This window comes from Ursus arctos, unplaced genomic scaffold, assembly GCF_023065955.2.
Source record: "Ursus arctos isolate Adak ecotype North America unplaced genomic scaffold, UrsArc2.0 scaffold_14, whole genome shotgun sequence".
Classification (NCBI taxonomy): domain Eukaryota; kingdom Metazoa; phylum Chordata; class Mammalia; order Carnivora; family Ursidae; genus Ursus; species Ursus arctos.
This window is the reverse complement of record NW_026622808.1, coordinates 26,545,569-26,617,657: the sequence shown is the minus strand read 5'-3', so window position 1 is coordinate 26,617,657 and position 72,089 is coordinate 26,545,569. Positions and strand designations below refer to the sequence as shown.

The 72,089-nt window shown below is 44.8% G+C and overlaps 3 protein-coding genes and 1 non-coding gene across 4 annotated transcripts in view; 3 read left to right on the top strand and 1 right to left on the bottom strand.

The window, feature by feature from the left end:
• Positions 1-1,781: 1,781 nt before the first annotated feature.
• On the top strand, positions 1,782-2,729 carry LOC113256520 (olfactory receptor 1361-like). Its single transcript, XM_026500350.2, has one exon. The coding sequence runs from the start codon at positions 1,782-1,784 to the stop codon at positions 2,727-2,729; it is 948 nt and encodes a 315-aa protein (XP_026356135.1).
• A 25,520-nt stretch (positions 2,730-28,249) lies between these two features.
• Positions 28,250-29,284, bottom strand: LOC113250074 (olfactory receptor 2Z1-like). Its single transcript, XM_026491468.2, has one exon. It carries the CDS (start codon positions 29,282-29,284, stop codon positions 28,250-28,252), a length of 1,035 nt encoding a protein of 344 aa, XP_026347253.2.
• Positions 29,285-48,824: 19,540 nt separating this feature from the next.
• Positions 48,825-51,110, top strand: CLEC4O (C-type lectin domain family 4 member O). Its single transcript, XR_008959040.1, has 3 exons — positions 48,825-48,880; positions 48,977-49,066; positions 50,980-51,110. It is a non-coding gene; the product is annotated as a C-type lectin domain family 4 member O (transcript).
• Positions 51,111-71,838: 20,728 nt separating this feature from the next.
• The window catches only part of LOC113256518 (olfactory receptor 10H2-like), a 960-nt gene continuing 709 nt past the window's right edge, over positions 71,839-72,089 (top strand). Inside the window, exon 1 of the mRNA XM_026500346.2 lies at positions 71,839-72,089. This exon is cut by the window's right edge and continues 709 nt beyond it. Within this exon, the coding sequence (XP_026356131.1) occupies positions 71,839-72,089 (251 nt within the window).

Sequence of the window (72,089 nt, the reverse complement as noted above, 5' to 3'; positions counted from 1 at the left end):
ATCAGCATTTCCAACCTCAGTGAACAGCTTGTAAGCAGTATTTGGATCCAATATTTCCTTCACCTGATACCAGAAACTACCCATGCTTTTAGTGTTAAGTAATTGTTTGCCAAATTATAAATGACTTGTCATATTTTACAGTGAGTCTTACCCAGAAGCACAACTGTTTCAGGTTGCCCTGACTTTGCTAGCATCGATGTGGCTGGAATACAGATCGCAGTGAATAGCATTCCTCCTCTGTTCTCCCCCAAATCCAGCAGAGCACTGTCCATGATATTTAATCGGAGCCTTAAAAAGCCTTTGCAAGCTTTGTTGCCTTTTCATTCTGGATCCTTTCTTTCTTTTTTTTTTTTTTTTAAGATTTTATTTTTTATTTATTTGAAGAGACAGAGACAGCCAGCGAGAGAGGGAACAGAAGCAGGGGAAGTGGGAGAAGAGGAAGCAGGCTCATAGCGGAGGAGCCTGATGTGGGGCTCGATCCCATAACGCCAGGATCACACCTTGAGCCGAAGGCAGACGCTTAACGACTGCGCCACCCAGGCGCCCCTAGATCCTTTCTTTTAATGTATTATTATAAACGTGATTTGATCATTCTCCAAACACTGCACACTTCCATGCAAAAATGAGAATGCACAAACGGTGAACACCGAAGTAAATCTTAACTATCTAAAACCAGAGCCAACCTCAGATTCGAGGATGCTGACAGACTGGTACCTCTCCTAGAGAGCAGAGCATTTCTAAGCACACGACCATGCCGCTCACAGTGACAATAGCCAAACTGGCAAAAAGTTTTGCAAATACATCTCAGATGTTGCTGGTGTACTGAAGCTCATTGCAACCTTCAATGACAGTGAACTAGATATACTGAGTTTACCTTATAATTTGTGTTGTTAATTAATTTTACTCTTCTTTGGAAGTACCGTGAGGGTATGTCCTAGCGTGTGCCAATTATTTCCAGATTTTAGCAATGGACAACTGTCCTGGCTCATACTGGCTGCATACTAGCCTTGGAGGGGCAATAGGAGGTCACAGCTGCTCCTGACATGCAAGGACAGGCAATATTTGTGAGGAGTGTTGAGGTCCAGGGAGACAGAGAAAGGGAGCTGAAGCTGGAGGCCTATTGGGCACAAAGAAGGGACTCTCTCAAGGATGGAAGAAGTTCTGGAATCCTGAGTCTAACTTTGGATTCTCCCCAAAGCAGGTTCTGAGTCAAGGGCTTGAGTGCAAATCGTATATTTAAGAGGTAATCCCAGGAGATCCAATGAGCATTTGGGGAAGGGAGGCATGGATGAGCAGATTCCCACTCAGGACAGCTGAGCGGTGATCTTTCTAGGGATCCCCAAGAGAACACACCTCAGAGCTGCCTCACTCAGGAGTGATGAAGCCAGGGAGCCACCCAGCAAGGACAGGTCCTTTGCCGGGTGAAAGTCACTCCTGGGGGTGTTAATGTCCACATTTCCATGTTACCCAGTGTGCCGGCTGAGCTCCCTGCTGTACCCAGGTGATGTCCTGGGTCATAGAGGTGTAGGGGGTGAGGGTGAGAAACAGTCCGCGTGCTTGGCAGCGGTCCATCCATCCTGCAGGTGGGTTGTGGGGAATGAATGGTGTGTCACGGATGGAACAGCAAACAGGTGAGTGGGTGGGGTCCTGTTGCAGGAGAGAGTGGGAAGAATTGAGGAATGTCTGGTCTAATGAGAGGGGATGAGATCAGGGTGCAGGGGAAGGGCTGGCCGTGTCAGGACCCTGGACAACTCTTGGGTGTCCTTTCTGATTGATGCAGGATGGCCACGGAAGGGGCAAATCTCACCTCCGTCTCTGAGTTCCTGCTCCTGGGCCTCTCAGAGAGCCCCAAGCAACAGCAGCTGCTCTTCATACTCTTCCTGACTATGTACCTGGTCACGGGACTGGGGAACCTGCTCATCATCCTGGCTATCGCCACTGACCCCCGACTGCACACCCCCATGTACTTCTTCCTGGCTAACTTGGCCTTTGTGGACATGTGCTTCACCTCCACCACCGTCCCCAAGATGCTGGCCAACCACGTGTCAGGGCACAGAGGGATCCCTTACGCAGGCTGCCTGACCCAGATGTTCTTCTTCATCTGGTTTGCTGGCATCGATAGCTTCCTGCTGACTGCCATGGCCTATGACCGCTATGTGGCCATCTGTCGCCCTCTGCACTATGCCAGGTCTGTGATACCGCAGCTCTGTGGCCTCCTGGTGGCTGCATCCTGGACTGCAGCCTTCGGGAATGCCCTGACCCACACAGTATTACTGACTCGCCTCTCATTCTGCACCCACAACCGGGTGCCCCATTTCTTTTGTGACCTCAGCCCTCTGCTGAAGCTGGCCTGCTCCGACACCTTTCTCAATAATGCAGTGGTGTATACCGTGGGTGCCCTACCCACTGTCACTCCCTTTGTGGGCATCTTGGTCTCCTACACACGCATCTTTGCCACAGTGCTGAGGATCCCTTCCACGAGAGGCAAGCAGAAGGCTTTCTCCACCTGTGGCTCTCATCTGTCTGTGGTGTCCCTGTTCTACGGGACACTCATTGGGGTTTATTTCAGCCCCGCGTCCTCGCACACGGCCCAGAAGGACACAGCCGCTGCCGTGATGTACACCGTGGTCACTCCCATGCTGAACCCCTTCATCTACAGTCTACGCAACAGAGACATGAAGGGGGCCTTGGGGGCCCTCATCAATAGGAAGCCAGTTTTTATTCGGTGACCATAGCACTGGGATGTTGGAGTGACAAATCCAGTGCCCATCTGAAGAGATTTCCCAGCACAGTCCCAAGTTTAGATGTTTCCTTTGTGTCGCTCTTGGTTCTCTATGTATTACTTCCTTCCTCTAACAACTACTTCTTGAACATCTGTGACACCATAAACACACTTTTAAGGGTTGAAGGTCCGGCAGGGAACAAACAAAATCTCTGCCCTGTGGCGCTCACACTGCAGCCTGAGGAACACATCACGGTTGAAAGGAAGTGCTCAGCAAACTAGAGGCACTGGGATACAAGCCCCACTTTGGTTCAGGTTCAGGTTAATCTGCTCTAATAAAAAGACACAAATGCAGAGGTTCAAAAGTCATAAGATTTTGCAGACTGAACTCTTTGTTTTCGGAACTACATGGTTCCATCAAAAACCTTACAGTAGACACCTGGTCTAGTTGTTTCTGGTCAGTTCCATTGCGAGGCCCCAGAGCCAATGTGCTTTTCTAGCCAGAGCTCTTGTGTTTATTGATTTTGCAATATTTGCTTCCTTGAACCACCTAGGTTTTGGTCCCTCTCAGTTAATGGTCATCTGAAACAATAGCCTTGGGTAGGAGGCAAGATCCTTATTGTTATTGCTTTTGAAGGACAGGAAGCTGTTGGCTCTTCTAAGCGTGTGATGTTTCTGGCTCTGAAAAGTGGCCAGATCTTGTCGAGGATCATCTCTTTCTTGTGAATCCTTGCAAAGCAGCAAGAAACAGCCAACTCACAGTGATGTCATAGCTCTTTGCAATGACTTCCAGAAACACAGGCTCAGTGGACATACGATCTACCTTCCAGGTTACCGCCAGGGACGGTATTACCCAATGATGGTTTTTGGCGTAACAAGGGTCTCTAGCTTTCCAGCCTGAGTTTTTTTGTGTCTTTACCAGAAGACCACTCATTTTTCATTGTTGTGATGTCAGCATCTCATTGCTGGTACCAGTCACTGTATTCCTTCCCTGGGGATTCTGAAAAAGCAAAAACAAAAGGAAACACAAACTAACCAACCACAAACGAAGTGACATAGACGGAAATTTGTTATCTCCTGATTCTGGACACCAGAAGTAGAAAATCAAGGTGTTGGCAGGTTGCTTCCATCTGAGGCTGTGAGGGCGAATGTGTCCCGAGCCTCTCTCCTAGCTGGAGGGCACTGGTGCTCCTCTGACCATCCTTTAACTTGCAGATCACCCACCGTCTCTACGTGGCATCCACCTTGTGTGCTTGTCTCTTCCAAACGTCCCCTTTTTAAAAAGAAGGACACAAGTTCTCCTGGATTAGGAGCCCACCCAACGCCAGTATGACATCATCGTAACTGTTACATCTGCAATAGTCCTATTTCCAAATCAGCTCAAATTCGGAAGTACGGGGGATTAGGACTTAAGGTAGGAGTTTGGGGAGAGGATGTAATTCAACGCATTACATTTGCTTAAAAAAAAGGAAAAGAGCTCGAAAGGAATATGGCTTGAGTAAGGTAAGAGTTCATTTTTGTCTCATGTGACAGTGGGTGTTCTAGGTCAGTGGGTGACTCTGCTTTAGACCATTCACAGACCCAAGTTCCCCATGTCTTATTTCTGGCCCATTTCCCGGAAACTCTTATTACAATATTATTACAAAAAAACCTAATCAGAGATTGCAGGGCAGGCAAGCACCGTCCCTCCAAGCACCACACACTTCTCCCATCCCACACTCGACCCCACCTAGCTGCAGGCGAGGCCAGGAAACGTGGTGTAGCTGGCCAGCCCTGTGGCCAGGCTCTGATCTGTTATATAGAAGAGGGGGAGGGTAGATTTTTGTGGAGAGCTAGCAGTCCCCCTCCTGTCCCTCTAGCCACCAATGACATGAAAGCAGGCTTCTGCCCCGCCCAGAGGAACCACCTAAGACCCCTCTCTGAAGGCAGCCTGACGTCCCAGGTCGTGGATGCCTTCAACTCAGTTCAAAATCTCTGGCTGATACAGAGCCTTCTTCAACACGGTGGAATGTTCCCCCGATCCAATAATTTGTCAACTAAACGTCCATGTACCTGGTCCTCCCCTCACCCAATGTACAATGTTAAGACCAGCTGCTCCTCCATAAGAATGATCAGATCTCGTGGGGGCAGGGTTTATTTAGGAAGGCCCTGCTTGTGACGTGGAATGCATTCCTGGGCGAGCTGGGGGAGGCTCCATTGTCTGTAGTTCACTGTGGTGTCTGTTCTACCACCGGCCACCCTGCCCGTTCACCCTCCGTGGCCACAGGCAAAGTGAACACAGAAGGACGTGCCCTTCGCAGGCCCTCTGCCACTGTCATGGATTGATTCCTCAGGAGCAGATTAGTGCAAATCGGTATTGTTTTAAGGCTCAAGCAAGCACAGGCTGGGCTCTTGATTTCCAAGGAATTCTCTAGAACAGTGAGGAGGCTTTTTGCTTTGTCAGTAACCACACCCAAAGCTCTTTCCCAGAGAGAGTTTTTGCATTCCTTGATTTACTCAGGTCTCCCTATCATGTTAATGGCCCCTACTTGAGGTCATTTGAAACAAAGGTCTTGGGTGGGATGGTGTGCTGGTCTCAGCCCACTGATAGTGCTGCCCTGCTAGGAAGGCCTGAGGTCCCCACCCAGCATGTGCTGCTTGTGGGAGTCCCCACACACATTTCCCCACCAAGTCAGTAGTGGGGTGGGACCAGCCCTCCTGGTGCTTATCCTGGGGGCTGTGCAGCAAGGCTGTGGGGAGACAGAGAGAGCACAGGCCTCAGGCTCTGCAGTTACTAGGGTCCATGGATGAGGTGTCTAGGGTTTCAGGGTCCACTCTGTATTGGCTAATTTGAAGCATAAGAGCAGGGCTGCCTGGCTGGCTCAGTCCGTGGAGCATGCAAGTCTTGATCTTGGGGTTGTGAGTTCAAGCCCCATCTTAGGTGTAGAGATTACTAAAACATAAACTTAAATTTTTTTTAAAAATGAAGCATAAGAGCAGGAATTCGGGAGTGGGAAGGGACAGGCGGGGTCACTCAAGAGGTCAGTTACCTAGAATCTCCAGAGCTTTCTAAAAGGGGAACTTGGTGGTGAGGGTGGCCTAATTCCTTATCTGGTTGTCCTGCTAGTAGACCGGTCATACAGATGGCAACACGTTTCTTCAAGATGGATGAATTATTTGGCCGTGAAAAAGCAGGAAACCCTGCCATTTGGGACAACACGGATGGCCAGTGCTAAGTGAAATAAGTCAGGCAGAGAAAGACAAATACTGCTTGATCTCACTTATAAGGGGAATCTAAAACGAAACAAAACAAACAAACAAAAAAAGAAAAAACTCCCAGATTCAGAGGACTGATGGATGGTTGCCAGAGGCTGAGGTGAGTGATAAGGAAAGTGGGTGAAAGGGGTCAGAAGCTACAAACTTCCAGCCATAAAATAAATAAATCATCGGGTGTAGTGTTCAGTGCGGTGACTCTAGTCAACTGTATTATATATTTGAAAGTCGCTGAGAGACTAGATCTTGAAAATTCTCTTCCCAAGAAAAAGGAGAGTGTGTGGTGATAGATCTTCGCTAGACCCACTGTGGTCTCTTGCAACAGATACAGATATTGAATCATTATATTGTACACCTGAAACTAAAAACAAACACCCAAGCAAGCAAACACTACAATCTGAGTTAGGACAAGGGTCAGGAAGCTTCAGTCTATGGGCCAAATGGGGCCCACCACTGTTTGGTAAATAAAGTTGGATTGAAACAGATTTCTTTAAAAAATGGATGTCTTTTGAAAATGGATGCCTCAGTGCTTAAAAGCTTAGGGTCAGCCACTTACCATTCAGAAGGCTATGTCCTCTCACCCCTGTTTCAGAAATCAGGATCATGGGGCTTCTCTAAATCTTCAAGGACTCTCAGCTCTGGAGTTTTCTATCTCTGTGGGCCGACTCTTGTCCCCCCTCCCCCGCATCCCCTCCCCGGGAATCCACACCTTTCTTGTAATACTTTGCACAAATTGGCAAAGAGCCACCAACTCACAATGATTTCTTGCTCCTTCTCATCACTTCCTCTAGAGATGCGGGCTTCACAACCACTTGAACCATCTCCCAAGTTCTCAGGGATTATAGTTTTACCTTGGCTTGGACCTAAAGAGGACACCCGGCTTTCTCGCCCGAAACACTGTGTCCTCACAACCCAGCCGCTAAGATAATGCCATCTACGGTCATGGCAGCACCCCACTTCTAAAACAAATTTGTACCTCAAGTTTGCACTAGATGAGGCAAAGGAGTCTTTGATTATTTTAAAAAATAAAAACAATCCCACAGTGTTTATTGTCATCTGGTAATAACATAATGGTAACCAAAACAATATGAAGAAATGTCTTGGAACTATACTCCCAACAAAGGACACCTACAAAAACAAACTGTTGTCTTCTCAACAATTTCTCACTTCACTGATCATTTCTTTTTTAAGTTTTATTTATGTAAGTCAACTCTACACCCAATGTGGGGCTTGAACTCATGACCCCGAGATCAAGAGTCACATGCTTCACCAACCAAGCCAGCCAGTTGTCCCTGATCATTTCATTTGGAGCAAAGTAATATCATCTCCTTTTAGCATGATCCGACCCAGTTGTTCTCTTGACTGCTTTATAGTGAATCTCTTTGCACCATCTAATATAAGGCCCCTATACTCACTGAAACCATTATACAGACCTCTGTCCCAGAACCGGCCTTGAGCCCACAGAGGGCTCCCTCCTCAGTGTGCAGCTTGCTTCTCCCTCCCCCTACTACCCGCCCCCCTGCTTGTGCTCTCACTCGCTCTTTCTCTTGCTGTCTCAAATGAATAAATAAAAAATCTTTTAAAAAAATTAGTCCATTCCTTTTCATTGCTGAGTTGTATTCCGTCGTATGGATGGACCACTGTTTGGGTAGACATTCACCAGTGGAAGGACACTTAGGTTGTTTCCAGCTTCTGGTTATCGCAAATAAAATTGCTGTGAATATTCATATACATAAGCATTTGTTTCTCAAGGGTATAAATATGGCAAGTGCAAGTTTAATTTTGTAAGAACTGTCAAGCCATTTTCCAGAGTGGGCCACACCATTTTGCATCCCCACCAGTAATGTATGGAAGTCTCTGTTGGTGGCACTTGTATTGTCAGTATTTTTATTTTAGCCATTCTGATAGGTGTGTCATGGTATTTCTTTCATGTTTTTTTTTTTAAAGATTTTATTTATTTATTTGACAGAGAGAGATAGCCAGCGAGAGAGGGAACACAAGCAGGGGGAGTGGGAGAGGAAGAAGCAGGCTCCCAGCAGAGGAGCCCGATGTGGGGCTCGATCCTAGGACTCTGGGATCACTCCCTGAGCCGAAGGCAGACGCTTAACTACTGAGCCACCCAGGCGCCCCTCTTTCATGGTTTTGATTTGCATTTCCCTAATGGCTGACAGGTGCATCTTTATTATCTGTATATCCACTTTGGCGCAGTGTTGGCGTATGCAATCCTGCTGTCCATTCTGTAATTACTATTGATTTAAAAGTTCTTGGGAGATAAAAATTAATGTACAGGAAGGTTCTGTTTTCTCCCTGCATGCAGGGACGCTCTACAGCGTAACTCCCCAGTGTGGAGCGTGTGTAAGCACCATTCTCATTGCAGTCTGTGTGAATGGTGCCCCCTGCGGTTAGTGTAGTGCATACAACCTGCTCCACTGTCCCTAGCAGCCCTGCCCGATTCTCACTGGAGCACCTTGCCTGCCCCACGTGGACAGTAGCTGATGCTGATCGATTCTCTTGCAGTGGGATGTAGTCCCTCACTTTCTTGGTAACAGGATCCTTACACTCTAGCTCTCAGTCTCCTCTATAGCCAGTTCCTATCTCCACTCTCTCCTAAAATCATGCTTTCTCAAGCCTTAGGGCCTTCACATACACGGTCCCTCAGGTAGGAAAACCACCGTGGACTAATGATTCTTTATACTCTGTTCTCCATGCCAAGTTCAAGCCTTTTTTCTAGGACATTTTTCCTTCACTGCTCATCAGCCCCCAGGACCCTCACTGTGATCCATCTCGAAACGGTGTCTGTGTCCAGCTCTGTGCTCCCAACCCAGACTGAACTTCTCAAGGGCAGAGTCTGGGACTGAGCTTTCTCTGCTACCTCAACACGACTCAACACACGACTGGGCAGAGAGAGCCAGCAGGAGAAGAGGGGACTCTTGTTGAAATAATAAGCATGAGTTTAAAGAGAATTTTGACAGCTAATATTCAGAGTTTTGCAATGGAATCATAGGAATTTTGATTTGGATTAGAAGACTGGACAAGAATAAGTTTATCGTTTCACGCACCTGTTTGGTCCTTCCTTCCTTCCTTCCTTCCTTCCTTCCTTCCTTCCCTCACTCTTTCATTCATTCATTCAATTATTAGCGAGCAACTACTATGTGCCAAGCCCTGGGCCAGCAGAGAAAAGATGGCATCTTTGCCCCTTATCCAGTTCACGTTTGAATGGAGAAGACCGACAGAAACCCAATAATTGTACAAATAATAAGGTTATGGTTACAACGTGACATGGGTAATGAAGCATCTGATGCTAAGAGCGGGGGTAATGGGAGCCTGAGTTGGGTTAGAGAAATCTTCCCTGAGGAGGTGGTCTTCAACTGAGATAGGAAGGATGAAAGGGAGTGGAGTTGGCCAAAGTAGGGAGGGAAGAGTGATTCAGGCCAAAGGAATAGCAGGTGTGAAGGCAGGAGGCTGGACAGGACATCCCTGGGCACCTGTACTCTCAGAGGTCCCATTCCACCTCATAGCAAACATCGTAACAAGCCACTCATGGTAAATGCATTTCTTCCTCTGTTTAAAACAAAAAAAAGTAGGGGTGCCTGGGTGGCGCAATCGTTAAGCGTCTGCCTTTGGCTCAGGGCGTGATCCCGGCGTTCTGGGATCGAGCCCCACATCAGGCTTCTCTGCTAGGAGCCTGCTACTTCCTCTCCCACTCCCCCTGCCTGTGTTCCCTCTCTCACTGGCTGTCTCTCTCTGTCAAATAAATAAATAAAATCTTTAAAAAATATATTAAAAAAAAGTAGAGAAGATCGCTGTGCTTTTGAAATTATTTAGGTGCTGTGAGAATTATTGCACCATGTACTTATTGTGCACCTACGGGGATTCTTGCAAATGGAGAACATTTAACCTACCGATAACTTTCCAAATGTAATGACATTTTGGAGAAATGCTAAGTTTAACAATGAATGAAGTCGACATCATGCTAGTTTAAGCAGACATTTCCTCCAAGCGTTTATTGATTTTGATTTTTTCAGCCTTGCTTTTATGTTTTCAAACATCAGAGTGCGTGGTTTTCAATATTTTCTTCCAGGTCTTGAACATTTTCAGACTTCTAGAAAACCTTCTGGCGTGGTGATGTACTGGCGCTCCCCAGCGTCCATACTGGGAAACGCACCCTGCAAGGATGCAGGGTCACGCCCATCGTGGGACTGCAGAAGTCAACCCACAAACCACTGATGGCCTCCCAGCTCCCCCGCCCTTCTCTCATAGCTGTCCCCGCCCCATGAAACCCAAACTCCAGCTAGAAGGAAGTGTCCTTCTCCCCGGCAGAAGATTCGGGGTCATCCCTCTCTGCCTTTGCAAATGAAGTTCCCTCTCCATTCTTTTACTTATTTCTACACTAGTTTGATTGACGTATCATTGCTATAGGACAAACAGCACATATTTACAATTTATGATTTGATAAGTTTTGACATGCGTGTATATGTATACTTTTAAAATAATATTTATAATAATAATTTTAAATATATAAATACAAATAATATAAAATTAAAATAATTTCAAATTTACAGAAGAATTGCAAGAATATTACAAAGAATTCTTTCATGTCCTTCTCCTACTTTGAGATTGTTCACCCTTTTTTTCACATTTCTTTTATAGCTCCATCTCTGTATATAAAAGTATTTTTTTCCCCTGAAGCACTTGCAGACATGGTGCTCCTCTACCCCTAAATACCTTACATGCATATCCTAAGAACAAGGGCATTCTCTTATGTAACCACAGCAAATGTATAAAATTCAAGAAATTCATTGCTGACACATTTTATTATGCAATAGCTAGTCCGGATTCCAATGTCTCCCACTGTCCCTGAATGGCTTCCATTTATAGCAGGTTTCTTCTCTGGTCCAGGCTCCAGAAGGTAGAAATGGGATCAGGTGCATCTAGATCCAGTCCAGGATCAAGCATCCATTTCTGGTTATCAGATATGTTTCTTTTGTCTCCTTTCATAAAGGCCAGCCTCTCAGCTTTTCTTGAGCTTTCATGACATTTAAAAATATATTTAATTTTTTATTATACATTTTCCAAATGGATATAAACATTGAGAGAGCTTTGCAACAGACTCCGATATGCCAGGCACCCAGATTCAATGGTTCCCGAAGTTACGACATTGACACATTTGAAGAATCCAGGTGGATTTTTTTATAGAATGTCTCTCAATGTGGGTTTATTGGATGTTTCCTCATGATTAGACTCAAGTTGTATTGTTTGGCAGGAACCACAGACATGGTGTCGGGTCCTCCTTGGAGCATCATTTCAGGAAGCGAGCGATGCTTTTTCTTTTTCCCTCTCTGGGGACCCGGAAGTCTCACGTTCAGGTGTTTCCGGAGAGAGACCAAGGGATGGGGTGCCCTAAGAAAGAGCTAGCAAAGTCTGCTTGGGCAGGTGGTTTTGTGGGCAGAGGGTGTGTGGGCTGCGATGTTCTGGTCCATGTGGAGGGACAGAGTCCCGTTCACTTCTCACATTCCCCTCTCTGCTTCTCTGCGCTGTTGCCTTCCCACTTTCCAGCTGGTTTCCAATGAGTTTCTGCCACTCTGAGTGCCTCAGGAAGGCTCAGAAGGTTAGAGGGAGGTAGAATCAGACAGGTGACTGTTATAATGCCAAAAACTCTCTTGGTAGCATCAGCAGGCGGCTGGGGCTCCAGCAGCCATGGTGGCAGACCTTTGGTTGGTATTGTCCAGACTTGGAAGAAACCCTCTCTGGCCCCACCAATCCCTCTGCCTGCAGCGCATCTCTCTTCCTTTCCCAGTGAGTCTATATGCACAGCCTCCACTTCCTCATTCATTCATCAAACACTTACTGAGCATCTCATTTTGGGATACTTCTAAACTGTGACCAGATGCTCTGATGACCTGTGTAAGCCCCCCCTTACCTGCATCAGAGATGTGAAGAAACAATATCACAGACAGGGGAACCCAGTTGCCACGTGAAAAAATACAAGATGCTCAACCTCACCAATAATGAGGAGCTGGAAGGCACTACGAGATCCCATTTCACTCATCAGAGTAAGTCTGGCAGCAACAAGACTTTCTGAAGATGTAGAATGAAGAAACCCTTATCCACGGCTGGTGGGAGAGCAAACTGGCAAGATGACTTTGGAGAATTACCTGACAATATCTGGAAAGGTTGAAAATGCCCATATTCTTTTTTTTTTTAGATTTTATTTATTTATTCAACAGAGATAGAGACAGCCAGCGAGAGAGGGAACACAAGCAGGGGGAGTGGGAGAGGAAGAAGCAGGCTCATAGCGGAGGAGCCTGATGTGGGGCTCGATCCAATAACGCCGGAATCACACCCTGAGCTGAAGGCAGACGCTTAACCGCTGTGCCACCCAGGTGCCCCGAAAATGCCCATATTCTAAAATTTAATAATTCTTAGCTTTACACCTACAGAGATATAGGGCATATGCACGTGCCCTTTGGGAAGCATTGGGTATATGCTTCCAAGTGAGCACATAAGAAGGTATGATCAAGAATGTATATGGTAGGTTAGCAAAACATGATGCATCCATACGATAGAATATTACATGACCCTGCAAAGGAAGGACATTCTGACGACTCAGCTACAATATGGATGAAACTTGAGGACCTTATGCTAAATGCAAGAACCCAGACACAAAAGAACAAATACTGTATGATTTCATTTATGTGAGGTCCTTAGAGGAGTCAGATTCATATAGACAGGAAGTAGATGGTGGGATCGGGCTGGGGGAGGGGATGGGGAGTCAGTGTTTAGCGATCACAAAATGAAAAGAGTTCTGGAGATGGTTGGTGGTGAAAGTCGTACAACAGTGTGAATGTATTTAATGCCACTGAACTGGACACTCAAAAATGGTTAAGATGGTAAATTTTATGTCATGTGTATTTGACCACAATAAAAAATTGGGAAACAAATCATGACTGACACTTCTCATAATAGTGGAAAATTGGAAAATACTTAGATTTCCATCACCAGCAAAGTGGACAAATAACATGAGTGTGTATTTCCATAATAAAATATTATATCACTCAGGAAGCAAATGAACTAGAGCCATGCGTATTGATATGAATTTAAAATATGAATATTTTTATGAATCTTAAAAATAAAATTCTAAGCAAAATCCAGCAAGTTGCAGAAGGATGTGTAGAGTGACCCTATTTACATAAAAATTGTAAAACCCATAGGGGCATGACAAAGGCTGTATTTAGAATAATGGTCACCTTGGAGGAGGGAAATAATGGGACAGGGGAAGGGGGGAAGGTACACACTGGGTTTCAATTGTGTCTGTGATGCTTTATTTCTTGAGGTAGGTGATATTTGTTATATTATAAACAGTACTTTCAATTTTTTTCTTTTGACCTGTATTACTACTTTTTTTGAGTTATACCTTGTGTAATAAATGACATATAGGTGAACACAGAAATTGATGAGTTCTGACATTATGTATATGGCCTGTGAAACTATTACCACATCAAGACACTGAACATTTTTGGAATGCCTGAAATCCAAATGCTTCTTTTGTTTCTGTGTGTGTGTGTATGTGTGTGTGTGTGTGTGTCTGTTTCTGCCTCTCACTATCTCTGTGTCTCTCTCTGTATCTCTGTCTCAGTCTCTCTGTGTCTCTGCGTCTGTCTCTTTCTGTCTCTTTCTCTCCCTATCTCTGTCTTTCTGTGTCTGTACTGCTCTCTCTCTCTGTCTGTCTCTCTCATACATTCTTGATGAGGTTCCTGGCTCCTGTCCTCCATTCTCAAAGAAGAATGTGGGAACCAGTAGAGTGGATCCACTGGCCTGTATCTGGGATCTGTCTGCAATGCTCTGGCTGATGTTACCCTCCTGGGCATCCCTTGGTGGATATCCTCCAGGACCTCCAGCCTCCCTGATATTCCTCCCACCCCGGAAGCAGAGCCTCTGTGTTGTTCACCCCTCCCCCACCTCCTCACTTCTATGGCCAATAGACCACCACTTCCTGGGGCTCTTTCTTCCTAAAATGTCCCCCCTTCCTGTCCCCTCCTATCCTCTCCAGACCCTTGCCTCTCCCCTACCCAGTCTGTGCCCTCACCGGTCACTCTCATGTCTCCTCTTTCTCCTCTGTCCCCCGGGACAATCCCCAAAGTAACCTTGTAATCAAGTCTAAGCTCCCTGCAGGACAAGCCAGTAAGTGGAAAGGCAAGATGTTGGGCTAAGAAAGTGACTTTATTCGTCAAACAAGGAAACTGAGGAGGGCAGACTACTGTCCCAAAGAGCCATCTCTCTGGATATGAAATTGGAGCTGCTTTTAGGTTAGCAAAAGGGAGAAATGGGAGGACGTTGGAGTTAAAAGGTGACTGACATCCCAGGAAGGTCGTGAAACTTCTTAGCTCTTGGTTAGTTGATCCTTGGGTGTGGGAATCTGGTCACGTCGTTCCTGAAAATCTCAAACCTAGTACAGTCATTGCTGTACATCCTTTTTATCTCCTCCAGTGAGGTAGGTTTCCAGTAAAAAAGCAGGTTTTGCAAATCTCAGCTGTAAACAAAACTCCTTTGATGATTAACATGCCGACAGGGCTCATCAGAAGTCTTTCGCCTACAGGTCACAGCAGCAAGGGAAATAGAAGCAATATGGAGTCTAAGTTTCTTTTAGTTACAACCTCACTTCCCTCCCTGGGGAAACCCCTGCAATAGCTCTTCCTACTTCCTACAGCTCACCTGTACTGAGGGCTCACTATGTAAGTGAGTCTACGGGTATGATTGTATCTGATTCTCCAAGGTAGCTACTGTTACTCCTATTCCCTAGAGGAAGACTTTGAAGTGCAAGGAGGTCAAATGGCTCGGGTCTATTTGCTTCCAAAGCCCAGTCCTATAAAACAGCACAACATAGGCATTAGCATGCCTTATACACATAAAGATGTTCTGGTCCCATTCATACGACATGAAGAATAACTAGTCAAGACTCAGAGAGCAAAGTCACTAGTCCAGGGTTACAGAGCGGGTCTGGCTATCTCCAGAACTCCTGCTCTTTCTTTCTGCACTCACCTGGCAGGTAAGCTATGACATCAGGCACTACATCTCTGCCTTCTGGATCTGGAGTTGAGTGGTGAGCTGGGTTGCATGGAGAATGGGGCCTGGGGCTTTGAGTGATGGGGAAGTAGGTCTGTGGTTCCTCAGGAAGAAGCTTTAGTGCTCATGTCCTGATCCCACTGCCCTGGGCTGAGCCCCGGAGTGCTTTGTTAGGGATCCAAATGCCAAATAATTGTCTGCCGTAAATGCAACCCCTGCTAGATGTGGCCTCTTGGGGAAAGCGAGCAACACTCATTTCTTTCTTTCTCTTTTTCTTCTGCTTCTGTGGAGGCCTTGCTCTCTAAGGCACTTTTCTTGGGGAGAACTTTCTTCAATGACCCTAGGAGTGGCAAAATTCCCTTGGCACCTTTGCATCTTTGTGACAAATTCGTGGTGCACTTCTCTGCTCAAAATCCTACCATGGCTCCCACCCACAGGCAGGACACATAACATCTTATTTAAAAAAAGCATTTGAGCCATATATTCATTTATAAGTTAGGTTCATGTACTAGAGAGAGAAGATACAATAATTTATAAACAACACAATGTAAATATTAATTTACAAAAAGCAAGGATAAAATAAATCCTATTTATTGATTTATTTTCATTTTAAAAAATTTTATTATGTTATATTAGTCACCATACAATACATCATTAGTTTTTGATATAGTGTTCCACGATTCATTGTTTGCATATAATACCCAGTAAAATAAATCTTACTTCAGTGGATTTATAGTTAATTATGGGAGATTCGCAGTATTCTTAGCTTGCACTTTGAGGCATATATCATGGTTAATGTTAGTGCTCATGAATCTGTATATATGGTAGTCTTCTTGATGTTTTCATATTTTTTTGCCGGGAAGTTGACTTCTATCCCTGCTGTTGCAGTTATCAATCACTTTGTAACAAATAACCCCCAAAGATAGTGGATTAAAATAACAACAACAATAATAACATTTATTTTGCTTATGGCTATCTTTCTCTTTTTTTTCAGATTGACTCTTTTCCAGCTAGCTTTATTGAATTGTAACTGAGTGTATATTTAGGGCGTACAATGTGATAATTTGGTATGTGTATATGTTGTGAAATGATTACCCCAATCGAGTTAATACATTGTTACCTCTCATAGTTACCAAAGTTCTGTGTGTGATGAGAACATTTAAGACCTGCTGTCTCAGGGGAGCCTGGGTGGCTCAGTTTGTTAAGCAACTGACTCTTGATCTCAGCTCAGGTCTTGATCTCCAGGTAGTGAGTTCAAGTCCCCAAGTTGGGCTTCACATTGAGTATGGAGCCTACTTAAAAAACAACAAAAAAGACCTACTGTCTTAGCAAATTTCAAGTGTATGATTCAGAAATATTAACTATAGTCCCCTCATTGTAAGATCCTTAGAACTTATTCATCTTATAACTGAAAATTTGGACCTTTTTTTTTTTTTTTAAGGCAGGCACCACACCAAGCACGGAGCCAAGTGTGGGGCTTGAACTCATGACCCTGAGATCAAGACCTGAGCTGGGATCAAGGGTCAGTTGCTTTTCTATGGAAGAGTATCAACATCACATTTCAAGAACAATGTGTGGGATGGCAGACAATGATTGGTATGGTCATCCTTAGAAAATGCAATCCGCCAACGTCACTGGTTACTATCTTTTCCTCTCACACTTTACCCAGTAAAGGATCCTAGCCTTAGTCATTTTCTTAGGCGGGGTGTTTGCATTGTTAAAATTAATTTTGTCCTGTTGATTGTTTTAAGGAAACTTTCTTTAAGCCACTTATCCATTACATGAATGGTGGTGTAGTGAAATCTGGATAACTCAAGCCATTCATACACTTTACCAAGCATGTGACCTCCTATAATACAAATTAAGACATATCTATCTATCTATCTATCTATCTATCTATCTATCTATCATCTATCTATCTATCTATGTATCTATCTATGTATCTATCTATGTATCTATGTATGTATGTATGTATGTATGTATCTATCTATCTATCTATCTATCTATGTATCTATCTATGTATCTATCTATCTATGTATCTATCTATCTATCTACTTTGAAAAATATATATTTATATACAAATATATCTCTATTTTTTCTCTGTAAAAAAGAGGAAATGATCTCTTGAGGAAAAAGTGGACATTTCTCTCTTGAAACCATTTTGTTACCATGAGTATATTGCTTATTTAACCCTTAGCTGGATACTTTTGAGCATCAATAGACTCTCCTATTAAGTTAAAAAACAAAAACAGAAATGATTTCCGCTGGAAATTTTTTTAACCCGAGAATGAATCTTTATTACCAAAGTGAATCTTCTGTTTTTCCAACTTATTTTGAAATAGTTACGGATGCACAAGAAGTTTTAAAAATAGTACGAAGAATTCTGCATACCTTCCACTGAGTTTCATGCAGTAGTTACATTGTATATAAGTATAGTACAATATCAAAACCCAAAAAATTCATATTAGTACAATGTGTCTGTATAGTTGTATGCAATTTTATCACAGGTGTGGATAAAATTGTCATTTTGAGGGTATCATAGACATGGATTCACACAGTATATAACCTTTTGTGATTGGCTTTTTTTTTTTTTTTTCTTTTGCACTCAGCATAATGCCCTGGAGATCTGCTCACGTTGTTCTATGTAACATGGCATTTCGTTCCATTTTCATTACTGGGTATGTCATGGGCTGAATTGTGCCCCCCACTCCAAATCCATATGTCGGTGTTCTAACCTCTAGTACCGCAGACTATGACCTTATTTGGAGATAGGGTCTTTACAGAGATAAGGAAGTTTAAAATGAATTCATTAGGCTGGGCCTTAATCCCACATGACCACTGTCCTTATAAGAAGAGAACATTTGCACACAGAGATAAACACAGAGAAAAGGTGATATGAAGATACAAGGAGAAGACATCCATGCACCAAGAAGGGAGGCCTGGGACAGATCTTCCCTCCTGGCCCTTGCAGGGAGCCAACGTTGCCAACATTTGGTCTCAGAGTTCTGGCCTCCAGAGCTGCAAGAAGATAAATTTCTGTTGTGTAAACGACCCAGTCTATGGTACTTTATTCAGCTGGCCTAAGCAAACAAATACGGGGTAGAATATCATTGTATGGGTGTACTGGTGTTTGTTCAACCATTCATGTATTGGACAACATTTGGGTTATTTCCAGTGTTTGGCTATTACAAATAAAGCTGCTCTGAATATTTGTGTGCAGGTTTTTTGTAGCCTGTATTGTCATTATTATACATGTTAAAGCCAACAATTAGGGACATTGATGTAACATTTCATTTGGTAGTTATTTCTTTAAATAAATTATTGACTTCAATTTTGTGGTTTTACTTTTGTGCTTTGGAGCAAAACTCTGCTTTGCTCTTTTTTTATTTTGTTTTCATTCCTAGATCTCAATTATTTCCAGAAGTTCTTGGGATGCCGCAGAGTGCCAGTGGGCAGTGTCTGGCTTTGAAGCTTGAGGAAAGAAATAAGGGCCTGGTTAGACCCCCAGCAGTAAAATATGCCTCTGGAGAATCTTGAGAATGAGCCACTTGATTTTGAAACACTAGCACCCCCTAACGCTTGGTTTGGATTCACACCATGGAAGGGAATGTCTTTGCGAATGGGGTTGAGCAATGAATTCCTCTACATTTATATTTATTATCTTCTTGATGAATTGACCCTTTTATCATTATGAAATGTCATTCTTTATCTCTGATAATTCTCATTGTTTTCAAGTCTGCTTTTTCTGATATTGTTGTAGACACTGTATCTTTCTTATGATTAGTACTTTCATCATTTGCTTTCCATACTTTTGTAAGATATCCATAGCCAAGGAAATTTGAATGGTCATTAAACTTATGAAAAGATGTTCACCCCCACTAGAAATCAGGGATATTGAGAATAAAGCAATCAGGAAATATACTTTTCCTCCAGGAAATTGGCTGATTTTGAAGCTGTATCATTCAAAATGTTGGTAACAGAGTTAGGTAAATGACCACTCTCCTCCGTGGGTGACAATCTTTTCAGGCAAAATCTATTCAAGCAAAAATGTGTGCACTTGATGGTGGAGCAACTCATCTTTTATTTTATTTTTTTGAAAGAAAGAGGGTGTGCATGTGAGTGGATGGGGGAGGGGCAGAGGAAGAGGGAAAGAGAATTTTTTTTTAAAGATTTTATTTATTTATTTGTCACACAGAGAGAGAGAGGGCACAAGCAGAGGGAGCGGCAGGCAGAGGGAGAAGCAGACGCCCTGCTGAGCAAGGAGCCCTACTTGGGACTCAATCCTAGGACCCTGGGATCATGACCTGAGCCAAAGGCAGATGCTTAACTGACTGAGTCACCCAAGCATCCCAAAGAGAGAGACTCTTAATTAGGCAGGCTCCACACTCAGTGTGGAGACTGATGTGTGGCTGGATCTCACGATGCTGAAATCATGACCTGAGCTAAAATCAAGAGACAGAGGCTTAACCGACTGAGCCACCCAGGTGCCCCGCAACTCATCTTTTGGAGATCTCAGTTGGGCATGAGAAGGAGGAAGAGCGGGGGAGGAAGTGAGAGACCCAGTCCTTCTGACAAGGTCCGTGGTGTAGGTGAAGGCAGAGGAAGAGCTGGAACCAGGCCTGGCATCATTTCCCCCACTGAACTTGCTTAAAGCTTCTCATGCCTATGTTCATGAAATGTCTAAGAAATAAAACTAATCAGCCCCTTGCAACTGATAAATTTTTTAAAATATTATTTATTTATTTATTTATTTCAAAGAGAGAGAGTGAGCGAGAGAGAGCGTCGGAGGGGGAGGGGTAAAAGGAGAGGGAGAAGCAGACTCCCTGCTAAGCAAGGAGCCCAATGCAGGACTGGATCCCAGGACCCTGAGATCATGACTTGAGCTGAAGGCAGACACTTTTTAAAAAAATTTATTTATGTATTTATTTAATAATAATTTTTTATTATGTTATGTTCGTCACCATACAGTACATCCTTAGTTTTTGATGTAGTGTTCCATGATTCATTGTTTGCATATAACACCCAGTGCTCCATGCAATATGTGCCCTCTTTAATACCCATCACTGGCCTATCCCAATCCCCCACCCCCCCTCCCCTCTGAAGCCCTCAGTTTGTTTCCCAGAGTCCATAGTCTCTCGTGGTTCATTGCCCTGAAGGCAGACACTTAACTGACTGAGCCACCCAGGCATCTGCAACTGAAAAGTTATTGAACACTACATCTGAAACTAATGATGAACTATATGTTGGATAATTGAATTTAAATAAAAAATGTAAAAAACCTTATCAGCCACACAGAACCTTACTCTTTTCTATGTTCCCTTCACTGTATCCACCACAGTGGAATATTTCTTGAAAAGTATCTCAAGTTTGGGCAGAAATATACACACATCCAGTCTATTTTTTGTAACTTCAGGGAACTACTGGATCTGGGGGGGAGCAAGGGTAGAAATGAAAAGAGAAGGGCAATAGGGAAGGCTTGGGTCCTTCTGGCTTGTTCTTACTGGTTTGTAAAACTGCATTAAAACATGCCCTCCCCACCTCATTCACCTGCCTAGTCCTGAGAGCAGCAAAACCATGATGAGGGTCTGACCTTCATTTCACCTATGACCTCAGAGCGATCGCCTAAGGATGACTGTGGCCAAGAAGAGACAAGAGAATTCTCACTGCCATGTTATAGCTCCTTACCTTGATTTTTACAATTTCCTTTCTAGCCTTCAGGAGCATTTGCCAGTTGGAAGCATTGTGATATATTGAACAACGACTCAGACAGCCTGGATTAGAATTGCAGCTCCCCTACTTCCTAGTTGGGGGAGCTTGGATATGTTGCCTAAACTCCCTGTGCTTCAGTTTCTTCATCTATAAATAAGACAATAATAGGAAGTACTGACAGAGTTCTTGAGGGTGTATGCTGTGATAATAGAAACCCTGTTGGTTTTATAGATAAAAGTTTATTTATTGCCCATATAAATTCCAGTGTAGGTCATCTCTGATACCATACTATACTACCCCCATACTCTTCTGTAGTCAAGTTGTGATACCTCATTGTATTATTGTGTACTACAAGTAGTACAGTATTCTACAGGTATCATCCCTGATACCTATATTGACTGGTCCCAGAGAGCTCTGAAAAGAAGCTTGGACTTAGATGTGGGCTTGATGACATAGTTCAAATACTTAAAAGCTCCCAATCAATAACCCCTTTCCTCAACACACACATAGATTGGCACCCACCGTTCAAAATGCTTTGGATGATGTGTCAACTCAGTCTTCATATGCATAAGAACAGCTCTGATTCTTTTTTTTTTATAATGATTTTTTATTATATTATGTTAGTCACCATACAGTACATCCCCGGTTTCGGATGTAAGGCTCAATGATTCATTACTTGTGTATAACACCCAGTGCACCATGCAATACGTGCCCTCCTTACTACCCATCACCGGCCTATCCCATTCCCCCTCCCCCCTCCCCTCTGTAGCCCTCAGTTTGTTTCTCATAGTCCATAGTCTCTCATGTTTCATTCCCCCTTCTGATTACCCCCCCTTTCTTTATCCCTTTCTTCCCCTACTGATCATTCTAGTTCTTATGTTCCATAGATGAGAGAAATCATATGATAGTTGTCTTTCTCTGCTTGACTTATTTCACTTACCATTATCTCCTCCAGTGCCGTCCATGTTGTAGCAAATGTTGAGAACTCGTTCTTTCTGATAGCTGAGTAATATTCCATTGTATATATGGACCACAACTTCTTAATCCAGTCATCTGTTGCAGGGCATCTCGGCTCCTTCCACGATTTAGCTATTGTGGACATTGCTGCTATGAACATTGGGGTGCATATGGTTCTTCTCTTCACTACGTCTGTATCTTTGGGGTAAACACCCAGTAGTGCAGTGTCTGGATCATAGGGTAGCTCAATTTTTAACTTTTTAAGGGACCTCCACACTGTTTTCCAGAGTGGCTGTACCAACTTGCATTCCCACCAACAACGTAGGAGGGATCCCCTTTCTCCACATCCTCTCCAACAATTGTTGTCTCTTGCCTTGTCTATTTTTGCCATTCTAACTGGCGTAAGGTGGTATCTCAGTGTGGTTTTGATTTGAATTTCCTTGATGGCTACTGATTTTGAACATTTTTTCATGTGTCTGTTAGCCATTTGTATGTCTTCATTGGAAAAGTGTCTGTTCATATCTTCTGCCCATTTTTTGATTTGTCTATTTGTTTCTCGTGTATTGAGTTTGAGAAGTTCTTTGTAGATCTTGGATACCAGTCCTTTATCTGTAGTGTCATTTGCAAATATCTTCTCCCATTCCGTGGGCTGCCTCTTAGTTTTTCTGACTGTTTCCTTGGCTGTGCAGAAACTTTTAATCTTGATGAAGTCCCATAAATTCATTTTATCTTTTGTTTCTCTTGCCTTTGGGGATGTATCATGAAAAAGGTTGCTTTGGCCGATGTCGTAGAGGTTGCTGCCTATGTTCTCCTCTAGAATTTTGATGGATTCCTGTCTCACATCGAGGTCTTTCATCCATTTGGAGTTTATTTTTGTGTATGGTGTGAGATAGTGGTCAAGTTTCATTCTTTTGCATGTAGCTGTCCAATTTTCCCAGCACCATTTATTGAAGAGACTGTCTTTTTCCCACTGGATGTTTTTTCCTGCTTTATCAAATGTTAGTTGCCCAAAGAGCCGAGGGTCCATTTCTGGGCTCTCTATTCTGTTCCATTGGTCTATGTGTCTGTTTTTGTGCCAGTACCATGCTGTCTTTGTGATCACAGCTTTGTAGTACAGCTCGAAATCCGGCATTGTGATGCCCCCAGCTTTGTTTTTCCTTTTCAACAGTTCCTTGGAGATCCGGGGCCTTTTCTGGTTCCATACAAATTTAAGGACTATTTGTTCCAGTTCTTTGAAAAATGTCCTCGGTATTTTGATCGGGATAGCATTGAAAGTGTAGATTGCTCTGGGTAGCATGGACATTTTAACTATGTTAATTCTTCCAATCCATGAGCATGGAATATCTTTCCATCTTTTTATGTCTTCCTCAATGTCTTTCAAGAGTGTTTTATAGTTTCTAGAATATAGGACCTTTACGTCTCTGGTTAAGTTAATACCAAGGTAACGTATGGTTTTTGGTGCTATTGTAAATGGGATGGATTCCCTAATTTCTCTTTCTTCGGTCTCGTTATTCGTGTACAGAAATGCAACTGATTTCTGAGCATTGGTTTCGTATCCCGCCACGTTACTGAATTGCTCTATAATTTCTAATAGTTTGGGAGTGGCTTCTTTTGGGTTTTCCATATAGAGTATCATGTCATCTGCAAAGAGAGACATTTTGACTTCTTCTTTGCCGATTTGAATACCTTTGATCCCTTTTTGTTGTCTGATTGCTGTTGCAAGGACTTCTAGTACTATGTTGAATAATAGTGGCGAGAGTGGGCATCCTTGTCGTGTTCCTGATCTTAAGGGAAAGGCTTCCAGCTTTTCCCCATTGAGAATAATATTTGCAGTAGGCTTTTCATAGATGGCTTTTATGAGATTGAGAAATGTACCTTCTATTCCTACACTCTGAAGGGTTTTAATCAGGAAAGGATGCTGTATTTTGTCAAATGCTTTTTCGGCATCGATTGAGAGGATCATATGGTTCCTGAGTCTTTTCTTGTTGATATGATGTATCACGCTGATTGATTTGCGAATATTGAACCACGCTTGCATCCCAGGTATGAATCCCACTTGATCGTGATGGATAATCCTTTTAATGAACTGTTGGATTCTATTAGCTAGGATCTTGTTGACGATTTTGGCATCCATATTCATTAGGGAAATCGGTCTGTAATTCTCCTTTTTGAGGGGGTCTTTGCCTGGTTTGGGGATCAAGGTAATATTGGCCTCATAGAATGAGTTTGGTAGCTTTCCTTCTGTTTCTATTTTTTGAAATAGCTTTAGGAGAATAGGTATTATTTCTTCTTTGAATGTTTGGTAGAATTCCCCAGGAAAACCGTCCGGGCCTGGAGTTTTGTTATTTGGAAGGTTGTTTATTACTGACTCAATTTCTTCATAATTAATTGGCCTGTTTAAGAAATCAATTTCTTCCTGTTTCAATCTTGGTAGTTTATAGGTTTCCAGGAAGGATTCCATCTCTTCCAGATTGCTTAGTTTATTGGCATATAGCTGTTGATAAAAATTTCTAATAATCCTTCCAATTTCAATGGTGTTCGTCGTGACCTCTCCTTTTTCATTCATAATTTTAATAATCTGGGTCCTTTCTCTTTTCTTTTGGATAAGTGTTGCCAGTGGTCTGTCAATTTTATTGATTCTCTCCAAGAACCAGCTTCTAGTCCTGTTGATCTGCTCTACTGTACTTCTGGTTTCTGCTTGATTGATTTCAGCTCTAATTTTGGTCAACTGCTTCCTCGTGCGTGGATTAGGCCTGTCCCTCTGTTGCTGTTCCAGCTTCTTGAGGTGAGAATATAAAAACTGCATCTTAGATTTTTCTATTCTTTTGAGTGAGGCTTGGATGGCTATGTATTTCCCCCTTAGGACTGCCTTTGCAGTATCCCATAGGTTTTGGACTGTTGTATTTTCATTCTCATTGGTCTCCATAAATTGTTTAATTTGATTTTTGATTTCCTGGTTTATTGAGTCATTCCTGAGCAGGATGGTTCTTAGTCTCCAAGTGTTTGAGTCTCTTCCAAATTTTTCCTTGTGGTTGAGTTCCAATTTCAGAGCGTTGTGGTCTGAGAATATGCAGGGGATAATTTCAATCTTTTGGTATCAGCTGAGACCTGTTTTGTGTCCCAGAACATGGTCTATTCTTGAGAATGTTCCATGGGCATTAGAATAGAATGAGTATTCTTTGGTTCTAGGGTGTAGTGTTCTATATATATCTATGAGGTCCAACTCATCGAGTATGGCATTCAAAGCCTTTGATTCTTTGCTTAGTTTTTGCCAGGGTGTTCTGTCTATTTCTGAGAGTGGAGTGTTGAGGTCCCCTACTATTAATGTATTTTTATCTATATGTCTCTTTATTCTGGTTAAGAGTTGGCTTGTGTATCTTGCTGCTCCCCTGTTGGGGGCATATATATTTATAATTGTCATATCCACTTGTTGAATACTTCCATTAAGAATAATATAGTGCCCTTCTGAGTCTCTAACTATAGTCTGTAGTTGAAAATCCAATTTATCTGATATGAGAATTGGTACCCCAGCTTTCTTTTGAGGTCCATTTGCGTGAAAGATGGTACTCCATCCCCTTACTCTCAGTCTGAATGCATCTTTGGGTTCGAAATGAGTCTCTTGTAGACAGCAAATGGATGGGTCATTTCTTTTTATCCAATCTGCAACCCTGTGCCATTTTAAGGGAGAATTTAAGCCATTAATATTAAGACTGAGTACTGAGAGATATGCTTTTAATGATGCCATGTTGTCAGTAAAGTCTTTGTTTGTATTGGCTGTGACTTTCTGTTCTGTATCACTCTTGGGGCCTTTTTACTTTTATAGAACCCCCCCGTAATATCTCCTGTAGGGCTGGTTTCCTGGTTACGAAATTGGTTAGTGACTGGCGATTCTGAAATGTCTTTATTTGTCCATCAATTCTGAATGACAGCCTTGCTGGATAAAGGATCCTTGGCTGCATGTTTTTCTCTGAAAGAGCTTTAAAAATGCTCCCCCAACCCTTTCTCTCATTCCAGGTCTGTGTAGACAGGTCTGATGTAATTCTGATGCCTTTGCCTTGGTATGTGAGAAATTTCTTTACCCTGGCCGCTTTCAATACTGTATCCTTGGATCTAATATTTGCGAAATGCACTATGACGTGACGTGGTGTAGGTCTGTCATGGTTGAGCTTGGGAGGGGTCCTCTCTGCCTCTTGGACACGAATGTTTGTTTCCCTTGCTAGATTAGGGAAGTTTTCAGCTACAATTTGTTCAAATATCTCTTCTAGACCTCTGTTTTTCTCCACCCCCTCGGGGATGCCGATGATTCTAACATTGGATCGTTTCATTGAGTCAGTAATCTCCCGTAGCCAACATTCGTGGACGTGGGTTTTTTTTAAGACCATCTTCTATTTTTATTTTTTCCTCTATTAACCCATCCTCCAATTCACTAACCCTTTCCTCTGCTTCGGTGACCCTGGCCGTCAGAGCCTCTAGTTTTGCCTGCATTTGGCTCATAGAATTTTTAATTTCTGTCAGATTTGCTCTCATTTCCGCCCTTAGGGATTCTATATTCTCAGAAACCTTTTCGTTAATACTTTTTTCAATTCTGCTCATCATTTTGACCATCGTTACTCTGAATTCCATTTCTGATAATTTGGTTACATCCATATCCATTATTTCTGTGGCAGAGGCCACAGACTCACTGTCTTTTCTTTGCTGGGGGGGGGGGCTTCTCCTTCTTGTCATTCTGATGAGGAGAGGTTGCAGGGTTGTCCAGAGCCCAAATTATTGACTGGGTCCCAGGCCGTGCCCCTTGTTTTATAGGGATCTTAGGGATGTGGGCTTCTTCTTTAAAGATTTTATTTATTTACTTATCTGAGAGAGAGAGACAGACAGTCAGCAAGAACGGGAACAGAAGCAGGGGAGTGGGAGAGGAAGAAGCAGGCTCCCAGCGGAGGAGCCCGATGAGGGACTCTTTTCCGGAACACTGGGATCCCGCCCTAAGCCGGAGACAGGCGCTCAATGACTGCGCCACCCAGGCGCCTCCGGTTGTGGGCTTCTTGATTTTTCAGCCTGCCTTCTGTGTTCTGGGGGAGGGGCCTGCCACACCGATACTCATGCAACCCTGTTTGGGTAGAATCTCCGTGTCCCCCGCGAGGGAGGATGGGGATGGGCACGCTGTAAGCCGGTATTTACAGGCTTTTGTTCTCTTGGCGGCTTTCCCTGGCAGTCGGCTATGCCTCTTCTGAGAGTCAGAGCAGCAGAGGCGGCATTGTCACAGAACAGAGGGATTGCGGTCCGTTCTCCACTGATGTTCTGGCCACTTTAACTCTGTTACTGTTGGTGCTGCTCAAACCTGCAGCGTCCTGGGATGTGCGCCCCACACCCGGCGTCCCTGCCCTCACTTCCAGGGCCTGCGCGTCTCTGTCCTTTGTGTTTCTAATGCCGCCAGCCACCGGCCGCCCCGCGCGCTCCCGGGTCTCCCGGTCTCAGTCTATGCCCGGTGAGCACACCGCGATTCCGGAGTTCCGTGAGAAGCCTGGTGGCGCGCGCACCCGGTTCATGGTCTCAGTCTGCTGTTTCTCGGGTGCCGACCGCGAGTCCGCCCGCTCCCCCGTGCAGGTGGCTGCCGCTTCCCGGCGCCCAAACGCGGTGGGTCCCTCCCCCTTCCATTTATCTTCCAATATCTGTGCGCGGTTTTACGGCTCCCCTCTTGGTACCTCAATACTCAGCGCTGGAGATGTTCATTTGTAGAGATACAGATGTATCTTCCTGCGTCTCAGGCTGATTCCGTGGTTATTTAGGCTGGTCTGTTACCTATCCAGCTCGACTCAGGGGACTGGCTGAAAAAGGGTTCCCCTACTCCTCCGCCATCTTAACTCCTCCCCACGGCTCTGATTCTTAATCCAAAGACATATTTGGTAAATATCTTTGCAAAGATGAAGATCAGGGATATATTTTTCCTCTGGAAATCTTTAATTGAGTAATCTTAATTCTTGTACCCAGTGGTGATGACAACAAAAGTTTAAAAATGACAGCATCCAATCTTATATGGCCTTGATATTCAGATAAGAGTGGGCTTCACCATCTTACATCTCTACTTCATCGTAACTGAGACAGCAAAAGTAACACATGCTTGGACTGCCCAACCAGGGTCATCTTGAGTGAGTCTTCTACTTCTGTGAAACCTAAAAATGTGATTCAAACAAAGATACTGCTGAGAACCAACATGGGCAGGGATGTTTAGAGCATCACTGCCAGAGCAGTAGCCCCTATATCTCCTTTCTTACTTGGATTTCAGATATTGGATCCCAGACCCATCACTCACTGTGCATAAATGTATAAGAATGGGGTATAAGCCAGGACACTAATGAGTGGCCAAAATATCCACAAGCTATTGGGTTAGCATTATTTTAGCAAAAATTTCCTTCTGTTTAAGAATGAAAAAAAAAAAAAAACACCCCAAGCAAACAACCCCTCCTCTTGTTTAAGTGATTGGGTTCACTATTTTTGTTTTCTATAAACCCCCAAGAGAAAAAGCAAGTCTGGGAAGAGAAAAGGAGTTGGTTATAGTACACCTTGCACCACATGAACTGCAAATGAAACAGGCCTCAACTGTAAGGGAGGGTCCTGGGAACAATGCAGAATCCTCCAGCAGGTCATCTCTGACCTAAAACCAGTTCTTCCAAGGACCTTGACCAAAGCCATTCGAACCTCTCGGTTTCTCAGGCTATAGATGAGGGGGTTGAGCATGGGGGTAACAAGGCTGTAGAAGAGGGAAACCACATTGTCCTGCTGTGGGCTGTGGTAGGTGCCTGGAACCATGTACATGAACATGGCTGCCCCATAAAACAGCCCCACCACAGTGATGTGCGAGGAGCAGGTGGTGAAGGCCTTGTGTCTGGCCTCGGCAGAGTGCATGTGGAGAACAGCCCTCAACACATGGCTGTAGGAGGTGGTGATGAGTGACAGGGGCAGCAGCAAGATCAGCACCCCTGAGATGGACAGCGACAACTCATACGCGGATGTGTCTGCACAAGAGAGCTTCAGCAGAGCAGGCAGCTCACAGAAGAAGTGATCCACAGTGTGTGAGGCACAGTAGGGGAAGTGCAGGGTGATGGAGGTCTGGATGGAGGCCACAAGCACACCTGACAACCAGGAGGTGCCCACCATGAGCAGGCAGACCTGACGTCTCATGAGCACAGGATAATGCAGGGGGTGGCACACGGCAACATAGCGGTCGTAAGACATGAGGGATAGCAGGACACCTTCAGAGACACCCATCAGCATCAGGAAGAACATCTGAGCTGCACAACCCCCGAAGGAGATGGAACCCTCTCCTTGCAGGAAGTCAGCTGCCATCTTGGGGATGGTGACCAATGGAAAGCCAACATCCAATAGGGAGAGTTGACTGAGCAGGAAGTACATGGGAGTGTGGAGCCTGGAGTCTGTGTGGATCAGGAAGAGCAGGACAGCATTGCCCAGAAGGCCCATAGTGAATATGATAGCCACAAGGGAGAACAGGACCAGATGTGGCCCTGAGTGGCTGAAGAGCCCCATGAGAGTGAAGTCCGAGATCATTGACTGATTTGATTCTCTCATCTTCCAGGAAGCATAACTCGTCTGTAGGAAGAACAGGATATTTGGAAGGAGTTTTAGTGGGCAGTAGTCTTGTCTTACATGCCAGATAGAATTGTTTGGTAGTGGTTGCTTAGGGTCTCAAGAAGGATGATGAGCACATTCAGTCTCAGTAGGAAAAAAAAGAAAACCATCACTGATTCATTATGTCTGCTTTGGTCAGGGGATGGGGAATAGCAAAGTTTTGCCTTTGCCCTCCAGGAAAGCACTATCCACCAACATTTGCAGTTGAACTCTCTGTCCCCAAGGTAGGGAGTGCAAGTCAGTCTCAGTGGAATATTGGAATATACCCTATCCCAGATGCCCTGGGGCCAACGCAAAGGAAGTATTCCAAAGAGATTAGATATCAAATAGGGAGATCTTGCTAAAGATAATAGGGAATGATGAGCCTGGAGAAGGAATATGGAGTGTGTGGATTGTTTGGCATATGGTTAAGGGAATATACTCTGGGATAGAACAAGATCTGAATACCAACCTAGCTTTGTGACTTTGGACAAGTTATTTAATCTTTCTGGTAGTCAGTTTCCCCATCTGTCTATAGGGATAAAAAACACCTTCCTCATAGGAGTAGCTGTGAGTAAATAAACAGCTTAGCTCAATGACAACCATGTGGCAATTTCTTGATTTAAGTTCACAACTATTACTCATATTGTAGATGAAATGTAAACATTAAAAAGCCAGCTGGGTTGGGGCGCCTGGGTAGCGCAGTCGTTAAGCATCTGCCTTCGGCTCAGGGCGTGATCCCGGCGTTCCGGGATCGAGTCCCACATCGGGCTCCTCCGTTGGGAGCCTGCTTCTTCCTCTCCCACTCCCCTGCTGTGTTCCCTTTCTCGCTGGCTGTCTCTCTGTCATATAAATAAATAAAATCTTAATAAATAAATAAATAAATAAAAAGCCAGCTGGGTAGGGTGGTTCACCTATGATAGGATAATGTATGCCTGGTACTTGGCTCAGTGTCTGGCATATAGTAAGACTGTTCTATATGTATTAGCCCTTTTTGTTGATGTTATTCAACATTGTAACTCTTGTCCACTTGCATGGCAAAAAATGATCAATTCAAGTTTATTCTCAGTCATGCTCTCCTGAAATGACAATTCCCTGTTCTTGCCCTAAATTGGTGGTTCTCAACCAGGGGTGATTTTGCCTCTTTCCTGGGACATTGGCAATGTCTGGAGATATTTTCAGTTGTCATGCCTGGGGCTGCTAATGGATCTAGTGGGTAGAGATCAGGGATGCTACTAAATATCCTAGAATGCACAGGACGGTCCCCACTACAAAGAATTGTCTGGTCCCAAATTTCAATAGTGCCAAGGTTAAGAAACCCTTCAACTGGAGGTTAAGATGGCGGAGGAGTAGGGGACCCCTTTTTCAGCCGGTCCCCTGAGTCCAGCTGGATAGGTACCAGACCAGCCTAAATAACCACGGAATCAGCCTGAGACGCAGGATGATGCATCTGGAACTCTACAAATGAACATCTCCAGCACTGAGTATTGAGGTACGAAGAGGGGAGCTGTAAACCGTGCACAGATATCGGAAGATAAACGGAAGGGGGAGGGAGCCGCCGCGTTTGGGCTCCGGGAAGCGGCAGCCACCTGCATGGGGGAGCGGGCGGACTCACAGAGGGCACCCGCGAGAGAGCAGACTGAGACCGGTGAGCCGTGAATGCGCGCCACCAGGCATCTCCCGGAACACCGGAATCCCGGTGTGCTCAAGGGATCCAGACTGAGACCGGGAGCTCCTGGAGCATGCGCGGGGCGGCTGGCGGTTGGTGGGCCACCTGCACGGGGGAGCGGGCGGACTCGCGGTTGGCACCCGCGAAACAGCAGACTGAGACCCTGAACCGGATGCGCGCGCCACCAGGCTTCTCCCGAAACTCCGGAATCGAGGTGTGCTCACCGGGCATAGACTGAGACCGGGAGACCCGGGAGCGTGCGGGGCGGCCGGTGGCTGGCGGCATTAGAAACACAAAGGACAGAGACGCACCGGCCCTGGAAGTGAGGGCAGGGACGCCGAGTTGGTGCGCACATCCCGGGACGCTGCAGGGTTGAGCAGCACCAACAGTAATAGAGTTAAAGTGGCCAGAACATCAGTGGAGAAAGGGCCGCAATCCCTCTGTTCTGTGACAATGCAGCCTCTGCTGCTCTGACCCTCAGAAGAGGCATAGCCAGCCGCCAGAGAACAAAAGCCTGGAAATACCGGCTCAGAGAGTGCCCATCCCCATCCTCCCTCGCAGGGGACACGGAGACTCTAACCAAACAGGGTTGCCTGAGTATCGGCGCGGCAGGCCCCTCCCCCAGAACACAGAAGGCAGGCTGAAAAATCAAGAAGCCCACAACCGGAGGCGCCTGGGTGGCACAGTCACTGAGCGCCTGTCTCCGGCTTAGGGCGTGATCTCAGCGTTCCGGAAAAGAGTCCCTCATCGGGCTCCTCCGCTGGGAGCCTGCTTCTTCCTCTCTCACTCCCCTGCTTCTGTTCCGTTCTTGCTGACTGTCTGTCTCCCTCTCTCAGATAAGTAAATAAATAAAATCTTTAAAGAAGAAGCCCACATCTCTAAGATCCCTATAAAACAAGGGGCACGGCCTGGGACCCAGTCAATAATTTTGGGCTCTGGACAACCCCGCAACCTCCCCTCATTAGAATGACAAGAAGGAGAAGCCCCCCCAGCAAAGAAAAGACAGTGAGTCTGTGGCCTCTGCCACAGAAGTAACGGATATGGATGTAACCAAATTATCAGAAATGGAATTCAGAGTAACAATGGTCAAGATAATGAGTAGACTTGAAAAAAGTATTCAGGAAAATGTTACTGAGAATATAGAATCCCTAAGGGTGGAAATGAGAGCGAATTTGACAGAAATTAAAAATTCTATGAGCCAAATGCAGGCAAAACTAGAGGCTCTGACGGCCAGGGTCACCGAAGCGGAGGAAAGGGTTAGTGAATTGGAGGATGGGTTAATAGAGGAAAAAATAAAAATAGAAGATGGTCTTAAAAAAATCCACGCCCACGAATGTTGGCTACGGGAGATTACTGACTCAACGAAACGATCCAATGTTAGAATCATCGGCATCCCCGAGGGGGTGGAGAAAAACAGAGGTCTAGAAGAGATATTTGAACAAATTGTAGCTGAAAACTTCCCTAATCTAGCAAGGGAAACAAACATTCGTGTCCAAGAGGCAGAGAGGACCCCTCCCAAGCTCAACCATGACAGACCTACACCACGTCACGTCATAGTGCATTTCGCAAATATTAGATCCAAGGATACAGTATTGAAAGCGGCCAGGGCAAAGAAATTTCTCACATACCAAGGCAAAGGCATCAGAATTACATCAGACCTGTCTACACAGACCTGGAATGAGAGAAAGGGTTGGGGGAGCATTTTTAAAGCTCTTTCAGAGAAAAACATGCAGCCAAGGATCCTTTATCCAGCAAGGCTGTCATTCAGAATTGATGGACAAATAAAGACATTTCAGAATCGCCAGTCACTAGCCAATTTCGTAACCACGAAACCAGCCCTACAGGAGGTATTATGGGGGGTTCTATAAAAGTAAAAAGGCCCCAAGAGTGATACAGAACAGAAAGTCACAGCCAATACAAACAAAGACTTTACTGACAACATGGCAGAATTAAAAGCATATCTCTCAGTACTCAGTCTTAACATTAATGGTTTAAATTCTTGCTCAAAACGCCACAGGGTTGCAGATTGGATAAAAAGAAATGACCCATCCATTTGCTGTCTACAAGAGACTCATTTCGAACCCAAAGATGCATTCAGACTGAGAGTAAGGGGATGGAGTATCATCTTTCACGCAAATGGACCTCAAAAGAAAGCTGGGGTACCAATTCTCATATCAGATAAACTGGATTTTAAACTACAGACTATAGTTAGAGACTCAGAAGGGCACTATATTATTCTTAATGGAAGTATTCAACAAGTGGATATGACAATTATAAATATATATGCCCCCAACAGGGGAGCAGCAAGATACACAAGCCAACTCTTAACCAGAATAAAGAGACATATAGATAAAAATACATTAATAGTAGGGGACCTCAACACTCCACTCTCAGAAATAGACAGAACACCCTGGCAAAAACTAAGCAAAGAATCAAAGGCTTTGAATGCCATACTCAACGAGTTGGACCTCATAGATATATATAGAACACTACACCCCAGAACCAAAGAATACTCATTCTATTCTAATGCCCATGGAACATTTTCAAGAATAGACCATGTTCTGGGACACAAAACAGGTCTCAGCCGATACCAAAAGATTGAAATTATCCCCTGCATATTCTCAGACCACAACGCTCTGAAATTGGAACTCAACCACAAGGAAAAATTTGGAAGAGACTCAAACACTTGGAGACTAAGAACCATCCTGCTCAGGAATGACTCAATAAACCAGGAAATCAAAAATCAAATTAAACAATTTATGGAGACCAATGAGAATGAAAATACAACAGTCCACAACCTATGGGATACTGCAAAGGCAGTCCTAAGGGGGAAATACATAGCCATCCAAGCCTCACTCAAAAGAATAGAAAAATCTAAGATGCAGTTTTTATATTCTCACCTCAAGAAGCTGGAACAGCAACAGAGGGACAGGCCTAATCCACGCACGAGGAAGCAGTTGACCAAAATTAGAGCTGAAATCAATCAAGCAGAAACCAGAAGTACAGTAGAGCAGATCAACAGGACTAGAAGCTGGTTCTTGGAGAGAATCAATAAAATTGACAGACCACTGGCAACACTTATCCAAAAGAAAAGAGAAAGGACCCAGATTATTAAAATTATGAATGAAAAAGGAGAGGTCACGACGAACACCATTGAAATTGGAAGGATTATTAGAAATTTTTATCAACAGCTATATGCCAATAAACTAAGCAATCTGGAAGAGATGGAATCCTTCCTGGAAACCTATAAACTACCAAGATTGAAACAGGAAGAAATTGATTTCTTAAACAGGCCAATTAATTATGAAGAAATTGAGTCAGTGATAAACAACCTTCCAAATAACAAAACTCCAGGCCCGGACGGTTTTCCTGGGGAATTCTACCAAACATTCAAAGAAGAAATAATACCTATTCTCCTAAAGCTATTTCAAAAAATAGAAACAGAAGGAAAGCTACCAAACTCATTCTATGAGGCCAATATTACCTTGATCCCCAAACCAGGCAAAGACCCCCTCAAAAAGGAGAATTACAGACCGATTTCCCTAATGAATATGGACGCCAAAATCCTCAACAAGATACTTGCTAATAGAATCCAACAGTTCATTAAAAGGATTATCCACCACGATCAAGTGGGATTCATACCTGGGATGCAAGCGTGGTTCAATATTCGCAAATCAATCAGCGTGATACATCATATCAACAAGAAAAGACTCAAGAACCATATGATCCTCTCAATCGATGCCGAAAAAGCATTTGACAAAATACAGCATCCTTTCCTGATTAAAACCCTTCAGAGTGTAGGAATAGAAGGTACATTTCTCAATCTCATAAAAGCCATCTATGAAAAGCCTACTGCAAATATTATTCTCAATGGGGAAAAGCTGGAAGCCTTTCCCTTAAGATCAGGAACACGACAAGGATGCCCACTCTCGCCACTATTATTCAACATAGTACTAGAAGTCCTTGCAACAGCAATCAGACAACAAAAAGGGATCAAAGGTATTCAAATCGGCAAAGAAGAAGTCAAAATGTCTCTCTTTGCAGATGACATGATACTCTATATGGAAAACCCAAAAGAAGCCACTCCCAAACTATTAGAAGTTATAGAGCAATTCAGTAACGTGGCGGGATACAAAATCAATGCTCAGAAATCAGTTGCATTTCTGTACACGAATAACGAGAACGACGAAAGAGAAATCAGGGAATCCATCCCATTTACAATAGCACCAAAAACCATACGTTACCTTGGAATTAACTTAACCAGAGACATAAAGGACCTTTATTCTAGAAACTATAAATCACTCTTAAAAGACATTGAGGAAGACATAAAAAGATGGAAAGATATTCCATGCTCATGGATCGGAAGAATTAACATAGTTAAAATGTCCATGCTACCCAGAGCAATCTACACTTTCAATGCTATCCCGATCAAAATACCGAGAACGTTTTTCAAAGAACTGGAACAAATAGTCCTTAAATTTGTATGGAACCAGAAAAGACCCCGAATCTCCAAGGAACTGTTGAAAAGGAAAAACAAAGCTGGGGGCATCACAATGCCGGATTTCGAGCTGTACTACAAAGCTGTGATCACAAAGACAGCATGGTACTGGCACAAAAACAGACACATAGACCAATGGAACAGAATAGAGAGCCCAGAAATGGACCCTCAGCTCTTTGGGCAACTAATATTTGATAAAGCAGGAAAAAACATCCAGTGGGAAAAAGACAGTCTCTTCAATAAATGGTGCTGGGAAAATTGGACAGCTACATGCAAAAGAATGAAACTTGACCACTATCTCACACCATACACAAAAATAAACTCCAAATGGATGAAAGACCTCGATGTGAGACAGGAATCCATCAAAATTCTAGAGGAGAACATAGGCAGCAACCTCTACGACATCGGCCAAAGCAACCTTTTTCATGATACATCCCCAAAGGCAAGAGAAACAAAAGATAAAATGAATTTATGGGACTTCATCAAGATTAAAAGTTTCTGCACAGCCAAGGAAACAGTCAGAAAAACTAAGAGGCAGCCCACGGAATGGGAGAAGATATTTGCAAATGACACTACAGATAAAGGACTGGTATCCAAGATCTACAAAGAACTTCTCAAACTCAATACACGAGAAACAAATAGACAAATCAAAAAATGGGCAGAAGATATGAACAGACACTTTTCCAATGAAGACATACAAATGGCTAACAGACACATGAAAAAATGTTCAAAATCATTAGCCATCAAGGAAATTCAAATCAAAACCACACTGAGATACCACCTTACGCCAGTTAGAATGGCAAAAATAGACAAGGCAAGAGACAACAACTGTTGGAGAGGATGTGGAGAAAGGGAATCCCTCCTACGTTGTTGGTGGGAATGCAAGTTGGTACAGCCACTCTGGAAAACAGTGTGGAGGTCCTTTAAAAAGTTAAAAATTGAGCTACCCTATGATCCAGCCACTGCACTACTGGGTGTTTACCCCAAAGATACAGACGTAGTGAAGGGAAGGGCCATATGCACCCAAATGTTCATAGCAGCAATGTCCACAATAGCTAAATCGTGGAAGGAGCCGAGATGCCCTGCAACAGATGACTGGATTAAGAAGTTGTGGTCCATATACACAATGGAATATTACTCAGCAATCAGAAAGAACGAGTTCTCAACATTTGCTACAACATGGACGGCACTGGAGGAGATAATGCTAAGTGAAATAAGTCAAGCAGAGAAAGACAACTATCATATGATTTCTCTCATCTATGGATCATAAGAACTAGGATGATCAGTAGGGGAAGAAAGGGATAAAGAAAGGGGGGGTAATCAGAAGGGGGAATGAAACATGAGAGACTATGGACTATGAGAAACAAACTGAGGGCTACAGAGGGGAGGGGGGGTGGGGGAATGGGATAGACCGGTGATGGGTAGTAAGGAGGGCACATATTGCATGGTGCACTGGGTGTTATACACAACTAATGAATCATTGAGCCTTACATCGAAAACCGGGGATGTACTGTATGGTGACTAACATAATATAATAAAAAATCATTATTAAATAAAAAAAAAAAAAGAAACCCTTCAACTGACATCCATAAAGTCTTCTCTGACCTGGAGCAGAGCCTCTGGGAGGTCTCTTGAGTCTATTGTCTTGGTCTTCTAGCAGAGATAAGTTTCATGTCCTATGCATGCCTAGAGATTAATCCGTGAAGTTGAATTCCCAGGTACACTTATTTAATTTAATTAATTTATTTGACAGAGATAGAGACAGCCAGCAAGAGAGGGAACACAAGCAGGGGGAGTGGGTGAGGAAGAAGCAGGCTCATAGCAGAGGAGCCTGATGTGGGGCTCGATCCCAGAATGCCGGGATCACGCCCTAAGCCGAAGGCAGATGCTTAACCGCTGTGCCACCCAGGCGCCCCTCCCAGGTACATTTTAAAGGAATTATTAATAAGACTAGTCTCAACTCAAATCCCCGGAGAATTGCATTGTTTCCATGACTCCGTATAGAGAAGGGTTTGCTCTTTAATCATTATCCTTTGGGGCAAATTCATAGGCAAACAGTCTCTCTGGACCTTGTCAAAGGATTTTCAAGTGGACCGTGTACTTATTTCTTCTCTTTTCACCCACATCTCCTCCTCGAGCCCCCCACCAAAGGGAAGAAAAGGGAGGTGATTCCTATTAAGCATTTACTACGTACCGAACACCGTGTTAAGGTCAGAGAAAGGCTAATGGGTTTCAGCTGAGTGTTTCCCAATGTTGGCACTATTGACATTTTGGGCTGGATAATTTTAAGTACTACAGGCATTTAATATTTAATATTTAAGTGTTATAGGCATTTTCTTACTTGATCTTACTGATAAGTGTTATCACTTGTATAGTTGAAGGAGCAGAGATTCAAAGAATTGCAATAAGCAACTGTACTGGGTTCAATAGCGTTGCCTCCAAATTCTTGTCCACCTGGAACCTCAGAATGTGTCCCTAAATGGAAAGAGGGTCTTTGCAGATATATTAAGGATCTTGAGAGGAAAACATCCTAGATTTAGGGTGTTCTCTAAAGCCAGTGACTAATGTTAATGTAAGACAAGGAGAGGACACACAGAGACACAAAGAAGGTGGCCATGTGAAGATGGAGGCAGAGATTGGACTGACCCAGCTATAAGCCAAGAAACACCAAGGATTGCCAAAGCTGTCACAGTCTAAGAGAGAGGCATGGGACAGACTCTCCCTCGGACCCTCCAAAAGGAATCAATCCTGGCAACACCTCGATTGTGAACATCTGACCTCCAGAACTGTGAGACAACAGATGTCTGTTGTTTTAGACCACACAGTGGCCCCAGGACACTGATACACCAGTCCAAGATTACTCAGCAAACAAGTGGTAGAATTAATTTTTAAACAACAGCTGGTATGATTCTAGGGTTCCTGTGTTTTTTCTTCACACCTTACTTTCCAGCAAAAAATAATGGATCGTTCAGATTCTGCTTTCCTAAGTAACCCTTTGGCATTCCTGCTCCAGTCATGTTATGTTTTTCTCTTCTGTTTGACAGTTATCCTACTGCCTGGCCTGGGGCAGGAGCCACTTCACCAGCTGTGGGTCCACGGCCTTGAATACCTTGCCCTGATGCTCCCCCACTCACTCACCTGGCTTTGGTACAGTGGTCCTTTCAGTGGACTGGTCAACAGCCCCCCAGTCTCCACCTTAAGAAACCATGCAGGTCAACTCCGGTTTACCTCCAAGAAGCGTCAATTGGTCTAGAGCACGACGTGAACTCAGTACTACTTGCCCTGGTCCCTTGGATCCTCTACATCTGATGGCTATATGATGTCTCCCCAATGTCTTACCTATGAAAGGCCCCCTTCCTTCCCTCATACTCAATACTGTTTCCCTGACCTCACTTTCCCTTCCAGCATTTCCAGGTAGTCCCTTTGCTAATGATGCATCCACAGAGCAGCACATTCCCCCGTTACTTGCTTTTGGAATCTCCTGTAAGCAGCTTCTCCAACAGGACTGTGATCCCCTCTGTCATGGTTTGCCTGGAGCTTTGCACACATTCTTCCTTCAGGACAGGATGCTTCCCTCCACTAAACCCACCTTCCCCAGTCAGGCAGCAGGAAGCACTGGACAGAGACCACTCTTAGCTTTGGGTGTGTTGTCTCCTTGTTCTAAGTCAGCTACCTCACACCTTAGGATGAACAGCCCCTCCGACTGCAACCATTTTATTAAAGTAAGCTCTACACCCAAAATGGAGCTTGAACTCATACCCTGAGATCAAGAGTTGCATGCTCTACCACTTGGACCAGCCAGAGTTGATTTGACTTTTAAACCCCTTCCTTTCTATGTTTTCCTCATTATCTGATGCCCTTTGCTGAAATGAAAGATGAGAGAAGAGGCACTGGAGTTAGCAGACTCTCTGTTGCCAATAAAACCTTCACAGCATCTTCCACTTACGAGGAAGCATGGCTGAGCTCTTCCTCCATCAGACACTGGCGATCCAGGGTACATTAAAATGTTTTTATTTCTTTTAAAGAGAAAAGATGACTGCATCCAACCAGAACTGTAAGTGTCTTTATACCAACAATAAGCTGTAAAATATAATTTATTTCTTTTAAAGAGAAAAGATGACTGCATCCAACCAGAACTGTAAGTGTCTTTATACCAACAATAAGCTGTAAAATATAATTTTTTAATATTGTTATTTATGGAGGAAGGGGTCCACAGAAGCAAACGTGCCTCTGGCCCATTCAAGTTACACTGCATTCCTGCCTTTCCCTCTCTTTGCTAGTTTGGTAATCAAATGATGAGTACTTGAAAGCTCAGTTCACAGACTGCTTTCTGCTTGACCATCACTCTGGAACACACAGCACAAGGAGCACAGAAGAGCTTGTTATGCATTTGCTGGATGACAAAATCGGCAAGGGAGATACTTAGTGTAATGACATGTCTAAGGTGGCACGGGGATTGACTGGCAGTCCTGGGATCCGAATCCATTCTGACAGGTCCCAGTCATGTGTTTTTTCCTGTTCTGCCCATTGAACAGAAGTTTGGCTCTTTCTGTCCTGGCTCTCCAAGCTGATCTGATCTGACCTCTGAAAACTGCTTTGGGATGTCAGTGTTTTAGAATTTCTGGAAGGAGGGTTGAAGCTGTCTCTGGGCTGTGGCAGGGAGCATGTCCTAAGACCAATCTCTCAGCAATGATCAAGAACTCCAGGTCCTCCCAGTTCAGCAGCTTCTATGGAGGTTCATGTGTGGACGTTAAAATAAACAACTCCCCCAACCCCCTCCTGCCACCCGAGGCTCGGGGCAGTGCTGATGGGCTGAGGTAAAACAAATTCTAAGATGCTCACCTGTGAGCCGGGGAAGATTAAGAGGCATATACAATCTCTCTGTCCCTCCAAATGCCTGCATATACTGAAACTCCGCACGATCATACAAATGAATATAAAACTATCAACTTCTGAGTCTCTTTCTTGCCATCAATATCTCCTCTCTAACCATGCCTACTTTCCAGGAAGCTTCACAAGCAGTGGGGTTCCAGACTGTCACCTCTACTTGCCAGGATCTAAGAGACCCTCTCTTGGCTCCCACACATACTTCAATTCTCCTTATCTTGGGACACCTTCTTGATAAAACCTCCTTGGAATCCGGCATCTTTGGTTAATGAATCTTGCCTTGGTTTATGGGGTGACTGACAAAATTGTCTGAGGACAGAGGCTCTGAGGGACTGTGTTGCATCAGAAAGCTTCTTTTTATCTCCCCTTTTGTCAGAGAGAGAAAATTAATCGCCATGGGAGCTACAGCCCTTGAGACTGAAATTATGCCAGGAGATACATTGTCCAACCTTCAGTTCCAGGAAGGTGGGAAGCACTGGGGTGTATAATTAAACTTTTTAAAGAATCTAAAACCATAGTGTCAGATAATTCAGAAGCCTTTATTTGTCCTCTTGTGGGAGAAAGGGGTGTGAGTATCTTTATTTATTTATTTGTTTGTTTGTTTGTTTGTTTATAGCATGGACACAAATGAACATGAACACACACAAAAATAACATTTCTAATTTTAGAGAATCTCTTCTGGGCAAAATAATGAAGCTGTGATGTTGGAAGAATAACCAGGAAATAGCAGGCAAGACTACATACAGGCAGCAATAGCTACAAACTAATCATGGTCAAGGAGACAATTGTTCATCCCAGCTAAAACCATCCATGTGAGGCAGTCTGCCAAAGTGATTGCTTTGTACCCTTCTGGGTGTCGTCTGGTATTTCGGGGACCATGATGGAAGTGAAAAGATGTCAAGTAAAGGAGGAGTTGGAGAAGATGAAGCCCAAGGGGTTGTGGAGGTGGGAGTCAGACGTGACAGTATGCAAGGACTCAGCCATGAAGATCGAGTTCAGCCCAAAGAGAAAGTACTGATCCTCTGGCTTCTCTGAGAATCCCAGGAGTGATTCCTTAGTAATGATTTGGGTTTTTGTTTCCATGAACCTGCCCGTGCCTCATAGGAAAGACCACCAGGTCAAGGAAAGAGACAAAGAGGGTCATATATCCAACAAAGCTATCTTTCAAAAATGAAAGTGAAAGGCATTCTAAGTTGAAAACTGGGAGAATTACAGGAAGACTGGGGAAGATCTGTTTAGTGGAGGGAAGCATCCTGTCCTGAAGAAAGAATGTGGGCAAAGCCCCAGGCAAACCATGACAGAGGGGATCACAGCCCTTTTGAAGAAGCTGCTTATAGGAGATTCCAAATGCCAGTAATGGGGGAATGTGCTGCTCTGTGGATGCATCATTAGCAAAGGGACACCTGGCAATTCTGGAATAAATAAACAAACATTTCTTCATTTGCCATATGCCCCCTGGACCATTTCCAGAGATTTTAAATGGATGCCCATGTATGATTTCACTAGGTTCACCAGCAAACAGATACATGAGAGGTCTATTATGTGTGTGAGGTCTCCCTCTATGTCTGGTATGTTTCAAAACCAGGTTTCATTATTGCTAATTAAAATAAATATGAACTCTAAAATGATGGAAAAATAAAAGGAAGTTAATTAAAATGTAAGCTGTAAAAAACAAATAGCCAGAAAGTAAGTAGATCTAAGTTATTAACTAACGAAACAACATTTAAGACCTGTGGTGTGTAGTAATAGGATTCCTGACATCTCCATGCATCTGGTGGACCGGGCAGAGCAAAGGCCTCCGGATTTTAAAGCTGCTGGGGACATCTCCAAATGGCAGTCTGATAGGGATTTTGGGCTCATGGTGTCCAAAGCAAACTCTTAGCTTTCACCCTAGACCTGTCTTTCTGCTGGTTCCAAAAATGGTTTCATTGATCTAGTTTCTAGTTGTGTGCATTTTTGAAGTTTGCTGTTATTTTTATTTTTTATCTTTTAATTCTATTTAATTTTAATTTAATTAACATATACTGTATTATTAGTTTCAGGGGTAGAATTTGGTGATTCATCAGTTGCATATAACGCCCAGTGCTCATCACATCACATGCCCTCCTTAATGTCCATCACCCAGTTACCCCATCCTCCCACCCACCTCCCCTCCAGCAACCCTCAGTGTTTCCTAGAGTTAAGAGTCTCTTATGGTTTGTCTCCCTCTCTGATTTCGTCTTATTTTAGTTTGCTGTTACTTGTAAATGTTGCTGCTCTGCGGTCAAAGAGTACACGTTACCCAATGATCAATCACAGCCTGTAACTCAGAAAAAGAATGGGTGGGCTCTGGCGCTGCCCCAGCCAATAGCACCCCCCCTCCCCCACTTCCTGGAATCCCCAGCGGCTGGACAAATTGAGAGCACAGTGCCTGGCTGGACTTGCCAACACTATTGCCGGAACATACTCCCATAAACTCTTAGCAAGAGAAGCCAGTAACTCAAGAGAGAAGGGGTGGGAAGAGGAAGAGAGAGAGTTTGTTTCGGCTACCGACAGCTGGGGTGGGTGGCAGGCTCAAGCCTTAACTACAGACCTCTCTGTCTACAAGAGGGACACCTAGAGTTTTATTAAGAGGTTGGGGGGAGGGGTGGTGCTGCAAGACGGCAGGCAGAAAGCACGTGATCAGGGGCGCGTCATTATGTGTTCAGCCTGGGATCAAGGGCTGTGAATGGGGCGTGGGGGCTGTGGTCCCCTCAGTGTTCCATTGCTAGCAGGGCTTTTCTGGTCTGGCAGTTGGAATGTTCCGGTCATTGCAAAACACCTTTATCAATGCCTCCAGAAAGTGCATAAGAAATAAGCACAATGGGATGTAGTGTAAGAGTTAAGCGGTCTTGGGGCCCCTGGGTGGCTCACTTGGTTAAGCGGCTGCCTTGGGCTCAGGTCCTGATCCCTGGGTCCTAGGATTGAGCCTGGCATCAGGCTACCTGCTCAGCAGGGAGACTGCTTCTCCCTCTGCTCCTCCTCCGCGCCTCCCCCACTCTCTCTCTTGCTCACTCCCTCTCTCTCAAATAAATACATTAAATCTAAAAAAAAAAAAAAAGAGTTAAGCGGTCTTGTTTGTTTCAGTTTTAACTGTTGGGGTCTATGGTTGAGCCACAGGGCTCACTAACAGTAGAAAGGTATGGGTGATTTGTAATCTGTTGAATGTTTCTTGGGCCACATATATGATGACTTTTTATAAATATTTGATTAATATTAATATAATTAAATTAATATAAAATTTAAAATACACTTATAAATACTTTATAAATATAAAATAAATGAGTATTTATAAATAGTTACATAAATTTATATGAATTATACAATTTGTATTTAGAGAAAGGGGGTAATTGGGTGTATGGGCTTTGGATGGGTTGACATGCATAGGAATGACATGCTCCTGGGTGAACCATCACTCTCTCTAGAAACTGGCTAGTCTCTCCAGGATCAGCAAGGCCCTAGGTGTCAACACAACAGAAAAGTAGAAGGCATGGCTAATACAAAATACCAATGTGAATTCAGTAACTGCCAACTGTTTACATAAGGTGATATGTATCAACTGCAGTTTTAATTCCATATAAATAGAGCTAACAATTTATATCTTCATAGCCAATCACAGACTACATGCAGGCATTCTGGACCTTTTCTTTGTTCAGTGATAAATAGCTCATTCTGTATGTATGAATTGGCGTGCTCTTTGGGTTTTAATTTTTATTTTTCCAACACTTTCGAGTTGTCCAACGGTGAGTCCAGGATTTCGAAGTTTCTGTCCTTACCTTTAACCCCCCTTGAGTAATTTCTCTCTAGGACAGTGGAAACAAAATGTATGGGAATTATCTAGAAGGCACTATCACCCAATATCAGACATAAAAATGTTCTGAATTCCTCATTACATAGGAACCCACTGTGTTGTGTAAAATTAAGATGACATTATGGTTATGTTGCCCTCTAAAATAAGTCTGCAGAAAATGCCAATTGATAGATGCATGTCAAGTAGGCCATGCAAATTGGAAAAATCTCACTGGGTATTACACGCAAATAATGAAACATGGAACGCTACATCAAAACCTAAGGCTATACTGTATGGTAACTAACATAACATAATAAAAAATTATTTAAAAAAAGGAAAAATTCATCTTTTTTTTTTTTACATTTGATCCCCAAAAGCAAGGGAACTATAAATGTCCCTTATTCCATTAGCAGTTATATAGCAGTTTAACTGTGCAAAGTATTTTCATATTCCTTTTCACAACATTTTTTACCTTTATTGAGAAATATAATGCATATACACAAAATGTATGAACAAACATATACAATCAATGGATGGTTATGTAATCAATGTTCACACATGCAACCCAACTGCGGTAAAAGACTCTTGCCAGACCCAGAAGCCCCACATACTCGTCTCTCATCACAGGGGTTAATTATCCAGACTTAACAGTATCCTAAATTTCCAATAATCATTTATCAATTTTCTTTACAATTTTTTACCCATGTGTATCTATATATACACCCCTAAACAATATAGGTAGTTTTACCATTACAAAAATCAACTCAATTGATGTGTAGTTTACATAAAATGACCTCATTTTAAGTTATAAATTTTGATGAATTTGGCATGGAAACGCCACCACAATCAAGATACAGAACATTTCCATGAGTCCCCCAAAGTTCCCAGTCAATCCCCCCATCCTCAGCCCCAAACAACTATGTTCTGCTTTCTCTCACTATATTAGCTCCGTATAGGGAAGATCCTGTAGTTAGCTAGTCCTTTTGGTCTGGCTTCATTCACTTAATGTGGCTTTGAGAACTACCCATGTCGTTGCAGGAATCACGAATGCATTTCTTTTACATCCCTCAGTTGTATTCCATTGCATAGATATTACAATTTGTTTATCCATTCACAAATTGATGGACATTTTAGTTATTTCAGCTTTGAGGCTATTAAATATAAAACCACTATGAATATTAGTGTTTCACATTTTTTAAAAGATTTTATTTATTTATTTGACAGAGAGAGACAGCCATTGAGAGAGGGAACACAAGCAGGGGGAGTGGGAGAGGAAGAACCAGGCTCCTAGCAAAGGAGCCTGATGTGGGGCTCGATTCCAGGACCCTGGGGTCACGCTCTGAGCCGAAGGCAGACGCCTAATGACTGAGCCACCCAGGCACCCCAGTGTTTCACATTTTTAAACTTTTTCTCCACAACTTTTAAATTGAAAAAATTTAGATCTACAGAAAGTTTGCAAGAATAGTCCAATGAACGTGTGTGACCTTCATCTAGTTTCACCATTTACTAACTCTGTGCTAGATTTGCTTTATTGAACTATTATCTATCATCTATCTACCTATCATCTACCTACCTATCTACTTATCTTTCACACACTCTTCATTGTTCATCCATTTGAGAGTAGGTTGCACAAATTGTTTTTGAATACTTGCTTTTGCTTATGGAGAGATAGTTTTTGTAATCTTGTGTGTGTGTGTGTGTGTGTGTGTGTGTGTGTGTGTTTTCTCTCACCAGAATAAAATATGAAAGACTCATCCAAGCTCTTGTATACAGCTCTTGTTGGCTTATCTTCATTGATGTATGTTTTCTATTTTTCTATCATATGGATATACCATGGTTGTATTCTTCTATTCTACTCAGATGGGCATTGGATTATTCTCAATTTTGGCAATTACAAAAAAATTGTGATGAAATAAGCATGCAAATAAGCATGTGCAAATAAGCATGCAACTGTGTTGGACATACACTTACAAATGCAACCCCAAGGGTATGTGTGTTCTCAGCTTTGTCATTTATGCTGAACAGATCTCCAGAATTTTTGCACCAATTTACACTCACTCCAGCAGCGTAAGAATGTTCCAGTTGCTCCATATCTTGACCAACACTTAGTGACGGATTTAAAAATGTGCCCCAATCTGATATCCATGTAATAATATCTCCTTGTTCACTTAGGTTGCATCTTTCCGATTGCTAATAAGCATGAGCACTTTTTCCTATTTAAAAAATTATCAGGATTTCCTAGACGCATGAGGAAACACTATATATATTACTATGGTCATAATTGTGTAAAATAAGTATGCATGTGACTAAGGATTGCAATGCAATATGCAAAATAGGTGGTATATTAGTTTCCTGGGGCTTTTATAACAAAGTGCAGCACACTGAGTGGCTTAAACCACAGAAATTCGTTGTCTCACAGTTTGGGAAGATAGAAGTCCCAGATCAAGGTGTCATAAGTTGGTTCTTTCTGATGGGTGTGAGGAAAGGGTCTGTCACCAGCCTCTCTCCTGACTTCTGTAGCATGCTGGCAATCTTTGGTGTTTCTTGACTTGTAGAAGCCTACCTCAACTTCTGCCTTTATCTTCACATGATATTTTCCTTGTGTGCAAGTTCCTTTTTTTTTTTTTTTTGGTAAGGACACTAGTCATATTGGATGAGGGGCCCACTCTACTCCAGTATGATTTGATCTTAACTGATTACATCTGCAACAGCCCTCTTACCAAATACAGTCACATTCTGAGGTCCTGAAGATTAGGGCTTTCACACATAAATTTGTGGAGGATAAGGGTTACAACTCAACTCATAACAGATGGCTAGTAATTTTTCTTTCTTTTCTTTCAAGCGCATAGTATTGAGGTTGGCAACACAGCAGAGAATAATGGGGAAGATGGCTTGGTGTCAGAAGGGATTGATTTACATCCTAGCTGTGCTTTTTATTAGCCTTGTGTTTTCACCACACCAAGCATTTCATCTATTCTGTGTTGAACAGTGCTATTTTGGACAGTTTTTTTGTGAAAAGGAAAATAGATAGCGTGTGTAAAGTGCATTTCATTGCGTTTGACAGAAGGCAGTCAATAAATGCTAGCTCTTTCTTCCTTATATTCAAAATTTTAAAACTTTAAAACAGTAAATAGGTAATTAACTAGCTAGAGTAATGCACGCATGAATGATGGTGCTGGGAAGTGCAACTGGCCTCAGTAGCCAAGAAAAGAATCACGTAAATGATTTCCTAAGGTCAAATGTCCAAAACTGGGCAAACCTGAGGTAACTGTTCACAGAAAGCTGTTAGAAGCAGAGAGTGGCAATGGTGTGAGTACTGGGATTTGGATTTGGTTCTGTATTGTTTTGTGTTTTAACCACCTTGGGCAGAGGAAAGCTTGGTGCCCACTGTCTTTGCCCCAGGTGCCCAGGTCCCTTCCCCCATTGGATTACTTGATCATCAGCCATATAGAGTTGTTGGGGCCCCACGCTGAGCCAGGAAGGAAGACAAGTGTAGGAGGGTTGGGGAGGAGGGTGTTTCCTTCCAAGAGCTGGTTAGATCACCCAGAAAACCCTGCAGGGCAGGGGCATTTCAGACCTGAGTGAACTGCAGCCATGGCCGAAGCCAGGCAGTCCTCAAACCCTAATGAGATTACAGCATTGAGAGCCAAACTCCCCCCGCAGCAGGGGAACACTGGTGAGTCAAGGAGCTGGGACCAGGGGTCCTTTACTTCAGCAAAAGCTGGGTGCCAGGTTGCCCTGATTCCCTCACAGGTTGGAGGAAGGGAATATCTAAGGTTTGAGTCTTCCTGAAGCCCTTCCTCATCCCACTGTCCTTCACCCCCATGACTTCTTATCCTAGAAGGATGGGCTTCTTTTTCCAGCCTTTTCTGGGTCCTCCCTATCAGGTGGGTCCAGTAGTGAACCCAGAATACCCCAGGGGATATGGTGGTTTCCTGCAGACTGTCTGAGGCATCTCAGGGGGCAAGAGAGTGTACGTCCTTGGGGAGAGGGAGGCTGACCAGGTTTCCTCCAGGGCGATGGGGACAGACATCCCAGGACAAGACCTGGAAGTATCTCTGCCTTGTTGTGTCTCTGATCCTGCTTCTCATGGTCATTATTTTCAGTGTGGCCCTGTCTGAAGGTAAGGCATATGGGTTGGTGGGGACAGGGTGACCACAGGGAAACAAGCACACTGACTCCCAACCTGCAAAGGCAGGTCTGCAGGGCTGGTGCAGGGGTGGGTGGTCTGTGTCACTAGGGGGATCATAATGATAACAGAATGGAGCTCACCTGCCCATCAGTCTCAGAGGCTTTTGGGGTCCTGCATGGGCTGAAGTCAGTCTGAGTCATTGGTGAGTGTCTCCCCAGATCTCATCCCTGACCTGGACTAGAACTCCAGGCTCCCTGCTAACTACTGTAGAGAACTGGCTCAACAGACACCCCTGAATAAAAGTTCTGCCTCACTGACTGCCTTAGACAAGGGCCTTTACTGCTCAGGGCCTCAATGTCTTCATCTGAAAAATGGGTGGGGCATTTCGGAGCCCCAGAATGCCTTGCCCTGGGAATGGGGGAAAGCCTTGGCCACTTGGGGTTTGAGGAACAGGGAGAGATCCCAGGGAGGTTTTGGGGTCCAGAGCACCTCCTCGCGCCTCTCCCCAGTCTTGAAGAGGACACAGCAGGTGCAGAAGGAAGTCTTTCAACTGAATGAAAAAGGTGAGTGAGGTTTGACATGGTTGGCCTCCAGCCCCTCAACCACATCTCCTCTCTCTGCCAAGACCTTCACCAGCCCTTTCTCTTTGGGTCCCGCAGTGACACAGGGACTGGGGGATGCCGGGCACGACCGGGACTTCATCCGGGGTGAAGTGTTCCAGCAAATAAAGGCTGTACTGGCAGGCAATGGTAAGGAGAGGAGGTGGAGAGGGGAGAGGCTGTGCTGCCTTCAGCACCTGTAACGGTGGGGTTTCCCACAGCACTGGCTCTCAGAGGTCACCTTGATACCAGTGGCTTCTCAGATCTTTTTAGAAAGTTCAGGTGATATGATCAGATCATATTTGTAGTGGAGGCTCCCAGGAAAGCAAGAACTTTGAGACAGCCAGACCTGGTCTGGGCTTGTGGTTGTATATGACCTTGGGCAACCCATTTAAGCCATTCCAAGCCTCAGTTTCTTCAGCTGTAAAATAGGGATAATTAACAGTATTTTCTTCAAGACAGACGGTCAGGATCCAGAGCCTCTACTTTTCATACCACATTGGTGTGTTATCAAATGTGGTCGGTCCGTAGCGGCATATTAGAAGTACCTGGAGAATTTGCCACAGTGTAGATTCCTGGTTTCCAAGCAATCCTCTGGATTGGATGCTACTGGAGGGGGTGCTCTTGGTGCCACATGTTTTTTATATAACTTTTGCATGAGTGGATGACATTCACTATATGTACAATCAATTCTCATTATTCATGTAGTTATGTTTTATAAAGTCCCTGCAAATGATGAATTGGTGAATATTGAATCATTGCTCCTAGGGGAAATAACAGTGTTAGGTTTATTTAAGCCTCTGGTCATAATGTTTTGTCAACTGATCAATACAACCCCATTTTCATGTGTTTCTGTTTCAATATATTTAATAGATATTGTTTCATTAACATTGAACTCATGGCCAACAGCACTTGAACTCATGCCTGAATGAAGCTTATCTAATACACATGCATTTTCTCTGTAAGGCATATTGCAGGCTTCCTGCTCATTTGGGAATACTGACAGCACTTCTGCATTATACTTGAGGGCCTTTTTATTTTTCATTTTATTTTATTTTTAAAGATTTTATTTATTAATTTGAGAGGGAGAGAGAGCATGAGCAGGGGAGGGGCAGAAGCACAAGCAGACTCCCCACTTAGCATGGAGTACAACTCAGGGCTCGATCCCAGGACCCTGAGATCATGACTTGAACCGAAGTCAGGCACTTAACCGACTGAGCCACCCACACGCCCCAAGGACCTTTTTAAACAGCAAAATCACCAACAGAAAGCACAAAAATGTGAAAAGTGTAGCATAAAATGGCCTGTGGAAAGGATGGTTGTTTACAGTCTGAGAGGTGAAGCAAGAAAGCAGAGCCTTGCCTGATTTTCCTTCAGACTCAAGCTTTTTGCTGCTCTATGCGTGTCTGTGAGTGACCAGGAAAACTTCATAAGTATTGATTTTGGGGTTACCAATACATTTTCATAAGTAGGTGAATTTGCAAATATAGAATCTGCAAATAACAAGGATTAATTGTGTGTGCCTTTGTGTCTATTCACTAACTGGAGATAGATGAACGCAGCGAGAATCCTCTCTCTCACTTCTGAGCCCTCACTGCCAAGTTCCCACTTAATCCTCAGGAACCACTGTAATTGTTTTATGTAGTTATATACGTTTTCCTTCAGAGCACAGTTTCTTAAACTGAGTGCTACTGATATTTGGGGCTGAATAATTCTTTGCACTGGGGACTGTCCTGTGCATTGTACAGTTTCTGCTCTAGAGTTTCTTCAAGCAAATAAGGATGTCAAACATATGTCCCTGTATTTTATACAAAAGTAGGATATTAATTCCACAGTGTTGAGTCCCTTTTCCCCACCTCATAGGATATCTATAGCATTTTATATTTCCTTCTGATACAGTTCAATAATGGGAAGCACCAACTTACCAGGTAGTGAGTTTCCAACTGTTGGGTATGTTCAAGAGAAGGCTGTTGGGAATGTGACCAGGGGGTGATGGGTGACACAGCGCTTCAGTGGATGGAAAACTGGACATGCCAATTTTGCTAATGGCTCCATTCCCACAGAATCCTCTTGTGAGCCTTGCCCCCTGGACTGGAAGGTCTTTCAGGGCTCCTGCTACTTCTTTTCCCTGGACAACCTCACCTGGACCCAAGCTAATGATTCTTGTGTCCAGAAGAAAGGTCACCTGGTTATCATCAACTGCAGAACAGAACAGGTGGGATAGGGAAAGGCGGAATCTCAGCAGGGTGGGGAGGGATTATAAAAGAATTTGGGGGTTCATATTTCTGTCCCCTTTGGGATCTAGCATAATACTTCTAGTATGGTCTTCAAGACCTTCCTTTCTTGCTGCAACTGAACCTCACTGCTAAGACATGCAGGGAATGGATTCTCTGCACTGTGGTCCTGCCTCCAAGCTCTGATTCATGTAGGTCTCTCTGCTTGGAGTACTCTTACTCTTGCTATCTGTGTGGAGAATTCTTACTCACCTGCCAAAACCCCAATACAAGCATCCTTTCTCCATATTATCTCATGACACCATCAGAGACTTTCATCATAGAACTTCACACTGCACCAGGCTTGCCTGCTTGTCTAGGGCAGGATCTAAATAATCTCAGGAACAAGGCTTGGCTCAAAGCAGGGCATCAAGAATGTCCTTAGATCTGGGTTTCCAGCCAGAGATATTCCTATAGCCTACAGATCAAACCCCTTGCTCTGACATGCATTGACCTTAAAAAATATTCGCAGCCAATATTTGTCCGGTACTTCTTTCTAGGAACACATACCTCACACAATCGATTCTTCCCATCTTGAGAATCTGGTAAAAGGTGGAGACTCCATTCTTTCCTTTGTATGGATGGGGAGACCAAAGGGTGGGTAACTTGTCTGAGGCCATACAACATGCACATAGTAGGTCTGGAGTTTGCATCAGGATATAAAGTGCTGTGCATGGCTGTCTCTGTCTGCCAGCCCACCTGAGAGCTCCTCTGTACCTTAGCCCTCTTACGACCCTCAGACATTCCAAACTCTGTCCTTTCAGCTTTAATGGAATTTTACCTCTCAGTATGCCTTCTCCCTTCTAGGACTTCCTGACATCAACTGTGCAGGTGACATCCTGGATAGGCCTCTTCAAAGAGGGCCAGAAAGGCCACCACAGGTGGATGGATGCCTCAACACCCACCTACATGTGAGTCTCCATGTCTGCCATGCAGGTGCCCCTAATCACCCACGATATTCCCCTCCTAAGAGATTGGCAGGGCTTTTGACGGGTGAGTCTACGACCACTCACTATTTACCTGCAACAACTCCCAAACAACATACCACATTTTCTACCATACCAGCTATTGCTATTTTGTTACTCGGGAAGGGTATTCCCATTTAAATGCTTGAGAAACAATGGATTCAATGCCAAACTGGTTCTTTGTTGTAGGACTTCTAAGAGCCTTAATGTGCTAATATGCAGATTGGGCCTATTAAGGAGTATAATAATGTAGCACTTGCTAACTATATGAGTTTCTTGTGGCCTCTAACAAAGCTGTAACAAACTGTGTGGCTTAAAACAACAGAAATTTATTCTTTCACAGTTCTAGAGGCCAGCAATCCCAAACCGACATGTCAGCAGGGCTACAACTCCCTCCAAAGGCTGTAGGGGAGGATCTTTTCCTGCCTCTCCCAGCTTCTGGTGGCTCCAGGTATTCCTTGGCTCACGGGCTCATCACTCCAATCTCTGCCTCTGTGGTCACACAGCTTTCTCTTTCCCCTGTGTCCTCTCTCCTCTGTCCCTTACAAGGACACTTGTCATTGGAGTTAAGGCTCACTCAGTTAATCCAGGATGATCTTACCTCAATATCCTTCACTAATTTCATTTGCAAAGACCCTTTTCCCAAATAATTTCATGTTCACAGATACCTGGGGTGAGGGTGTGGGAACATCTTTTTAGTGGAGACAACATTGAATCCCCCATGCCTTCCTGCAGCTACCTGCCTCCTCACACTCTTTGTTATTGTTTGGTTGTTTCCATCTGCCAGCATCACCTTTCCCTGTCTGGCAAACTGCTCTAGATGGGTCCGGGCTTAGGGCAGAATTCACCTCCTTGGTAAACTCATCTGCTGTCTGAGCATCAATCAACACATCCTCAGAACATGCTCCCAGTTTGCAAAAGAAGAAAACAGAGGTTCAGACATTAAGACTTTTACCCTGGTCACATAGATATCAGGTGGCAGGCCTAGAATTTGGACAGGGTAAAATCTGGCTTCAGGGTAAATGGACCTCAGAGAAGGGGAGAGGGTCAGTGGGATGAGGCAGTCAGAGACAGTGGTCCCAGAACATGGAGATCCTCAGCTTCCCTAAAGACTGTTGCCTGTTGTCACTCCCATTTGAGCTCAGTCTCTCCACTCAGAAAAAAAAAAAAAAAGAAATGGGAAGGGGTTGACCAGATGACTACTATAAGATGAGCTCAATAAATGACTCCCATTGGAGGCCTCAAGACCTTCAGGGCCAGACACTCACTCATAGAGAACAGGGTTGGGGGGCTCAGGCACTGGCTCATTTACTCAGGGATTTTGTGGCCATCTCTTTACAGCAACTGGGACTCCGAGGAGCTACATGATAATGTAACTGTCCCAGCCTGCATGGTGATGCACAGCTATGGACACTGGAGTGACTTCTCCTGTGAATTAGGCAGATTTGCTTTCATTTGTGAGAGGCGGCAGAACTGCTGACCCAAGACCATATACCCCACTCCCTGGGATGATGTAGAACCCTTGTTATACAGCCTCAGGCCCCATCCTTGCCTTTTCTGGATTCTGAGTTCACAGAGGCAACAATAAAGGATCTTTCTCCAAAGTCTTGTGTCCCTTTCTTGGCGTTAGGCTTGCTCACCCTTTATTTCCTTTCCTGATTTCTGCTGAGTGGCAGAAATGCCCCAGAAGCAGTCCTCGGCCCATCCCTGCAGGAGGATTATAATTCTTAACGCGCATTAAAGCCAGGCTCATCCAGGATCTTGCTTGGGCCAATGATGTGTGATGGGAATTGACATGTGCCACTAGTAAGCAGGAATCTTAAGAGCCTTATGTGGTTCTGCCATCTTTATTTTGCTCTTGCCACAAAACCAGCTCTCCCCAGAGAGGGCAGCTCCTTCAGACTTGGTCCTGCAATGAAGATCCCCTCAAGCAGAGTCTGCTGATCCACAGTGACCAAAAGCATGGCCAAGACATGAAGCTCTCTGGTTGTCAGCCACTAAGATTTTGAGGTCAGCAGTTGTCACTGCCCACACTAAACCTAAGCTGACCAATACAGGGGACCAAGTTCCATTTCCTAAAATCCCTGTATCTATGGCTTTGTTCTGACCTAAAAAGCCCAACACTTGTGGATACAGGGCAATTGGGCCCCTCACATTTCAGCATCACCATTAACTTGGGCAGCCTCTCTGGTTTCCCCTTCAGCATCTCCTGCTGGTCCAGTCTCCTCTCTGGTAAGGAGTGAGATGGTTCTAAATCTCAAAAGCCCCTTCACAGTCTGCCACTTCACCTCCTCATGCCCCTCATACCTCCATACATTTGCCCCTACAGTTTTTTGTTTTTTTGTTTTTTTTTTTGCCTGGGATGCTCCATTGGCCTGGCTTCCCTTGGGACATCTATTCCTTCATTAGGCCCAAATCAACTGATATCTTCTGTACATTCTACTCAGAGTCTGACCCCTTTTTTCCTCTTAGAGACCTTTATTAAATTTAATGATCTATATTGTACAGATGCAGTGGATCTCTATCTCATATAAAAAGTGTCTGACCCCCTTCTGTTAATTCCAAAAAGCTATGTGAGTTTCTGCCACAATTGCAAGCCTGAATTCTTGAGACCAAGACTGATGAGAAGGTGCAGACATCAGGTATAAGAATTAGGCACAGCCATTCCCTGGTCCTGGCCACGCTACTTACCTATGCATGTGTCACTCATGGCTAGATAGTCATGTCACAACAAATTAAGTTCTGTCGTAAGAATTGTTCTCCGACAAATGCCATTTTGAATTAGGTAAAATAGCAGTTTGATCTAGTTCCCACTATCTCTCTCTTTAGAATCTGAAACTGTATGGGAATGAGATGCATGCCTGTATCCCTGCTGCAGAGAAGAGAAACAGAAAATGTGATTCTCTTCCAGATCCATGGAGATGAGTTGTCAGAAACTAGGAGTGGTCTCTTGCTCTTTGTTCTGAAAGTTTAGCTGAAGTTCAGGTATTGGAAAAAAATGTAGGTTGACCAGATGTCTCATGATGGTTTGATGAAGTGAATCAAACCATGTGCTTTCTCAGGATGCATTTTGCAATCGACGTATTCAGTAAAATCTCATGAGTACTTATAACATGGCAGACACAGTGATTAAAAACAGGATAGACACTCATGTCACCAGGATGCCTTCCTGAGGCTTTGTAGTTTAAGGCAGAGGGGGAGCTGATAGAACAGGCATACAGAGCAAGATGAAGTCACTCATGTCAAGCAGTAACATATGTCAAACACTGACATAGCAGCCCAGGCCATTGCTGTGCAGAATGGATATTGCTGAAACCAGCAGATGACTTCCAAAACTGGTAACCAGCTGAACCAAAGGAGGTGTGCAAAGATCCAAGACTGATAAAACTCCTTTTAAAAAGAAAGAATTTTGCAGGAAACTGTCAGGCTTTCCAAACGCTTCCCCTTTCACATCAACCACATCAAAATGGCATTGCCTGCAAAAGGTTTGCACTATTGATCTCTCAACACAACAGATATCCTCCACTGCTTGAACATAATAAGCAGCACGTGCAGAGAGCTGACCCAGACCAGACCAAGGCCTCCTCCCATCGACGTGCTCACAGAGTGAATTTGCATTCGGTCGTGAACTTTTTTTTTTTATAATGATTTTTTATTTTATTATGTTAGTCACCATACAGTACATCCCCGGTTTTCGATGTAAGGCTCGATGATTCATTAGTTGTGTATAACACCCAGTGCACCATGAAATACGTGCCCTCCTTACTACCCATCACCGGCCTATCCCATTCCTCCACCCCCCTCCCCTCTGAGGCCCTCAGTTTGTTTCTCATAGTCCATAGTCTCTCATGTTTCATTCCCCCCTCTGATTACTTCCCCTTTCTTTATCCCTTTCTTCCCCTACTGATCATCCTAGTTCTTATGTTCCATAGATGAGAGAAATCATATGATAGTTGTCTTTCTCTGCTTGACTTATTTCACTTAGCATTATCTCCTCCAGTGCCGTCCATGTTGTAGCAAATGTTGAGAACCCGTTCTTTCTGATAGCTGAGTAATAGTCCATTGTATATATGGACCACAACTTCTTAATCCAGTCATCTGTTGAAGGGCATCTCGGCTCCTTCCACGATTTAGCTATTGTGGACATTGCTGCTATGAACATTGGGGTGCATATGGCCCTTCTCTTCACTACGTCTGTATCTTTGGGGTAAATACCCAGTAGTGCAATGGCTGGATCATAGGGTAGCTCAATTTTTAACTTTTTAAGGGACCTCCACACTGTTTTCCAGAGTGTCTGTACCAACTTGCATTCCCACTAACAATGTAGGAGGGATCCCCTTTCTCCACATCCTCTCCAACAGTTGTTGTCTCTTGCCTTGTCTATTTTTGCCATTCTAACTGGCGTAAGGTGGTATCTCAGTGTGGTTTTGATTTGAATTTCCTTGATGGCTAATGATTTTGAACATTTTTTCATGTGTCTGTTAGCCATTTGTATGTCTTCATTGGAAAAGTGTCTGTTCATATCTTCTGCCCATTTTTTGATTTGTTTATTTGTTTCTCGTGTATTGAGTTTGAGAAGTTCTTTGTAAATCTTGGATACCAGTCCTTTATCTGTAGTGTCATTTGCAAATATCTTCTCCCATTCCGTGGGCTGCCTCTTAGTTTTTCTGACTGTTTCCTTGGCTGTGCAGAAACTTTTAATCTTGATGAAGTCCCATAAATTCATTTTATCTTTTGTTTCTCTTGCCTTTGGGGATGTATCATGAGAAAGGTTGCTTTGGCCGATGTCGTAGAGGTTGCTGCCTATGTTCTCCTCTAGAATTTTGATGGATTCCTGTCTCACATCGAGGTCTTTCATCCATTTGGAGTTTATTTTTGTGTATGGTGTGAGATAGTGGTCAAGTTTCATTCTTTTGCATGTAGCTGTCCAATTTTCCCAGCACCATTTATTGAAGAGATTGTCTTTTTCCCACTGGATGTTTTTTCCTGCTTTATCAAATATTAGTTGCCCAAAGAGCCGAGGGTCCATTTCTGGGCTCTCTATTCTGTTCCATTGGTCTATGTGTCTGTTTTTGTGCCAGTACCATGCTGTCTTTGTGATCACAGCTTTGTAGTACAGCTCGAAATCCGGCATTGTGATGCCCCCAGCTTTGTTTTTCCGTTTCAACAGTTCCTTGGAGATCCAGGGCCTTTTCTGGTTCCATACAAATTTAAGGACTATTTGTTCCAGTTCTTTGAAAAATGTCCTCAGTATTTTGATCGGGATGGCATTGAAAGTGTAGATTGCTCTGGGTAGCATGGACATTTGAACTATGTTAATTCTTCCGATCCATGAGCATGGAATATCTTTCCATCTTTTTATGTCTTCCTCAATGTCTTTCAAGAGTGTTTTATAGTTTCTAGAATATAGGACATTTACGTCTCTGGTTAAGTTAATTCCAAGGTAACGTATGGTTTTTGGTGCTATTGTAAATGGGATGGATTCCCTAATTTCTCTTTCTTCATTCTCGTTATTCGTGTCCAGAAATGCAACTGATTTCTAAGCATTGATTTTGTATCCCACCACGTTACTGAATTGCTCTATAACTTCTAATAGTTTGGGAGTGGCTTCTTTTGGGTTTTCCATATAGAGTATCATGTCATCTGCGAAGAGAGACATTTTGACTTCTTCTTTGCCGATTTGAATACCTTTGATCCCTTTTTGTCATCTGATTGCTGTTGCAAGGACTTGTAGTACTATGTTGAATAATAGTGGCGAGAGTGGGCACCCTTGTCATGTTCCTGATCTTAAGGGAAAGGCTTCCAGCTTTTCCCCATTGAGAATAATATTTGCAGTAGGCTTTTCATAGATGGCTTTTATGAGATTGAGAAATGTACCTTCTATTCCTACACTCTGAAGGGTTTTAATCAGGAAAGGATGCTGTATTTTGTCAAATGCTTTATCGGCATCGATTGAGAGGATCATATGGTTCCTGAGTCTTTTCTTGTTGATATGATGTATCACGCTGATTGATTTGCGAATATTGAACCACACTTGCATCCCAGGTATGAATCCCACTTGATCGTGATGGATAATCCTTTTAATGAACTTTGGATTCTATTAGCTAGGATCTTGTTGAGGATTTTGGCATCCATATTCATTAGGGAAATCGGTCTGTAATTCTCCTTTTTGAGGGGGTCTTTGCCTGGTTTGGGGATCAAGGTAATATTGGCCTCATAGAATGAGTTTGGTAGCTTTCCTTCTGTTTCTATTTTTTGAAATAGCTTTAGGAGAATAGGTATTATTTCTTCTTTGAATGTTTGGTAGAATTCCCCAGGAAAACCATCCAGGCCTGGAGTTTTGTTATTTGGAAGGTTGTTTATCTCTGACTCAATTTCTTCATAATTAATTGGCCTGTTTAAGAAATCAATTTCTTCCTGTTTCAATCTTGGTAGTTTATAGGTTTCCAGGAAGGATTCCATCTCTTCCAGATTGCTTAGTTTATTGGCATATAGCTGTTGATAAAAATTTCTAATAATCCTTCCAATTTCAATGGTGTTCGTCGTGACCTCTCCTTTTTCATTCATAATTTTAATAATCTGGGTCCTTTCTCTTTTCTTTTGGATAAGTGTTGCCAGTGGTCTGTCAATTTTATTGATTCTCTCCAAGAACCAGCTTCTAGTCCTGTTGATCTGCTCTACTGTACTTCTGGTTTCTGCTTGATTGATTTCAGCTCTAATTTTGGTCAACTGCTTCCTCGTGCGTGGATTAGGCCTGTCCCTCTGTTGCTGTTCCAGCTTCTTGAGGTGAGAATATAAAAACTGCATTTTAGATTTTTCTATTCTTTTGAGTGAGGCTTGGATGGCTATGTATTTCCCCCTTAGGACTGCCTTTGCAGTATCCCATAGGTTTTGGACTGTTGTATTTTCATTCTCATTGGTCTCCATAAATTGTTTAATTTGATTTTTGATTTCCTGGTTTATTGAGTCATTCCTGAGCAGGATGGTTCTTAGTCTCCAAGTGTTTGAGTCTCTTCCAAATTTTTCCTTGTGGTTGAGTTCCAATTTCAGAGCGTTGTGGTCTGAGAATATGCAGGGGATAATTTCAATCTTTTGGTATTGGCTGAGACCTGTTTTGTGTCCCAGAACATGGTCTATTCTTGAGAATGTTCCATGGGCATTAGAATAGAATGAGTATTCTTTGGTTCTGGGGTGTAGTGTTCTATATATATCTATGAGGTCCAACTCATCGAGTATGGCATTCAAAGCCTTTGATTCTTTGCTTAGTTTTTGCCAGGGTGTTCTGTCTATTTCTGAGAGTGGAGTGTTGAGGTCCCCTACTATTAATGTATTTTTATCTATATGTCTCTTTATTCTGGTTAAGAGTTGGCTTGTGTATCTTGCTGCTCCCCTGTTGGGGGCATATATATTTATAATTGTCATATCCACTTGTTGAATACTTCCCTTAAGAATAATATAGTGCCCTTCTGCGTCTCTAACTATAGTCTGTAGTTGAAAATCCAATTTATCTGATATGAGAATTGGTACCCCAGCTTTCTTTTGAGGTCCATTTGCGTGAAAGATGGTACTCCATCCCCTTACTCTCAATCTGAATTCATCTTTGGGTTCGAAATGAGTCTCTTGTAGACAGCAAATGGATGGGTCATTTCTTTTTATCCAATCTGCAACCCTGTGGCATATTAAGGGAGAATTTAAGCCATTAATATTAAGACTGAGTACTGAGAGATATGTTTTTAATGATGCCATGTTGCCAATAAAATCTTTGTTTGTATTGGCTGTGACTTTCTGTTCTGTATCACTCTTGGGGACTTTTTACTTATAAAACCCCCCGTAATATCTCCTGTAGAGCTGGTTTCGTGGTTACGAAATTGGTCAGTGACTGGCGATTCTGGAAGGTCTTTATTTCTCCATCAATTCTGAATGACAGCCTTGCTGGATAAAGGATACTTGGCTGCATGTTTTTCTCTGAAAGAGCTTTAAAAATGCTCCCCCAACCCTTTCTCTCATTCCAGGTCTGTGTAGACAGGTCTGACGTAATTCTGATGCCTTTGCCTTGGTATGTGAGAAATTTCTTTGCCCTGGCCGCTTTCAATACTGTATCCTTGGATCTAATATTTGCGAAATGCACTATGATGTGATGTGGTGTAGGTTTGTCGTGGTTGAGCTTGGGAGGGGTCCTTCTGCCTCTTGGACATGAATGTTTGTTTCCCTTGCTAGATTAGGGAAGTTTTCAGCTACAATTTGTTCAAATATCTCTTCTAGACCTCTGTTTTTCTCCACCCCCTCGGGGATGCCGATGATTCTAACATTGGATCGTTTCGTTGAGTCAGTAATCTCCTGTAACCTACATTCGTGGGCGTGGATTTTTTTAAGAGCATCTTCTATTTTTATTTTTTCCTCTATTAACCCATCCTCCAATTCACTAACCCTTTCCTCTGCTTCGGTGACCCTGGCCGTCAGAGCCTCTAGTTTTGCCTGCATTTGGCTCATAGAATTTTTAATTTCTGTCAAGTTTGTTCTCATTTCCATCCTTAGATATTCTATATTCTCAGTAACCTTTTCGTTAATACTTTTTTCAATTCTGCTCATCATTTTGACCATCATTACTCTGAATTCCATTTCTGATAAATTGGTTACATCCATATCCGTTACTTCTGTGGCAGAGGCCACAGACTCACTGTCTTTTCTTTGCTAGGGGGGGGGGCTTCTCCTTCTTGTCATTCTGATGAGGAGAGGTTGCGGGGTTGTCCAGAGCCCAAATTATTGACTGGGTCCCAGGCCATGCCCCTTGTTTTATAGGGATCTTAGGGATGTGGGCTTCTTCTTTAAAGATTTTATTTATTTATTTATCTGAGAGAGGGAGACAGACAGTCAGCAAGAACGGGAACAGAAGCAGGGGAGTGGGAGAGGAAGAAGCAGGCTCCCAGCGGAGGAGCCCGATGAGGGACTCCTTTCCGGAACGCCGGGATCACGCCCTAAGCCAGAGACAGGCGCTCAATGACTGCACCACCCAGGCGCCCCAGGTTGTGAGCTTCTTGATTTTTCAGCCTGCCTTCTGTGTTCTGGGGGAGGGGCCTGCCGCACCGATACTCATGCAACCCTGTTTGGGTAGAGTCTCCGTGTCCCCTGTGAGGGGGGATGGGGATGGGCACTCTCTGAGCCGGTATTTCCAGGCTTTTGTTCTCTGGCGGCTTTCCCTGGCGGTTGGCTATGCCTCTTCTGAGAGTCAGAGCAACAGAGGCTGCATTGTCACAGAACAGAGGGATTGCGGTCCGTTCTCCACTGATGTTCTGGCCACTTTAACTCTGTTACTGTTGGTGCTGCTCAACCCTGCAGCGTCCCGGGTTGTGCGCCCCATACCCGGCGTCCCTGCCCTCACTTCCAGGGCCGGCGCGTCTCTGTCCTTTGTGTTTCTAATACCGCCAGCCACCGGCCGCCCCGCGCGCTCCCAGGTCTCCCGGTCTCAGTCTATGCCCGGTGAGCACACCCCGATTCCGGAGTTCCGTGAGAAGCCTGGTGGCGCGCGCACCCGGTTCATGGTCTCAGTCTGCTGTTTCTCGGGTGCCGACCGCGAGTCCGCCCGCTCCCCCGTGCAGGTGGCCCACCAGCCGCCAGCCGCCCCGCGCATGCTCCAGGAGCTCCCGGTCTCAGTCTGGATCCCTTGAGCACACCGGGATTCCAGTGTTCCATGAGAAGCCTGGTGGTGCGCGTTCACGGCTCACCAGTCTCAGTCAGCTCTCTTGCGGGTGCCGTCCCTGAGTCCACCCGCTCCCTCGTGCAGGTGGCTGCCACTTCCCAGCGCCCAAACGCGGCGGCTCCCTCCCCGTTCCGTTTATCTTCCGATATCTGTGCACGGTTTCATGGCTCCCCGCTTCATACCTCAATACTCAGCGCTGGGGATGTTCATTTGTAGAGATCCAGATGCATCTTCCTGCGTCTCAGGCTGATTCCGTGGTTATTTAGGCTGGTCTGTTACCTATCCAGCTCGACTCAGGGGACCGGCTGAAAAAGGGGTCCCCTACTCCTCCGCCATCTGGTCCTGAACTTTTTACACCTTGTTGTTTTTTGCTTGTTGTTTGACTTTGTCTTGTGCTTGCTTTGTGTGACATGTATGAAGCCAAGTTAAATAGGAAGTAAAATCTCACTGAGTTTAGAATCCTGAACCTGCTTTACAATTATGTTAACCTTATTTTAGGACTGAATAAAGCTAACATTATGGAAAGACACAACATGCATATGCACCTTCATAGCATGCTTATGACGGTAGGTTTGGACAAATGACAGTGGGACCTGATGCTCACTGAGGAAGGGTACAAATCCAGGAAAATAAGTTCATCACAGCCCACTCTGATTCTGACATAATATCCATTTATTGTTGACTTTGGTGCTACGTCTAGCCCAAGAACCGCAACCATAAATCCATTTCCTTGAAATTAGCATTTATTTGTGTGAATGATAAACTCATATTTTCCTAAATGAGTGTCTCCCCAGGAGAAGGGAAAACCAGAAGGAACCTCAACTTGCTTGCTCTGCATTTGAATTTCCAGGGCCTGGAACACAGAAATCACTCAATAATGCTTGATAGATGAATGGATGGATAGGTTCCAAAGGCATGGGGTAAGGTGGGTAAACAGGGAGATGGTCACTATATACCCAGACTCCTACAGGGCTCTCCCAGGTGATGAAATAACAGTATGGAGCACTTACTGAACATTTGCTAAGGACCAGACAGTTTATACACTAGGCAGGGACTATGACTATTGGCATCCCCAGTTTCAGACAGAGAATCAGAACGGTGTGGTCATTTGACCAAGGCGCCACAACCAGGAAGTGGCTGGGCCAGGATTTCCACCTGAGTCTGTCTGATGTGAGTCGGTGCCCTGAGGCACAGAGCCACCCCAGCTACTACACTAAGTCTCTCCTTGCCTATTAATCTGTGTTTAAGAACATGAAGAGAGCTGAACAAACACACTGGTGGCTTGTTAGTCTTTGTTTGAAGAAGTAAACAAAAAGCTCCCAGAGAATTCAGTGGAAGTGACGTCTTGTTGGGGTACCAAGCAATTAGTAGAATTGTCTGATGCTGCCACCTCCCGCCCTGCCCTCACGTGCTCGGAGCCCACCTGCCAGGGCCTCTGGGTCTGTTCCTAGAGGACACAGAGAGGCGAACAGAGTTAGGCTCCTCAGGAGTCAGTCAATGGCGTTAAAGAGCACGATGGGACCCCTTCCCTGCATAACCTGCCCAGCCCGGCTGACATACCAATCCCTAGAAGCCAAGACCCTGGTTCATTATTGAACAAGTGACAGGATTTTAAGTGAGACCTGGGAACTCATTAAAAGTTGACACACAATTCCCCATCTCCACTTCATTTGTGGAAATTAAAGAATCCCTAAGGATTGGCTTCAAGCAGATGAGTTTCAGTGCACATCTCAGGGCTGGGGTGGAGACAGAGCCACGGCTTCAGTGCACTCCAGAGGAATGGTCCCCAGATAGTTTTCCCACTTAGTCTCAAGCTCAGGCTTGGTGTTTGATTAGCACCAAGAGACGTAGGTGGGAAATGGAGGTGACCATGTCTTGGCCCACGCACCAGTTTCCTGGAGCTCAGAGTGGCCAAGTTCTACACTATGCACCTTGGCAGAACCATAGCCTGTAAACCACGTGGTGGCAAGTGGCCATTGTGAACACTCCATGCTGCTAGGCACAGACAGGGACAAAGGTCCCTAGAGCTCTGAGGGCAGCTAAGATTTCTACTTCCACAGGAATGCTCACTGCACTGCATTATAGATATTACCTGATCAACTCCTTCCCTCCTTCCCCACTAGACTAGCAGCCCTGAGAGGGTAGGACCAAGCCAAACTAGCTTAGTATTGTGTTGCCAGAGCCAGGCACCTGATAGGTGTTCACTAAAACTGGCTGAGAAAACAACTCGTCTCTCAGTACAACGCTACAGAAAGTATGTCTGCTGCAAAATCCTTCTGAAATATGAATGGCTCATCCCTAATTTACCTGAAATTCACTTTCCAGGGGTGAGTATGTGAATGACATGAGAGGAACCACCTACCCTCTTGTGTGTGTATCACAGCCAGTATTTCGTGTCGATGAGGGCCGTCCCGTGGCAGCTGGCTCTATGGAATAGGGTCCTTTTGTTTGGATCCGTGTGTGTCTTTAAGCCATCTTGAGCCACTCACTTCTCCTCTCCTGTTCAAGCCTCCTGTCACATTGGCTTTCTTCTGTTCCTTACATGGACAGTCATCTTCCCACCTCAGATGCCTGGCACAGGCTGTTCCCTCTGCCTGATGCACCCTTTCCTCACACTCTACCTCTGGAGCAGAAAGCCTCAGCCGAAATGCCCCCTTCTCCATAATACCCCCGCCATCTGCCCTGCTCTCATAGCCCACCACCTTCCCTTCCTCAAACATCTCATATTCTTGACTACATTCAGGTACTCATCACCCGCCTTCTCCCCTCTACTGTCATGTCCACAGGAGCAGGCATGTCAGTCCTCGTCACCGTTGGGTCCCCAGAGAAGGGCTCAGACATTGCACACACAGCTGTTGGACACACGCTAGCTGGGGCTGGACGTTGTCTGAGTGGGAGATAAGAGTTATCTGGCCCATAGGCTTTGGGTACCGAGGCTGGTCATGCTTATCACACTAACCAGCTAGTGTGGCCTGTTCCGACCTCACCCAGTTATCAAAGAGCAGATCAAGCATGAGGCTTCCTCCCTCCATGTACCATCACACAGCCGCCTAGCAAAACGAGGGGGGACTTCTTAAACAAGATTATGACCAAGGGTTTGAAGAGTTTTTCAACTTGACTTAACAGCTCAATCCACAGTGCGAATTTTCTCCTATACACAATCGTGGTGTTTCTAGTTTGGACCGAGATGGAAAGTGACTGGACCTGAGTGCCACCTCTAAGAGTGACTGGGCAAGGGAGGAGAGACAGGCGAGTGCTGAAGTCATTCAGATCCTGGAGATAAATATCACGAAGGTGCAGCCCACTGCCAGGACGCTACAGCCCCATTGACTTCCCTGAAACGTATGGAGGTAAAAAGATCCGAAAAGGAAATCCACTGTCTGTTAATGTGTCCTGCCATTTTCATGCGCCTGGGATTAGATGCAGGACTCAGGGAAAGGTACCCCACATACCCTGGGCCAGGGGCGCAGTGCTGTAGAGGAAAGCAGGTGCAGGACATTACTCTTGGGGACGGGCTTGGTCAGACCCATCTCTCCGTCTGCATCTGTGAGCACTGACTGTGGCACCCAGCGGGGGCTGCTGAATGTCTGGGGTAGGAATCAAGTCAGTATTTCTTGGTCACCCCTGGGTCAGACCTAGGGCACAGACCCAGAAATGCACGAATCCTGCGTCATAGAACAACTGAGCAAAGCTACAAGGCTGTGATTCAAAGGGACTTTGGTTACTGGTTATTTTATTTCCAGTGGCCACACACTGCTTGGCACACAGTAGGTTCACAAGAAATACCTATGAGACAAATGAAAGCATGGTACCCATAGTTCAAGAAAAAGATTAAAATGGGCGTTGCAGAGGAAGCGTTCACCACAACTGAGCACCTACTGCGTGCCAGGCTCTTTAAACACAAAGTGTCTCTTCTCCTTATCATTCAGCCCCATTTCACCAAAGAGAAAGTGAGGCCCAGAGAGGCCAAGCCACTTGTCCATGGTCACAGCGCCCCCTCCAGGCAGGGCTGCAAGATTCAGCGGCACTGAGACCTTGGGCTTCACTCCAGCTCCTGGCTTATTATTGACTCCCTTCTGTGACCTTAGCCTTACAGCCTGACCTCTCTGGGTGTCCAGAAGCAGCAACAATGATTTTTCTCCTTAGTCCTGAATTCATTTCTTGGTTGAACGTGTGTTTCTGTGATGTCCGTTCTGGAATTGAGTTGTGCCAGAAAATCCCCCAGATTGCCCCCACATTCGGGGTCTTCTGCTGTGCCAGTGGGCTAGAGCTTAGAGGAGAGTGTCCTCGGGACCCTCAGTCCAGGCTGGCACCACCTTCCAGCCCACTCTCCTGCAGGCCCCAGAGAGGTAGATCCAAGGTGCCTCCATTCTCTTCACATTTTGGCCCCTGTCTGACATCCCAGCCTCCCCGCCCCCATTCTGGGCACTTCATGCCTTTGCTCATGTTGGGTCCCCTGCTTGTCGTTCCCTCCATGATGCCGTGTGTCATGGGCCGTTCATCCTTCAGACTACAGCTCAGATGCCATGTCCCTCCTTTCCCTCCTCCACTGTAGGTTCTCCCAGCATGTGCATGTCCTTCCTTCACTGTTTTCTTGAATGCATCTTTATTGAGAATTCACTGTTCCATTTAATTGTTACCATTCTGGGTGCCAGGAACACTGCATGCTCCCAGTGAGATGCCATCTCTGCCCTCAGGAGGTCTGTCGAAGTCTAGTGGGAGACACAGACCCATAACCAGGTGATGACAGCACCATGGGATGGGGACTTCAGGCAAGCGAGGAGTCAGAGGGGCACTTGGCCAAGTCTGGGGTGTGGCGATGCAGGATAGGCTTCCTGGAGGAGGTGGCATGTGACCTGAGACCGGTTGATAGAAGCAGATGGGGGTGGGGCATGAGGGATGCAGTGGGACCTGGAGATGATATTGTTTGTTACCCTCAAGAAATTGAAAATGGTCGCATCTCATTTTAGCCTAGAGACACAGAGCTGGGGTGCCGTGTTGGAAGAGGGAGAGGCAGCAGAGAGCGGAACCTGCAGAGGCTAACAAGGACCAGACTTTTGGCTGCAGTGAAGCATCTGGAACTAGGGAGCCATGGCTGGTTCCAAGCAGGGGGGAGGATGTACTGTGGTTTGTTTAGCAGGATCCCTCTGATGTTGTGTAGGAAGCAGGTGTAGAGGTGAGAGCTGAAGCAGAGAACTGAATCAGGGGGGATGCTGTAGTGGGTTACAATAGTGTCGGTCAGAAATGCAAGTCCATTTGGAACCTCAGAAGTGACCGTGTTTTTAGTTTTTTATTTTTATTTATTTATTTTTATAATAATTTTTTATTACGTTATGTTAGTCACCATAGAGCACATCATTAGGTTTTGATGCAGTGTTCCATGATTCATTGTTTGTGTATTACACCCAGTGCACCATGCAATACGTGCCCTCCTTAATACCCATCTCTGGCCTATCCCAATCCCCCACCCCCTGAAGCCCTCAGTTTGTTTCCAAGAGTCCATAGTGACCGTGTTTTTAATAGGGTCTTCACAGATGTATTTAGGGAAGGATCGCAAGATGAAATCGTCTTGAGTGTTGGGCCCTTAAATGTCTGGTGTCTAATGACTGGTGTCCTTATAAGGAGAGGAGAGGACACACAGACACAAGGAGAAGTTCATGTGAAAACACAGGTAGAGATTGGATGATGCAGTCACGGTGCTTGCAGCCAGCAGAAGCCGGCAGAGAGGCATAGGGCTGGTCCTCCCTCAGAGCCTCTAGAAGGAACTACCTTGCTGACACGTGGCCGCCAGAGCTGTGAGAGAGCACATTTCTGGTTTTTTGAGTCACCCAGCTTGTGGCAATTTGTCTCCTCAGCCCCAGGAAACTAATGCAAGGGGGGATGGTGTCTTCTAGGACATATGTGTTCACACCAGCATGGGGGACCTGGTCGTGAGAACACAGGGAGGGAGGAGAGTGGACACTGAGCTGCACTGTGGCCCAAGAGCAAGGCAAGCCTGGCTGCTGGGAGCTGTGAGGGCTTGGCACTGTCTCCTCCCTCCCTCCTCAGGGCTCAGCCTGGGTCAGCCTGGGCCCAGAGCAGGGCCATGCCTTAGAGATTCCATCGGTGGCCCAGGACCTCTGCTTCTGCAGAGGCCAGATATCAGCCCCTCCTCTGGACCACTCCCAGGGCCGGGACCCAGGGTTTCCCCACCAAAGCTCTGGGCAACTGTGCTGTCCTCTCTGGGATGGCCCAGGGGTGCCTGTGTGTGGGGTGTGGATGGGGCTTGAGCTTTGGGAATGGAGTGTCCATAGTCCACCATGCATGAGCACAAAGGAGTATGCTCAGAGAGTAGGGGAGGGGCGCCAGCGACCCTTTTGTATTCCTTCCCCTGTCCAGTTAGAGGCAGTCTTGTCACCTCCATCTCCTGGATTAACCATTCCCTGCACAGCGCAGCTGGGAGGCCTCAGGGAAGGTTTGGAGGCTACCTGTACTGCTCTGGGCTAATCTCAGGGAAGCCTCTGGAAGTCTCCCTGAGGGCCTCCCCCAGCCCCCGCCCCCGCCCCCACCCTCCTGACTCTGGGGCCTGCGGGTGGCCCCGCCCACAGCCTGAGTCCACAGGCAGCCTCCCCTGGGAAGCCTTGGAATGCCACTCAAATACAGCTAGAGAAAGTGCAGGTGCAGCCTCCAGCCCTGCCCACCCCACTTCTGAGCTCCTGGTGTTGAGTGTGAGTGAGGGGACCCAGGGTTTCCTCTGCGACGCCCCCAGACTTCTCCCAGTGGCCGACCCTGCCAACAGAGGCGAGTGTGTGACCCTGGGTGCCTTTCAGGAGGAGGTGATGCAAGCGTGGGTTCCCTGGGAAGGACAGTGGATAATAAGAATGTTGGGGTGGATCTTGGGATCCAGAACTGTGCCTGGGCAGAGGCCTCTAATTCCGCAATCGCGCATCCAGGCTGGGCGGTGTGCGCAGAGTCCATGCGCTTCCCCTGAGCCTCCTGGCTGCCTCCGCAGGTCTTAGCATGAAGGTTGTCTGCCAAGGACCCCCGGCGTTAGTCACCGTCTTCGCACTTCTGCTGTGTCATACTGTGAGAGTGTACGTCTGTGTGCACCTGCAGGTGTGCCTGTGGCCGCGACTCTGCAGGTGTGTGGGTCCATCCGTGTGGCGGGGTCTCCGCATCTGTGTGAGTGCGCGGGTCTGAATGCGCGCCCCAGGTGCATGGGGGCCTGCTGTGTGCCTATCTGGTGTGTGAGCTTGAGGCAGCTGTGCAGTGGTAGTTGGGGTGGTGGAAGGCAGGTATGTGGAGGTGTGGGGACACACCCATATGTAGGTGTTTGTGACACACAGAGGCACCCAGATCCCAGTCTGTAAGAACAGGAGGGTGTCCACCCCTGAGTAGAGCTGTTCTGAGGTGTCTCCCCTTCTGCTGTCTCACACACCTGGGCAGAGGATCAGAGGCTGCCCTGGAAGGCACAGGAAGGCTAAGGGCAGGTGGTGGGCTCCTCTTCCCTGATCTCCCCTCTGGGCGTAGGCACTCACTCTCTCATTTTCTGGGAACAGGCTGGGCTGTGACCCAGGGACAGGCAGCACAGAGGTAGAGGAGGGCCGAGGAAGGCCCATTTGCTTTCTTAAAAAAAGGGGCAAAATTCACATAAGAGAGAACTAACCATTTGGAATTGTACAAATCATTGGCATTTAGCACATTCACAATGTTGTGCAACCAGCACCCCTTTGTAGTTGCAAAATATTTTCATCACCCCAAAAGGAAACATTGCCTTCATTAGTAGTCACTTCCCCATTCCCCTCCCTCCCCAGGCTGCAGCTTCCCCCAACCCCTAAGCTTCTTGCTGTGTCTCTGCATTTGCATATTTTGGGTATTTCATATTAATGGAATCAGACAACCTTTTGTTCAGACAATCTTTTGTGCCTGGCTTTTTTTCACATAGCATGACGTTTTCAAGGTTCATTTATGTTGTAGCACGTGTTCGTACTTTGAGGTGTAAAAGACACACAATATAAAATTTATTATCTTAAGCATTTTTAAGTATGCAGTTCGGTGGCGTGCAGTATATTCACATTGCTGTGTAACGGATCTGCAGAACTCTTTTCATCTTGCTAAACAGAAACTCTATACCCATTAAACAAAACTCCCATTTCCCACTCCCATCGACCTTGGCAACCTCCATTCTACTTTGTCTCTATGAATTGGACCGTTTTAGCTACCTCACATAACCCCGATCCTACAGGATTTCTCCTTTTGGGGACTGGCTGATTCCACATAGCATAATGTTCTCAAGGCCCATTCATGTTGTAGCATGTGACAGGATTTCCTTCCTTTCAAGGTTGAATGATATTCCATAATATGGCTATATCACATCTTGTTTATCCGTTCATCCTCCAATGGACTTCGCAGTTGTTTCTCCCTCATCGCTATTGTGACCAGTGCGGCTATGACCAGGAGTGTGCAAATATCTCTGCCAGACCCTGCTTTTGCCACGTTTGCATATATGTCCAGAAGAGGGATGGCCAAGGCGTAGGGAGCTCTATTTTTAATTTTCTGAGGACCATTCATACTGTTTTCCATAGCTGTTGCACGACTCTGCAATCCCGCCAACAATGCACAGAGTTCCAATTTCTCCACATCCTTACCATTTTAAATGGCACAACACAGTGCCATCGAAACATTCACAGTGTTGTTCCACCAACATTCTATTCGTTCCAAGATATTTCACCACCCCAGACGGTAATCTGTAACCCATTAACAGTCACTCTCCATTCACCCCCTACTCCCGTTCCCTGACATCCGCTAATCTGCTTTCTGTCTTGATGCGTTTACCTATTCTGGATATTTCCAATAAATGAAATCATACACTATGTGGTCTTTGTGGCTGGCTTCATTCACTCAGCATGTTGTCTTTGAGGTTCATCCATGTTGCAGCGGGTGTCAGTACTTCCTGCTTCTGTATGCCTTAAAGATATTCCGTCATATGGCTATAGCCCTTTTTGTTTATCCATTCATCTTGGATCCATCCTGCATTTTAAAAAAGATGTTGCATTTTTGCATCAAGTCTGTTGGTGGCAGAGAGAGGAAGACAGAGAGACAGAAAGACAGAGAAGGAACACTGGATGGAGCAGGTGCTTGGAAGGACAGCTGCCCTCACAGGGAGCTGGGGCACATGTGAGTCTGTTGCCACTCGGGGAAGGATTATGAGAGAAGCCACAGCCGTGAGCCTTGGTTGCTCCACAAAGCAGGAGGTTGGGGAGAGGAGAGTGGGTAGGGCTCGAGGAGAGGGAAGGACATTCAGAGAAGAGCATTGGTAAGTGACCAGAGATAGAGTGCCCAGCAGGGGTCAGAGAATGTGACTCTGCTGATGCTGGTCAGTGCTGTGTCCTTGTGGGGAGTCACACAAGTTACACCACACAACAGCAACAGTAGCTAAGAGCTGAGTGTGAATCAGCTCCCCTGAGTGTCACAAAAGCCTTGTGGCATAAGGATTATTATTCCATGTTCTCAGTGAGCTGGTAAAGGATAATGCTGAGAATTAACCAGAATCTACATCCTCTCCATGCCAACAGGAGAGGGGACCTCCAGCTGAAGAGAGCAATTAGGGAGTAGCTTGCATGTAAAATTCAGGAAGGATTGGAAATCACAGAGATGTAGAGAAGCATGGAGTGGCCAGCATGTTCAAAGGCAGGGAAACCAGGTGATTGTTCATGGAGTCAATACTAGTAATAATAGTAGTTGTAATTATTATTATCAGTATTACTTTTTATTGTGTTCTTACTATGCACCTGGGCTTGCACTACACAATTGAGGCTCACTATCTTCTGTGAACCCCAAACAGCTCTGCAGAGCACTGACAGTCATCATAGGCAGCGGATGGCAGAGGGACTGGCCATGGTCTCCAGGGCGAGGGCCCCCCCCAACAGGTAAGTCCTCCCAGGCTGGCTCAGCACAGACCCAGAGCTCCTTCCCACCAGGCAGCCTTCACTCTCTCTCCACCCAGGGATGGCCACCACTATGGGTCTAAACCACAGCTCCGTGTCTGAATTCATCCTCGTGGGCTTCTCCACCTTCCCTCCACATCTCCTGCCCATCTTCTTCCTGCTGTTCCTGCTCATGTACCTGTTCACACTGCTGGGGAACCTGCTCATCATGGTCACTGTCCAGAGTGAGCGCGGCCTGCACACGCCCATGTACCTCTTCCTGTGCACCCTGTCCATCTCCGAGATCCTCTACACCTTGGCCATCACGCCCCG

Excerpts from the sequence above, each read along its gene's own strand:
- LOC113256520 (XM_026500350.2), top strand. The coding sequence starts at position 1,782 with ATGGCCACGGAAGGGGCAAATCTCACCTCCGTCTCTGAGTTCCTGCTC.
- LOC113250074 (XM_026491468.2), bottom strand. The coding sequence starts at position 29,284 with ATGAGAGAATCAAATCAGTCAATGATCTCGGACTTCACTCTCATGGGG.